Source organism: Notamacropus eugenii, chromosome X, assembly GCF_028372415.1.
Source record: "Notamacropus eugenii isolate mMacEug1 chromosome X, mMacEug1.pri_v2, whole genome shotgun sequence".
NCBI lineage: Eukaryota > Metazoa > Chordata > Mammalia > Diprotodontia > Macropodidae > Notamacropus > Notamacropus eugenii.
This window is the reverse complement of record NC_092879.1, coordinates 8680195-8741367: the sequence shown is the minus strand read 5'-3', so window position 1 is coordinate 8741367 and position 61173 is coordinate 8680195. Positions and strand designations below refer to the sequence as shown.

The 61173-nt window shown below is 39.2% G+C and overlaps 1 protein-coding gene and 2 pseudogenes across 1 annotated transcript; 1 reads left to right on the top strand and 2 right to left on the bottom strand.

The window, feature by feature from the left end:
* Positions 1-901: 901 nt before the first annotated feature.
* On the bottom strand, positions 902-14951 carry LOC140515872 (putative phospholipase B-like 2). Its single transcript, XM_072626688.1, is given in 6 exon segments — positions 902-1492; positions 1494-1687; positions 1690-2038; positions 10127-10366; positions 14218-14463; positions 14901-14951. Coding segments are annotated over 6 exon segments (1671 nt in total).
* Positions 14952-27292: 12341 nt separating this feature from the next.
* Positions 27293-29112, top strand: LOC140515871 (peptidyl-prolyl cis-trans isomerase FKBP7-like; annotated as a pseudogene).
* A 5703-nt stretch (positions 29113-34815) lies between these two features.
* On the bottom strand, positions 34816-44379 carry LOC140516083 (structural maintenance of chromosomes protein 6 pseudogene; annotated as a pseudogene).
* Positions 44380-61173: the final 16794 nt, after the last annotated feature.

The following is a 61173-nucleotide window of genomic DNA, read 5'->3' as shown; positions in this document are numbered from 1 at the left end:
TAGGGGACTTCTCTCCCTTGAGAAAAGAGATTGTCTTCTCTAGCTTTTGTTTTAGGCAATTAAATGTCTACTGGAGGGAACAATGGCCTTGGAATCATGAAGACATGAGTTCAAATCTTGATCCAAACACTTAGGAGCTATGTGATTGTGGGCAAGTCACTTAATTTCTCTGTCTCAGTTTCCTCATCTGCAAAATGAGAACAATAGCACCCACCTCGCAGGGTTTTTCTGAGAATCACATAAGGACATTCAAAGTGCTTTGCAAATCTTAAAAAAAACTACATCAAGGTTCATTACAACTTTTTTCCACAGAGCTTAGCATAAAAAAAGCATTCAATAAATACTTCACTCATTTGCTGTTCTAGGCATTAGGGATACATGGACAAAGAGGAATTTGCTCCTGTGCTCTGATTTTAAGACTGAAGCAGGCTGGTGCTCCTCTCTGCATCCCCAAATCAGCCCTCTGGGGTCTAGTCACCCACCTCTCACTGTCCTTCCATGGTGGAGCTCAGGGAGAACAGTAAAGGACCTTATGAAGCCACCTAGGCCAACTCCCCATTTCTCAGATTAGGAAACTGAGCCCCAGAGAATCGAGTGACTTGCCTCACGTCACAGAAGTGGACTACCTTATGGGGAGGCCCAGGAAAACTGTGACCCACCCAAATTCCTCTTGCCTGGAAAGGGGAATTTCAGCTCAGGTCGGGGTTGGACTTAGGTGGACAAGCTTGGACAGTGAGGTCCTTTTCATCTCTGAAGTCTTGATTCTTTGTAAGCTCTGACCCACTCCTAGCCAGCAATATCCTGAACCCCTCTCAAAAGCAGACCAGGGCTGGAGGCCATGGTCTGTCACTTTTAATAACATTGCATCCATTTTTGGTGTGACAACTAGAGAGACCAAGGCTCAGTCCCCACAAACCCCAGGGGCACTCTGAGTGTGGCCATCAGAAGGGGAGGGGCTGCCATTAATGGGCTTGTACTTTCCAGAAACGAAAGCATTGTAACCTATAATCATCCACTGGTTGTTGTATGTGCCACTGTTGAATTTCTTAAAGATGGCAGACCACGTGGAGCCGTCCTGGGCCAGTTGGCTGACCATGATATTAGGTAGCCACTGGATAACGCTGTTCTGAGGCTTAACGTGCTTCCACAGCTCCGCGTTGCTGTCGCTGGAGCTCGTCTCCAGGGTCACCAACCTACTGCTCAAGATATAGAAGTCATCACAGGGGAAGATGATTCCAGGGTAGGAGGAGAAACTTTGCTTGTTCTTAGGGATAAATGGAGACCCACCTTTGGGCAGCGTCCAGAAGAGGAAGTCACATTTCTTGAACATGTGCTGGTAAGAATTCCAAGCGTCCTGGGACACCAGGAGCTCACTGCTGTTGGGCAGCAGCTTGATGAGCGCTGAGCAGAAACCCGAGCCCATGTCCCAACTCTGCTCTGTCTTGATCAGGGCTGGCTCCAGGTCCTCCAAATCGCCCGACAACTGGAAAAAAGAGGAAGCCAAAGGGCATGATAGCAAAATTCTTAGATGGGAAAGCTATGCGTCCCTGGTAGCTGTCCTCCAGTCCCTTCAGCTGCAGGAGAGCAAGCTCGACCTGATGCCAGTACTCGACATCCTTGCCAGACACAATCTGCTTCTGCATTCAAGTCAGGTTCAGCTTGATGTAGTTCTTCAGGTTTTCACAGTCTCATACTTGAAGGGGCCACAGAAATCCACCACCGTGTTCACCCAGTGCATGTATATGAGCTCAGCAGACACAGCTACCTCCCCCACCCTGCCTGCACAGGCCTGCAGGACATCACTGAATTTCTCATTGGTAGCCAAATGCAAGAAGGTCCACTCGTTCTCACCCATGGCATTGGTGAGGTGGGCCCAGGAGATGATCCCAGCCTCCCAGCCCTCCACCACGTTGAGCTGACCTATAGCTGCTTTCATTACCACCAAACTGGTCATTGAGTACTGCGGTAGCAGCCAGGGCTGAGGCAGGCTCAGCACCATCTCCAGCCCCAGTGCCACTCCTAAGGCCAAATGGCTGCCCTAACACGAGTTTTTCTCTTTCTAAGACACACTTTTGTCAAGGATTTTTTTTTCTATAGTGGCCTTCAAAGCAATCACCTTAGAATTTCAGCAATTTATGTTTACAAGAGAGGTTATCATTATAAAGGCTGTTTGTATAAGCATTGTCTGTAAAAATTTTGAGAGAAAAAATAGCTCTCTTTACTTAGGAATTGTAAATGAAGCATAATCAGAAAAGAGATGAGAGTACGTACGATTAATTTGCAAATTGCTTTAAGTTGGTCCCTACAGTAGCATTACTGATCATCTGTTAACAGGGATGAGAGAACCTAGAACTCGATTCCCAGGCTTAACCAAGTCATTTAAATGTTTTGTGGTTACTAAAAACATCTTAATGGATTTTTAAAAACAGATATTTGTCCCACAATCTTCTTCTGCAGCTAGTGGTAGGCAGTACATATTCTATCTTTGAAGGGAAAATGTGAGTGGTTTGGAGCTCTTTGATCTAGGAGACCACAACAAAATTGCAGCTAATCAAGCAAAGGGTTATAATTGTGCTAGGTAAATTAAGGAAGAAAATCACTTGGGTTGAAATGAATTCTGTAGATTGAGAAGATTTAACAACAGTATGAGCAGTCTGGAATATGGTTGACATGTAAAAGAAAGCTGTGTAGTCTGAGCAATGAGTTTGAAAGCATCTGAAAAGAGAAAAAAAGTCTGGAGGGAAAATATGAAAGGTAGATAAGAAGTTTTAGGGACAAATAGAGGATGTACCCTACACACAGCAGGTGGGCAACTGCTTCAAGCCCCTCCTGTTCCCGGACAGTTGATCTCGGTGCCCATGCCCTGGTTTCAGATCATTTAAGCATGTTGAGAAGGTGTGAGCAAGTTGGACTTTGTTTAAATAGAAAGACTGAGACTGAAAATTTTGTGGTTTGATTTCAAACCAATAGAGGGTTAGGAGAAATTTGATAAAAAAGGTGTTCTTAAGTATGGTAATTGGAATAAATTACTGTCACTTAAAATCTTTTGCGGTAGGTTAGGTGGAAATAATAAAGCTCATATTATGAAATGCTTGGAGTGAATGGCCTTTGAGTGAAATATAACACTAAATAATTGAAATTATAAATGCAGGTTCTAAATGGTAACATTTCAAAAATAGGTCCAGATGTAATTGGATTAATGCTGGTCACATTTTAAGTGGAATTCATTATTATCATTATTCTAATTCAGGAAACTTGTTAGTGGGATGATTTTAAGCCAAGTTACCCATTATGGGATGTGTAATGCATATAAAGAAAAGTACCTAACATTAATCTGATAATTCATTATGTTAGAAATATTATTAGAAAAGTAAATTCTTACTCAGTTCTTTTGCGTTATGGATATAAATATGGTATTAAAAATTTTTAGAACTCTAGAAGATAGTAATAACAGTTATCTGAGAAGTTGGTACAAAAAGGAACCTTAAAAAATGTCCTCATTTGTCAAAGTCAGAATCTTAAAATCTTACCAGACTGCTCACAGTTTAAAGTAACATTGAGTGCTTGCCTTTGTAGCAGATTGACAACTGAGTAGGGTGTCAATATTTTAAGACTTCAACATCTAACTCCATGATCAGGTTAAAGTACAGTGATTGAATTTCAGTTAAGACCTAGCCATTTCTAAGGAAAAGATTTTTATTCCTTAAAAAATACAAATCAAATATTGGTCTCTAACCATTGGATCATACTGGCCTAAGAAAGATTTTTTTTCAACTTCAGCTTCAGTTTCCTCTGAGTGCAGTTAGATAAGGATCTGGTTAGTTGCATTCACCCATATTTCAGGACTGTCTATAGCCAACTCATATTATAAACCTGATAGTATATAAATATTGGATGTGGTGAAAAATATTGATTATTTTGATCTGTGACTATTATATGGGACTTTAAATGTTTCCTTCTGTTCTTCAAATTAAGAATTATTTAATTAACTCCTGTGAGAATTCAAAGACTTTTGTCTGAGGAAACAGCAGGCCCTGCCAAGGTTAGATCAAATTTCTTAGGTGTGTTTTTTGCCTTAGCCAAACATCAGTCATCCAGAATCTGGTGGAGTAACAAATTCTAAAAGCAACGACATAACACTTAGTCTAGAATATTTTAAACTAACCAAATGATAACAGGTATGAATTCAAACTGACATGTGTGCCTTTCTTAATTTGATAACATCAGCATAGTTGGAAAAATAGATACTCTTGTAATTCAAATGTTGTTATGTCATAAATTCAGTGTTAAACGAAGGACAAACAGACAGATTTCACTTTATACAGATTATAATAATGAGAAAAATTATTTGTTTTCAATCTGGATTTTTATCTACATTTTAATGAAATATTATTTGACAGATTTGTAAGTAAAAAAAAGTTCATAAATCAGTTTGTGGAAGTTTCACGTATATTTGTTCAGAATGATTTTCTGTGTAAAGTAATTTAGAGATGCATTCAACTGACTTGAGGTACCTTGACTAGAAATGAGTTCTATGTTTGAAGTCCATGATGTTGTTTATGATACTGTGCAGATACACTGATAGATATGCAGATATACTGTTGCTACATTATGAGTTTAGCTGTTAAAAGAAAAGGAAAAAACATTTCCAAACTGCTATTTCTAAAGTACTAGTCTACAGTAAAGAGGAAGTTTCATCTAAAATCATTCAGCTGTCACTTATGAAAATTGTAAGATTGTTGACTAAATTATTAAGGGTTAGTTTAATGAGGCTAATCTAATTAGGTATATTTTTACCTTTGCATTACTTACAAAAGTACATCTCCTCATTGTAAACACTGTCTGATGAGAGGGTGGTGCTAATTAGGAAGCAATTTTGTTTGGTAATTTAGAATTTACTGATGAAATTTAGGGGATTTTATGCCAACTTAGTTTTAACAAAGTTCACAGTTTTTTAAAAAATGCATTTTTTCTTTACGATTTGAATAAGATATAGCTCTCAGTCTGGATATTTACAATTACCATATAAACTATCTCTGTGAACTTATATGTATCACATATTACTTCAGTCGGTTCTAGTAACTGCCTTATTAGCACAGGGTAAATTTAAACTTGTTTTGAGAAAGACAAATACTGGTGGAAAGGAATGTAAAGTAAAAATCTTCTGTGTGATTTTTAAGAAGGCCCGATGCATTTTAATTTTTTAGCTAATTTATTGTAAATTTTGTGTCTTGTCCTATGAGGTGAAACCTTCTTAGGACTCTGAATATTCTTTTTGAGCTTCATTTTTAGTTTTGTTATGTCTTTCGACCAATCTCAAATGACCCCATTGCACACACACACACACACACACACGCAAACACAATTAAACAAAAAAAAAAAGCACCAACAACTCAATGACAGTGACATCTTAATTCATTTTCATACACAAGAAATCCGCCCACCTGGTTTCATATAGTTCCTGCTTGTAAAAGGCTACTGAGCCTTGGGCCTAGGCATTTAGGACTAATATATGTAAAATCTGTCAAATGGTGGCTTTTTACCTAATGGGGGTAGGGAGAGAGTGATGGAGACATCTCAAAATTTAAAATGTTACAAATAATAAATTTAATTTCATTTAAAAAATTATTAAGGGCTTAAGTCATGCCAAGTATTGCATTAAGTGATGTCTATAAGTTAAGAAGTTAGTTGGAAACAAATTCATTTGAGGGGTTGGAAGAAGTAGAGACTTTACCTGGGGGAGAAGGAGAGGCCTCAGCCTTGGGCTCCTTGCCATTGCCTCTACTTCTGCTTTGGCTGGACGTGGAAGACCTGGAGAACAGAGAGATCAAGAAGGTATTGGACCTCATATCTCTCCACTGTGTCTGGTGATAGGAAGGAAGATAGGGAGGGGAAGAGACAGAGACAGAGATGGAGGGAGAATCTTCTCTCTCTTGATCTTGTTTGATCATCCTAAGGAAAAAAATAGATGCCATCCTTGCTATCAATACAATTCCCTGTTCAGATATAACAACCTACATCCTGCTTTATTCTTTGCTGCTATTTCTTGAAATTAATCAGTCTGTCAGTCAGTAAACAAGCATTTATTGGGGTTAGAAAGCAGTGGGGGATAACAGATCAAGGGCAAGAACTAGTTTCTTGACTGGTAACCCTAAACACATCTGAAAATGTCCTGATCATCCGTTTTCTGAAATACAAGAAAGTAGAAGAAGCTCCCAGAAGCTTCAACCACCTATCAAGCCACCCTGGCTGGCCCTGAAGAGGATTCAATGGTGATAAATGAATGAAGTCAGAGCTAGTTGCCACATATTTGCTCTTACAAAACTGAGTGTGGATCTCTACAGAAAGATGTGAGTCTAGACAGCCACCATGGATGAGGCCTGATCCCACAGCACCTTCTCTGATAGAGAAACAGTATCCACCCAGGGTACAAATAACAGCATTTACTGTGCATTGATTTTCCTTATTGAAACACCAATAAAAAATGGTCAAAGAGTGGACCTCTTTCTACCAAGGGCTTAGGGTGGTGGTATTGGTGAATGGGGATGGGCATTGGTACTGAGACTCTGGCTGATTTCTCACTATAGCACGTGCTGTTATGGTTTCCTAATAGCCTAGAGCCATTTCTGAGATTTTTGTCCCATTTTGTTCCTTATGTCTCTTCAAAGATAGCAGAGGATGGTGGCAGCAGCACTTTTGATAGATTCTGCAGTAAGATCTCAGCCATGGTGGCTTTTAGTTTGGAAGCAGTTTTCCAGTTTAATTCTGATTTTCATTTCAGAGGAGATGCTGTCATTTCTCCTAGCATGGAGTTTTAGAGTCTTGTCCTTCACTGAAAGTGTCAGTTCCTGGAGCTGGAGGGCACAAAATTTTGTGTCTCCTGACTACCTTCCTTAGGTCCAGCAGGGATGTCTGTATACATCACAATGTCACCAGGAAGTTTTGAAATCAGGACGCTGGGTTCAAAACATACCATTAAGCAAGCCATTTCTATTTTTGATCCTCCTTTTACTCATCTGTAAAATGAAGTGATTGATGTACATGAGCATTAAAAGTTCTTCTTTCCTCAGTCACTCTGGGATTCTATATAATGTCATCCAATTGATTTCCATCATTCTGGAGGAGGGAAGGGCAGGGTATTTATTTGCTAAATGGTCAAAGGTATCTATGATCTCATTGCAATGAATACTCCCTAAAATGATGGAAGCCAAAAGCCACCCAAATTTTCAATTTTCTGTGATTTTGGAGACAGCAGATACAAGGTGGAGGATGGGAGGCTGCAACCCAGCTGAATTCTCTCAACATTTTAGAGTGGCAGAGCCAGTCAAAGGTCATGGGGAGACATCCTCGTAGTCTAAAAAACACTTGGGAAAATGTACTGTAGAGGATTGTGACCCCAGGGTGGAAGTCTTTCGGGAATGCTCAAATGCAAAAGCAGGAATATTGATTGCAGCAGCTGCTTCAGGAACTCTGAGTCAAGAGATAGAAAGGGGACCAGACACCTTGTCAGAAAGTGATTACAGGCATCTTGTTGCTATCACTCAGTACAGCTGGTGCTGACTGGCAACTCTATTCCTCAGAGTAGTTCTGGTTGTGGTTCCATGGTGGAGAGGGGTGGTTGTACTCACAGGCACAGGGGCCAGGGACACTTCTTGGGTCAAAACCAAAGCACATGGATGAGGAAAGCAGTGACCACACCTCTGCCCAGATCTCCCCACCTTGGGATCACCAACGACTTATAGTCTCCCAAAACTAGCTCTGTAAACAGCAGTGTGAAAAAGCTTCAAGGCTGGGACAGTGCTGCTGCTTCCACAAGGGAGATGCCCAATTTTAACATATAGTTCAAATTCAATAAATAGTATGGAACAATGATCAAACAATAACAAACAAAGAAACACATATTAAAAAATAACCTTGAACATAAAAAGCTACTATGGCGGCAGGATAGACCAACAAGCAAAATCAAAGCAGGGCAATGAGGAAAAAGCTACAATCAAAGTCTCAAACAAAAATGATAATTGGACCCAAGCCCAAAGAAAATTACTGGAATTGCTAAAGAGAAAAGAATGGTAGAGGAAAAACTGGGAAAATAAATGAGATTAGTGCAAGAAAATTATGAAATGAGAATTAGCAACTTGGTAAACAAGGCACAAAAAAAGCCATTGAAGAAAGGAATAATTTAAAAAACAGAATTGGCCCAATGAAAAAAAGTCACACACAAAAATCCCCTAAGAAAAGAACTCATTTTAAAGCAAATAGGCCAAAATACAAAAAGAGATGCAAAATCTCACTGAAGAACATAATTCATTAAAAGTTAGATTCAGGAAGATGGAATCTAAGGACTCTGTGAGAGAACAAGAAGCAATATAACAAAGTCAAAAGAAAGAGAAAATTAGAAGGAAATGAGAATTATTTTATCAGAAAAACAACTGATGTGGAAAACAGATCAAAAATAGATACAACATAATAATTACTGGGGTACCAGAAAGCCATGATTAAAAAAAAAAAACGCTAGACATAACATTTCAAAAATTTATGATGAAAAATTGCTGAGTATCTTAAATCCAGAGGGTAAAATAGAAATCAAAAGAATTCACTGACCACATCTTAAAAGAGATGTCAAAATGAAAACTCCCTGGAATACAATGGCCAAGTTCCAGTGCTCCTAATACAAGGAAAAAATACTGCAAGAAACCAGAAAGAAGCAGTTCAAATATTGTGGAGCCACAGTCAGGAACATACAAGCTTTAGTAGCTTCCATGTTAAAGAAGCAGAAGACTTGGAATATGGTATTCCAGAAGGCAAAATGGCTAAAAGTAAAACAAAGAATCACCTACCAAGGAAAACTGAATACAATCGTTCAGGGGTGAAATGGACATTTAATAAAATAGCGGACGTTCAAGTATTCCTCCTGAAAGACTAGAGAGGAATAGGAAATTTGACATTCAAACAGAAGACTCTAAAGGAGTATAAAATGGCAAACATGAAAGAAAAATCACAAAGGAAACAGTAAAGTTAAAGTGTTTACATTCCTATGTGGGAAAACGATTCATGTAACTCATTAGGACTTTCCCATTATTAGGGGCATTAAAACGAGTACACATAGTCAGAAGGTATGGGTGTGAGTTGATTATGATCTCCAAAAAAATGAAGGTGTGAAAAAGAGAGAGTTGCTGAGAGAAGGGGAAAGGAGAGGTAGCATGGGGAAATATTCACATGGAAAAGAAGCACAAAAGGAAGAGCTTTCACAATGGAAGTGTAAATGAGGTGGAAGGGACATTTCTTGCACCTCAATCTCATTGCAAATGGATCAAAGAAGGAAGCATGTATACACACAGACACACACACACAGACAAAGACACACACTTGGCTGTGTGGGGAAATCCATCTTATTCAATAGGAAAATTTGAGGGAAAGTGAATAAGACAAAGAAAGAGGTGGAATAACAGAGTCAGTTGTTACAGCAAAATAGAACTTCGAGGAGGGACAAGATAAAAAGAGAAGGAAAAGAAGAAATAGAAGAAAATGGAATGAAGAAAAATACAGTCAGTGATCACAAATGTGAATGGGATGAGCACTCACCCATCAAACAGAATCAGATAACTTGGTTAAGTGGAATGGATTAGAAACCAGAATCCAACAATATATTGCTTATATGAAAAACATTTAAAACAGAAACACACACACAAAGATAAAGGACTGAAGCAGAATCTAATATGCATGAGGAGAAATAAAATTATAGCAGCAGTGATCATAATCTGAGACAAAGCAAAAGCAAAAATGAACCTAACTAAAAGAGATATTTGGGGAACTATATTTTGTTAAAAGGTACCATACGCAGTGAAACAATAACACAAAAATTTTGCAGCTAATTTCTCTGATATATTGATAAATAGATATTACATCAATCACTCCTCAAGTATATACACATTTGAGTCAAATTTGTATAAAATAACACCCATTCCGCAATTTATAGATCGTCAAAGGATATGAACACACACTTTTCAGAAGTCCAAGCTATGTACGTAGTTATATGAAAAAAAATTGCTCAAAATCACTCTGGATTACAAAAACGCATATTCAAATAACTCTGGGGTATCTATCAGAAATGACAAATGCTAAGCACATGTAGCAGTAAGATATCACTAGCAACTTCAGAAATCACAGCCACTGCTGAATGATGCGTTAGAAACTCAATGATCGCTTTGGCCCATTCGCTACCAGAAAGAAGATCGTCCTGAGTAACCAGACCATAGACATCACAGAAAATATTGACATCTCTTTCAAGGGTCAGACAGTTACTGTGAAGGAGCCCAGAGGAATCCTCCACAGGGACTTCAACCATATCAATGTTGAGCTCAGGTTCCTTGGAAAGGAGAAAAAAAGGCTTCTGGTGGACAATCAGTGGGGAAATTGAAAAGAACTTGCAACAGTAAGTACAATCTCTAGTTATGTACAAAACATGATCAAAGGCATTACCCTGAGTTTTCCTTATGAGATGAGCTCTGTGTGTGCTCACTTCCCCATCAATGTTGTTATTCAAGACAATGGTTCACTTGTTGAAATCAGAAATTTCTTGCGCATGAGACCAGGTGTTGCTTGTGCTTTTGCTGAAGTCCCAAAAGATGAGTTAATTCTTGAAGGAAATGACATTGAAATTGTTTGAAACTCAGCTACCCTGACTCAACAGGCCTCCACAGTCAAAAACAAGAATATCAGAAAATTTTTGGATGGCATCTATGCAAAAGTTAAAGCAAGAGATGGGCTTTCAGTGTGTGTCAAGTGACGAGATGACTTAAGAATATAATGTATAAAGTATTTTGAAAAAACCTTGAAGCACTGTATAAACGCGAAGTTATTTCCATGACTGTATATTATATTATAAAGACAAGACTGGCATATTTTGTCATGGCTTTCTCGGTTTCCTTCATTGATCTGCACATGTTTCTCATGAGTATTGGTTTGTGTCAGTTCTATAAGAATTTTTTTTTCTTTCTACAGATGGCAAGAGCCATAACCTGAGCAGCCAACACTTATTTAGATGTCAAAATAAAAATTTCTTTGTTCAAAAAAAAAAAGAAAAAAAAAGAAAGAAACTCAACGATCTTTGTTGAGCAAAAGCTAAAAAAGAATTTATAGTTAGTCTATTCCATTGATATTCATATTTTTTCTTTTTGGTTTGTTTCTGTATTCCATTCATCTGAACCTTAATTCTTAGGGTTTTTTTTTAGAACAATTAAAAAATTCTTTTCAGTTATTTATAAATAAAGAAGTTTGGAAACTTTCATTTGTGCTGTATGTCACTAAAATGCAATTATTAAACGTTGGCTATTATGTTGATTTTTATATCTTTCATATTTTGCCTTGCTTGAAGTCCTGCTGTATCTTTTGAGAGTGATTACCACTAGCATACTCAATTAGTTTCAATGTATGCTTCTACTAATTGTGCTGTTCTATAGAAAATTGTGAAAATAAAAAATGATGCACATGCTGAAATCATTTGGTATTTTGCACTTCAGAATTCCACCTAGAATGATAAAGATATTAAAATGAAGGCTCACCTTAGAAAAATTGTAGTCTTCTTGTTTTGGGGAGGCTACAAAATTGATATTTCCATTTTTAAATGTTAAGAAAGTGACCAGAAAGACCAGAAATGTGTGTGCTTTTATCTCCCTCCTTCTTCTCAGTAGTTGTTGGAATTAATATTTTACCAACAAGTGCATAATTTTATCATCTGTATGCATTCTCTGATTGGATGTGTAAATTGAGCTGCAGATGTAAACGTTAAACTACCTGCTTCTTAAGCTCAAATGATATGCTACCGTTTTACTGATAAAACTATTCTAAAAATTGAGTTTTGTTATCCCGTAGAGAGAATAGCCAGTTTTATAAACATCAATTTTTTTTTATTTGGAGATTCACTTTATACATAAAAGTCATTTCAGTTTTAAATTGTCTTATTTTATTGCAGTGTACTTGACAGTTGAATTTTGCTTACTGATCTGACACAGAATCTGTCAAGTAAAAACATATCAAGGACTTTAAATTTTATTGCTAATAAACTTACTATGTCATGCGGCAATGTAAACTATTTTAAAATGGTAAATCCCGGAAGGGATGAGGGAAAAATAGGTACACTAATGAATTGTTGGTGGCGATATAAACTGATTCACTCATTCTGGAAAACAATTGGTAACTATGCCCAAAGGACCATAGAATTGTGTATACCCTCCGATCAGAAAATATCACTACTAGAGCGAAGAAAAGAGGCGAAAAAAGGACATACATGTACAGAAAAGATTTGTATCCGCTCTTTTTATGGTAACGGAGAATTGGAAATTAAGGGTATGTTCAAGAAATGATGACGGAGAGGTTTCAGCAAAAAAAAAATAGACAAGGTTTACATTAACTAATGCAACATGAAGTGAGAACTAGGAGAACACTGTACACAGTAACAGCAATTTTGTAATGATGATCCAAGACAATTCCAAAGGCCTCATGATGAAAAATTCCTAACCACCTCCACAGAGAGAATTGATGAACTCTAAGTGCAAATGGAAGTATAAATTTCTCACTTTTTTCATTTTTTTTGCAGAATGATTAATATAGAAATAGTTTGTGTGATTTGGCATGTACAGTTGTTATACTGCTTGCCTTTTCAGTGGGTGAGAAAAGGTGTGGGAAGGAGGGAAATAATTTGGAACTCAAAACAAAATTCTTTTTCATTTTAAAGAAAATAATGCCAAACATATGTAAATAATGTTTTCTGAAAATCTTAGGTGACTTTGGTCCCTGTCCTCCCGCTAGTTTACCATAGGGGCCCTTCTGAGTTTTGGGGGGACCTTATTTGCTGTCCTTTCATTTCACGTGGATAGTATCTTCAAATCACACTCTGGAATAAATTTGCTCAATCACAGTGGTGACCACATTTGGTGATCATATTTTTTCCCCTTTTGGACCTCACCTGACATTTACGGTCAGTGGGATAAAAAAGATGTCTCTATTGTTATACGATTCAAGGAAACTTTAATAGTTTTGATGGATACATGGGAAACAACCTAATGAAAAGAGAGGTTGGGTCTATCAAGTCAGATATTTTCCTTTATAAATTACAAACAACATAAGTGCAGGAGGATCTTGTATTATCTGGAGAAGGAATTGGCCAAACCACTGAAGAAAATTCCATGCACAAAGTCCAGAGAGTCACGTATAGTCAGACAAAACTGAATGACTGAACAAAAACAGCATCTTATATTCTCAGCATCCCTGAATGAATTCTCTGACAGTAAAAATGAAATCTGTTGTAGAATATTATTTTTGAAAGTTCAATATCTGCATCAGTGATGCTCATGTGCATACCATTCTCATATTTTCTATTATTTAACCCTTAGTTCATCTGTCTTCTATCTATACATCTCTGTATCTGTATGTCTGACTGTTTAGCATTTTTATTTAGGCACCCTCGGGTTGGGCTCACAAACACTGTGGCATTTACCTCTCACAGCTCTGTAACTAGCCATGTAATCTGGTCCAGATTCTTTTCTATAGGGATTACGTCTGGTAAGGGTGGGGGTCCTTTTCAAAATGTTTATTAGCTCATTAAATCTCCATCCCCTTCAAATTCAGACAGCAAATTGTAATCAGGCAATTAGCACATAGCTCCCAAATCTGTGGCATACTCCAAAAAGGGGTTGGGGGATTGAAAACAAGAGATTCAATATAAAATATGAATGGATATTATTACTATATACATAAGAAAAGCAAAATATTGCAAATACCCTTGAGTGTGCAGAATAGGATGCAGCAGCTTAACTTGTAACAACTTGTAGAATGGTGATATTTAAACTTCTTCAGAACACAAAGCAGTTGGAGAGATTGGTGATTAGGCACTTTCCATTTCACCCCACTTTTGCACCATCAGAATAGCAGGTTGCTAACACAACAGCTTGAGTAGCCCAACCCTCTTGTAGTGGGTGGATCTCTGTAGAATAGAAATTTCCCCTGCCTCCATCCAGTTGCAACCTTGGATTTCAGGATCTTTCAAACCTCAAATTCTAGACACATCTACCCTGCGATGTTCATTGTCTTTTGGTAATTTGGGAAAGATCAAATGCGCCAGAGACAAAGGCACAGGAGACACTCTGTCAGAATCCCCCGTAGACCTGGGAAATCATAGTGACTACTGCAGTAGAGTATCCTTTCCTTTCCTGGAGTCACATCATGCCATCTGGAGAGTTTCAAGTGAAGGACCCAGCAGGGCAAGGGCGGGGCGCGGCCGGAGGCGGGCCGGGGGCGAGGCGGGGCGGTGGCTCTGTCAGAGGGCCCTCTAGTCCCCTGCAGCCTCAGCAGCCTCTCCCCGCGCTCTGAGCTCTGTGTACCTGTGCCCTCTGGGCTCTGGTGCTCGCGTGGCCCTCCTGAAGCTATAGGGGAGACAGCAGCGTGCTCGCGGGGCGACTGGACCTCCTAGGCCGGGAGCGGACCGTGTGTTCTGACGTCACTGAGCTCCGTCCCTGTCCAGCACCTTAACTCCACCCCTGTCACAGTGATGAGACATAGCCTTGGCTGGCGGAAGGGGAGAGGGAGCGAGAGCTGAGCCGGGGTGGGGGGGAGGGAAGGGGAAAGGTGGGGAAGGGCGAGATCCAGCAGCTCCCCCTGCACCGCCACTTTTCGCATCTTCTCCCGGATTTACGAAGGGTCTGCTTTGTGCTTGTCACGGGGCTCCGGGTACCGGCGAGAAGGATCCTCCCCTGGACACCTTTGCCTGAGGGTTTCCTCAGTGGCATGAAACAGATGCCGAGGCCTCTGTCCGCGTGCGACTCTTATTGACGCAGAGCACCATACATTAACATCCTCTGTATTTTATTGCCTTTTCATTTTTTTGTTAAACATCTCCCAGTTACACATGTTTTAATCTGGTTCGGGCTGCATTCGGGGAGTGTTGGCAGAGGCATTGCGCTCACAACCCTACACGCTCAATATTTTGTGGGACTTGGAATTTTATTATTCATTTCACTAACATTTTCTGTCTCACCTCTCCCCATTCCCCAACAAAAAAAGAAAAAAAACGGAGAAAAAAATTGCTTGTCAAGGGAAACTACCTGCATTGGCCACATGCAAAAATTTATGTCTTATTCAGAGTCTCGGTTCGGAGTATGGGTAGCCTACGTCATCATGGGACCTCTGGAACTGTGGACATGGCCTAATCAGGGATAAAAATTGCCCTTCAAAGTTATTTTTTTATAATGATGTCATTGTGTAAATGATTCACCTAGTTATCCCTTCACTCTGCATCACTTCATAGAAATCCTCCCAGTTTCTTAAAGCCTCCCCTTTCATTTCTTACAAATGTCATAATTGTTCAGCCATGCCCAAACTAGCACCCTCTTAGTTTCTGCCTCCTTGTCACAGGCTGCATTCTTTTCTTCATTTATTTTGACATATTTAGGAGTGTAGGCCTAGAGGCAATACCTATAGATTTCTGGATATGCACAGTTGAGTGACTTTGGGGGCTTGGTTCTAAATTCCTTCCCCGAATAGCTGGAGCAAGCCACAACCCCACCCAATAATACGTTTGCCAATTTTCCTGCAGCCCCTACAATATTTGTCATCATCCAATTTTCTCATCTTTGCCAGTCCGTTCCAGGGAGGTGAACTGTCAGTTGTTTTAATTTCTCTTGCACTACTTGCTGAGTTGGAGTGTTGTTTGCTTTTTCTTCTTATGTCCATTGATTACTTGGATTTCTGCCCCTTACAGAAAACTGCTTCTTTGCAACCACTAACATTTTACCAATTGGTGAATGACTCTTACCTCACCTTTTCCTTGGTCTTTCAAATAAAGCAGTTGAAGAGCATCATTCGCATTGACTCCCTCTTAGAGATGATCCTTCTTGAAAGCAGCTTGGAACACTTGAGCCTGGAAATTAAGAAGCAGTGAATTTTTCATGCCCACTCTATGTTGATTTGCAAAAGTGCTTCCTGTGTTTGGGCATGTTGTGAATAAAGAAAATAAGGCTTAGAAAATAAAACTATTTAGCAATACTGGGAAACACTGGTCATTTTACAAGAGTGATAGAGATTGTAGACCCCCGTGTACATTGATTATAAATCTCCAGGAACATGTTTATCTATCTGATTGAAAAAAAAAAAAAAGTACTATTCTGAAAGACCTGTAACCGATTTAAAATAATCCTTCCCTTTAGACAACACATTTCTCCCTATATTACCGTCTCTTCCCTTCTTCAATCCAAACAGATTAATTTCCTAACACACTAACTTGACCCCGTCACACAACAGTACCACCATCCTTCCTTTCAATCCAGGTTTGCAGCTTAAGATCCATCCTTGAATATTTACCCTTCCTCATCCCCAAAATGTGGTCATTTGCCAAGTCCTGTGAGAGATGATGTGAATGTAGAAGCAATACTCATGCAACTAATTATAATGGCCAATTATAATTGACCCAGGGGAAGAAATTCTTTCCGTTGGAGTGGTGGGGGACTATGGGTTTGGAATGTTGTGTGTGTAATTGCCAAATCAGTTGTTTTTCTTAACTTTTTCTTTGTTACCAGGAAAAGCTCGCTGGGGTGGTGGGCAGGAAGAGATGTGGCTGGAAACGATTGATTTTAAAATAAAAGATAAGCAAAATTTTTTTCCACTCCTCACCCCCCACAGCGTTTCCCCATCACCATCCACAGCTAGTTCAGGACCTTTTTGCTAGAGTACTTAAAGAACCGCAGCCTTAAAATTTAGTCTTCCTGGCTTCTCCTTTCCAGTTCATCTAGCACAGGTGTGATCATGACGCTCTGATGTTCAAAAAGTTTCAGTGGAATCTAGAGTCAAAAACCAACTCCTGAGTTTGACATATACCTGCACAGGAGAACTCTTTCTTCTGCCCCCTTTTTCAGATTTTTTACATATTTCTCCCCTCCATGCAACCTATTTCTAGCCAAACTCTCCTATTTGTAATTCCTCTAAACATCATACCTGCTGTCTTCATGCCTTTTATCAGCTGTTCCCTATTGCTTAGAATTCACTCCTTTGTAGGAATAAAGCAATCAAAGGACTATAAGACTTTGAAAGGCTAAGTCTCCCTTTGTGGCAGCTGGAGAAGGGGGGATTGGCTAAAGATTAAGTTACTCTTTATTCTTGTGTAAGACATCAGCCATTGATCTACGCCTAGTTTCTGCCTTACTGGCTGAATAAATTGTGGTATATGTATGTAATGGAATACTATTGTGCTATAAGAAAAGATGAACAGGAAGAATTCAGAGAGTCCTGGAAAAACTTATATGAACTGGTGCTGAATGAAAGGAGCAGAACCAGGAGAATTTCGTACACAGCAACAACCACAGCGGGCGAAAAATTTTTCTGGTAGATTTAGTACTTCATTGCCATGCAAGGACTTAAAAATTCCCTGTGGTCTCTTAAGACAAAAAGCCTTCCACATCCAGAGAAAGAACTATGGAATTTGATTGCTGAACGAAGTAGATCATTTTTCTTCTGTTTTATGTTTTGGTTTGTTTTTTGCTTTCTTCCCTTCATTTTAATTCTTATATGCAACATGACTAAGGTGAAAATGTATTTAATAGGAATGTATGTATGAAACTTACATATAACTCTATGTCGTCTCAGGGAGGGAGTTGGGAGATAAAGGGAAAAGAGGGGGAGGGAAAGAAAAACTCTAAGATTTATGGAAGTGATTGTAGAACATTGAAAACAAGTAAAATAACAATAAAAAAAAACAAAACAAGATGAAGTTCCTTTTTCCAATCTTAGTGGATAAGGTTTTTTTTCCTTTTCTTTAGCGATAGGTTAAGTCTAAGTTGAATAATAGAATCTTCTAAGGTTGGCAGCTGGTAGATGGGGCAGGGAATAGGGGTCTGCTAACTGCAGACCACACACTTCTCTTTCCAAGTAAGCTTTCTGGTTACAAAACGGCATGGCCTGTAGAAAAAGGACTTCTGGCTTTATCTCACTCTGAAATTTTAGTTTAAGAAATCCTGAAAAAACCAAACTGGTCAGATGACCCATCTTATCCAGTTGAATTGTGTTCAAAACAACTTTCCCGGTTTGTTTATTTTTTTTAGTTCCTCTTCTCTGTTATAAAAATAATCTTTTTAAATCAGTCCTTAGTCACTAATGATAATATTTAAGATTTTTTGTTGGACGTTAATAAGGGCCAGAGCTTGAATAAATCAATGAGAAGAAGAGCCTGGACTTAACATCGTTGTTCTCTGAAGGAAACTCAAAGAATTCCTCTTCTCAGGTCAACAAGGCCAGATGTGACCAACTTAGCATAACTGATGAGACCCTTAAACCGAGTCACTATCTTGAATAATGGAACTTTTTCCTTATCTTCACAATTTGTGGAAATATACTGTTATGTCAGGTTAATTGTAAACAACACACACATATCCTGGTTGGTAATTTTAATTAAAACTTTATCAACTGTGTTATCTTATTGTATTTACAACCTATCCAATTAAGAAATTTCTCTCTCATGGTATAGTTAGACACATATGGAGACCATCATGGTGAAGGACACACACACTCTTTAATTGTCCTTCAACAGATTTAAGTCTGGTCATTTCTGTAACAGACAGTCAGAAGTTTTTCTGGCCCCATGATCATGAAACTGCTAACTTTGAGGGAATAAGCAATATGTATTTAGCCTGTTTGCTGTTTGTAACCAAGCTTTCAGGTCGACAGGTATGGTGCTGTGACTCGGATTGGTACAGATGGACTAGGACGTAAGAGCTCCCCACTTCACAAAACTACAAGATTTAGGTGTCTCAGGATTAATTTTTTATGAAGTCTTAAACCTTGACGGGGTCGGGTAAGTCCTCCTCTTCCCAGCTTCCAAAGCGTTCCCATTAGTTTGGTTGAAGTCCAAAAATTCTCTTTAAGCTAGCTTTGGGGCGGGGACCAATTAGGCTTAAATCACTTTGCATTATTTAGGTCTCCTTTGACAGTCAATCTTAAGAAAATTACTCCAAGTTTTGCGAGCACTTGTGGCAATTAACTAAAGATGGGCTAAATTATATTGCGCAAGATAGGGCCCTTTTGGACTGGTCAAAGTTATTTTATCTTAAATCAAATTAGTTCAAATGCCAAGAAAACATCCAGCCATCATTTGGAATGTTTTCATCTTGGGCTTGCTGACATAGCTGAGGAAGAACAAATGGCAAGAGTCTGCCTTTAAGGCTCGCAAAGCTGCTTCAGCACCAGTCAATAACTGGCCAGCTCCCTCTACCCCAAGAGCCCCAGTTTATTCTTCCCTTTCACTCTCTCTGCCCTATTCCTTCCCTCCTTCCTTCCTCTCTCTTCCCTTAAAGACCTTGATCTGGGTAGGGTGACTGCACTTAGCCTTTATCTCCTCCCTCCTCACCTTCCCTTACCTGCTCTAGCCTTGAGGAAGATAACTTTGTTCTGCCTGGGTTGCTTCCTCCTCCTGCTCCCTCCCCTCTCTCCCTTAAGTGCTCTGGTCTTGAGGAGGACAGTTACAATTCACCTATAGATTAGAGGCTTGAACCTATTCCCATGGTGCCTGTCGCTTTAAGAAAGTCAGGAACTTTGGACGCACCAAGGCTCCCCACCCTTCCAAAGACCCTAGCGGTGCTCCGAGCAAAGGGTGCAAGATCCACCCTTATTCTGGCAGGTCTTCATTCCTTGCAACCCCCTATCCTTGGAATAATAGTAGTCAATTCACGATGGGGATTTTTCACAAGCTTATGATTCCCCCTCTCTCTGTTGCTGTGAGCTCTATGTGTATTTGTCCTGTCGTTAATTGTCAATTTGTCTGTCAGTGTATGTCTCTGTCTGTATTATGCGTGCTTTGAATGAATCTGTTATCCTGTAAGATTTAAAATGCAGGCAGCCAGAGATTTCCAAGGGCTGCAGCTAGGGAAAAAAAGAAAAAAAGCTTTAAGACTTTTCCTTATTATTCTGGTCTGGCCAACCTGGAACTACAATGAAAAGCTAGATCGTTTCAGCTGAAATCATCTTAGCAGACTTTGTAAGTTGTGAGATGAATCATTAAAAAGTTTGGAAACTGATTGTTTGGAATTATTGGAATACAATTCCTAAGACTGTGGGTAGCTCCAGGAGCTCATCTTGCTAAAACACTGCCTCCCTATCCTGATCACTGAGCATTCCCCACTCCCTCCCAGAGTTTAGAGAGTATCTCAGAATGGGGATAATTAATAGCCACAAGGGTTATGTTAACCCCTCTCATCCCAGATCAGATTAAGAGAGTGCAAGAGAAGTGTAGGGCAAACTTAAATCCCCTTTTCCCAAATGACAATAGGAAGTGTAAGGGCAACAATTCACAGATTGGCAATAATTCTAACAGTCCTGTGCCCTTGGGCACCTTGGAGCCCACCGTTCTAGGTAAAGCTTGGGAATATCACATACATCTCATACATTCTGCCCGCCCTGTCCCAGCAGCTGCATACTGCCCTAGGATAAGTATATTCTGCAGGGATGCAGAAAAGGAGAAATGGATGGATCAGGCCTGTGGCCAGCATTCCCTACTGCTTGCCTAGAAGAATCATCACCCCTGGGACACCAGCCTCTGTGCTCTTGGTAAACACCACACTTCTCTGTTCCAGTTGCAAAATTTTACTTTCTCTCTGCTTGACTCGTTTCCTAATTTGTAAAAGTAAAAACAACAATGGTTGTTGTTATGGGATCAAAATAATATAATGATTGTAAAATGCTTCACATAACGCCTGGTATATGTTACATCTAATATCACTTTCTGTGTATAATGTCATTGGTAAGTTTGAAGCGGTTTTAATTACATAGGTAATAAGATGAATAATTTCTATATGTGATAACCTGGAAATACAATTGATGTCATATGAAATCTGTTGTGTGTGTTAAAACATGATTTCTAAGATTGTATTTCTGAATTTCTCTTAGATTTTTAAATTTGAAAGACAACTGTGAGGTTGAAATGTTTTCAAAGCAATTTTAATTTGAAGCTTCTTGAGTATGAATTGGGCTTTGAAAAGGACCTGATGAAGTTAGATGATATGATATTTAGTATGACAGCAGATTTTTCCATTTGAAATCTTGGCTATTATGAAAACATATTATGGTTTATAATTATAATTTCCAGGAACTATGCAAATTGATTTTTCAGTGCGTTGACATGAAGTTCTTATAAAACCCTGTGGAAAATTTTCTGTGTTGTAGAATCCTTATTGAGCAAATGAGAATCTTATAAAAAAAAATAGGAGTGTGATTTTCAAGGTTGTTTCATCTAAAAGAGATATTAATGTATGTTAATTTGAAGGTGTAGGGACTATCTATGTGAAATTACAGAATGTATTAAATTTGTTTTGATATGTTTAAGGAAACACTGCTATTGTGATAAGGCTAAATTAATTGGATATGCCATTCTCCACTTAGAAAAGATAAATCTTTCTATCTCTTGCTGTTGGACTTTATTGCTAATATATAGGAATGCAGAAGATTTGTGCAGGTTTATTTTGTAACCTGCAACTTCGCCAGAGTTGGTTATTATTTCAAGTAGTTTTTTACTTGAATCCCTGGGATTCTCTAAGTATACCATCATATCATCTACAAAGAGTGACAACTTAGTTTCTTCTTTGCCTACTCTCATTCCTTCTATTTCTTTATTTTGTCTAATTTCTGCAGCTAATATTTCTAGTACCATATTGAATAATAGTGGTGCTAATGAAGGTCATTGTTTCACCCCTGTTCTTATTGGAAATTCATCTAGCTTATCTCCATCACATGTAATGCTTTCTGAAAGTTTTAGGTAGTTACCGCTTATTATTTTTTTGGAAAGTTCCCTTTATTCCTATGTTCTCCAGTGTTTTTAATAGGAATGAAAGTTGTATTTTGTTGATAGCTTTTTCTGCATCTATTGAGATAATGATGTGGTTTCTGTTAGTTTTATTGCTGGTATGATCAATAATGATAATAATTTTCTGAATATTGAACAAGCCCCCCATTCTTTGTATGAATCCTACCTGACCATAATGCATTATTCTTGTGACAAATTGCTGTACTCATTTTGCTAAAATAGTATTTAAAATTTTTGCATCTATATTAATTAGAGAAATTGGTCTATAATTTTCTTTCTCTGTTTTGTATCTTCCTGGTTTGGGTTAGTGAACCTCCTTGCTTTACTCCTGGTCTTACAGCAAGGGACTCTAGTTTATCCCCATTACACGGAATACTAGCTCTTGGTTTTAGATAGATACTAATTATGCCTATGCTTCTTGGGAATGTGACAGGAATGAATGTTTTATCTCATGAAAAAGCTTTTACTCAGTATATTGATATAGTCATATGATTTGTTGTTGTTCTCATCACTAATATTTATAATACTGAGCCAGCCCTGTAGTCCTCATAACCATTGTGATATGCTGCTGTTGTCATATTTCATTTGAAAATTTCATATCATATATTCTTCTTGTATAATTTTCTCATTTTTTTCTTACTCTCCCTCGTTAAGATTGGAAGACCATATTGCATCATAGAAGGAATTTTGCAGACACTTCTTTTCCTGATTTTCCTTACAGTCCATGTAATATTGAAACTAATTGTTCTTTAAAGGTTTGATGGAAATTTCTTTTAAATCCATCTGCTCCTGCAAGCTGTTTTGTGTATGTCTTCTTTAATTTGTTTTTTCGAAAAATGGACACTTTAAATACTCGTTTACTTGTTACACTAGTCTGAGCCTTTTTAATGTTATAAATATTCATCCATTTCCTTTCAATATGAATTTTATTGGCAGATATTAGGTGAAATGGTTTTCTAATATTTTCTTTTATTGCTTTATATTTTAAAATTTCTTTGAATTTTTGACGTTGGTAATTTGTTTTTCTTTCCAATCGAATTAGCAAATGGTTTATTCCTTTCCCACCTCCACCAATCTAAACAAAACTAGCATGTAAGTTTCTTTAGTAATAAAGTCTGTTTTCCTTCTCAGTTTTGTTAATCTTTTATTTTGATTTAATGGGGATTTAATGTTTTAAAATTATTTTGTTATGACAAAGCATACATTTCCTGGTATCCAAGGAGGGCCCACTTTCCCTACGCCTTTGTTGAAGGTTTTAAATTGTGATGAAAGCTGCTTCCTTTTTGTGCACAGCTTTGGAGAAAGGGCAGTCCTTCAGCTATATTAGTGGAAATAGCCTTTACAAGAGTACCAGTGTACTGCAGTTAGACTTCCCCAGTTAGAATTGCCTGAAGATCATAGGTGAAAGTCACTGAGAGAACTGAGTCAAATTTATAAGAATACAAGCCATTCTCTAATTGAGAAGTGATCAAAGAACATGAATAGGCAGTTTTCAGAGGAAGAAATTAAAGCTATCTATAGTCCTATAAAAATGCTTTAAATCAATATTGATTAGAGAAATGCAAATTAAAACAATTCTGAGGTACCACATCATACTTATCAGATTGGCTAATATGACAACACAGGAAAATGACATGTACTGGGGAAGATATGGGAAAATTGCGACACTAGTGCATAGTTGATGGAGGTGTGAAGTGATCCAATCATTCTGCACAGCAATTTGGAACTATGCCATAGGATTATCAAAGAAAAGACTCCATGATCCAGCAATACCACTACGAGGTCTGTATCTCAAAGAGAGCATAAGAATAAGGAAAAGGGCCCACATGTACAAAAATATTTATACCTACTCTCTTTGTGGTGACCGAGAATTGGAAATTGAGGGTATACCCTTAATTGGGGAATGGCTGAACAAGTTGTGGTATATGAATGTGATGGAATATGATTGTGCTAAAAGAAAGAATGAGCAGACAGATTTGAGGAAGACCTAAAAAGACTTGCATGAATTGATGCTGAGTGAAGTGAACAGAACCAGAAGAACATTGTACATGGTAACAACAACATCATGGAGTGACTGACTGTGATAGACTTAGCTCTTCTCAGTAATACAGTGATCTAAGACAATTCCCAAAGACTCATAATGGAAAGTGCGATCCACATCCAGAGAAAGAAATATGGAATCTGAATGCAGATTGCAGCATACAATTTTCTCTCTCTTTTCTTTCTCTTGGTTTTTTCATTCCCTTCTGATTCTTCTTTCACGACAATACAAATGTTTCATGTGAATGAAGCCATATTGCATGCCATTTGGGGAAGGGGAAAGGAGGGAACAGGGAAAAGTTAAAATGCAAATTCTTACAAAAGTGAATGTTGGAAACTATAAATAAACAAACAAATAAAGAAATAAATAAATGAATAAGTAAATGAATGAATGAATGAGGGAGGCAAAAAACATAGAGAAACTTGAATTTAAAAAAAAAAAAACAAAACAGGAAAAAACAGAAAGATTTTGCTTTGTCAGCCTGGTCAGAGGTTTGGTTGAAAAAGTGGAATTAGGCTGTATATGTGCTGTTTATTCTCTTTCAGCTAGAGAATCATACCTATGGGAGTCAGATTCATTGTGAATTCAAACCAGGGATAATTGAAGGGTACTGTTATTTTAATGTGTTCTGTCTTTCTTTTATGAAACCATTGTTCTAGTCAAGATTAGTTCATCCAGAACACAAACAACATTGGCATAATTCAACCGAGGAAATAGGTTCGGGAATTTCTTGTACCTCATCCAGGATTTGGAATTTTTAGTTCAGTTGTTTGCTTAATTTTAAGACAACAGCTGATTTTTTTTCTTCATCTGGGTCATTTAGGCATCAGTAGGCACAAAATAACATACATGTGTACGTGAGAATCTAAATGAAAAGTGGTCTCTCCTTTTAAGGAGTTAATAGGAATCCAGTAAACTTTTGGCTGAAGACATTGAGCAGTTTGAGACCTTTTGAAAATAGCTTCAGAGTCCTGGAAGCTTTTTCTATTCATAAACCACAACAAAGCAGGTTTTATAAGTTTCCCCATGAGAAAGGCTACACGAACAGTGTCAGACTGGTTGACCATTTCTTAGGTATATTCTAACATTTCTGTTTATCATTCTGTTGTATGGAAAAGGTACATTTATACCCTCAGAGCATGCCCCCTTCCACTTCTGAGCTCAGGATGCCTATGTTAGTCAAATTTATAATCTACCTATGTGTCAACCATAAACATGGAAGTGACATAAAATCGGAATGCCATAATAGGATGGGGTCCATAAAGCGATAAGAGAGGTGCCAGAGTGTCAATTGAAATCATAGTTTCAAGAGGAGGCCCATGAAGTCTGGGTTTCTTCTACCATAAACAAAGATGTCAAAACATCAGTGTCACATAGTGTTCATAAACAATAAGGGAAGAGGGGTGCCATTATTCAAGATAATGTCTAAAATATCATACAGTGCTCAGATAAGGGAAATATCAGGTGAAACCTAGTCCTTGGCAGAAGAATGTTTACAGTCAGCTACATTCAGAAGGAGAGCTTCGGGTTCACTCAGAGAGCACACCAGGCATATCTGTTATGCCAACCAGGGTGCTGCTTCTTCTTGCTTAAGCTGGATCTTGACCCTCTTTTGGGAGGGCCAAACAATGCTCAGCTTAAATATCTCAAGTGAGGGAAACCTCACTAACTCTTATTTAACTCCAACTGATGAGGTTTAGAATTGGAAGAACTGGATCTTCTGTGAAAAAAATCACTTAGACCTTTTCTTTTAGCCAAGGGGAGCTTTTTATTTTATATGAAAAACCATCATGGGCTTCCTTAGCAAGAAAGCTAAGCGAGACTGATGTTTGGGGGAGTAATGTTCAGCATGATGATGGCATTTTAGAGGTTTTTATGGAGGTTAAAGATTAAAGACAGGAAAGAATGACACAATTAACAAGACAAAAGCAATTCTTTATGGTTTAAGGATTTAAGGACAGGGTAGGAGGATGCAGTTTAAAAATTAAAGAACCCAAGGAACACAGGATAAAGGAGACAAAAGCAATTCTTTGGTACAAGTTCAAGATAAAGAGGAAAGAACTTTAAAGCACCTTTAGGTTACAGAATGTACTAGGGGCTTCACAAAGTATTGCAAAATGAACCCTTAATATTATTTTCAATTCTTCAGGGGTTGTTTGTAGTCACATCACAACCTCCCAAGGAAACTCATTCCACTTTGGGGTGGGTCTAGTTGTTAGGAAGTTTTTTCTTACCTCTGAACTTAAACCCATTGCTCCTAGTTCTATTCTGAGTCCAAGCAAAGGAAGTCTGATCCTTACTCCACAGTGTCTGTGCTAAATCCTATCTTCTCCTAAATAAAGATCCCAAGTTCTTTCAGCTAATCCTTAAATGGCATGAACTCAAGACCCTTAATCATCCTGGTTGCCCTGCTCTACAAAACCTTCAGCTTATTGGTGACCTTTCCTAAAATGTGGTCCCAGAGCTGAACAAAGTACTATCGTTTGGTCTGATCAGGGTAGAGACTCTCACCTTTCTGCTTCAATAACTCTATTTGAATAAACATTTTTTGTTAAGTATTAGTGTTTTTTAATCATAGATGATAGTATGCCTTCCAGTTACATTAAATCCATATTTTAAAAACGATTTTATTATAAATTGAAGGTTTCTTATGAATGAAAAGGCCAACACAGGGTTTCTGGGTAATTAGTAAGTAATTTGTTAATGAGGCTAGCAAATAATCAAATTGATAGTGATCTTTCTTGGTAAGGAAAAGCAAAACCACGAAGATAACTGAATCCTTAAATACCTTTGGGAAAGGAGGTGTCCCTTACGGATGAAAAATCAACCCTGATTGGTGAGTAAGTAATGAGGGAAAGGGAATTTGGAGATTTGCTGAGAACTTGACTTGATCAGCTGCCTCCAGCAATATGGACAAAGGAATCCATCTCCCCCCAGACCACTCCTGTTCAACCATGAGAGGAGCCTAATGCTTTAGGGCTAGAATTCATCCAGATTAGGTTCTATTTACACTTTAGTCAGAAATAACCTCTACTAGTTGGGTACAATCCTGGAGGAATGTTCCCAAAGGATTAGACCAATCTCTTTATCAGCCCTGCACTTCAGAGACTTACTGACCTCCTGGTCCCAGAATAAGGAAATAGGAAGGCAACAAACCTCGATCTTAATTAGGTTGTTAATATAAAAGAAAAATAATCCCTCATCTCAGGTTCTTTTTTTGATAGGGTGCTTGGGTGCTTGTGCTTGGACCCACTTCCAATATCACATTTCTCCCCAACTTGGAAACTCTGTCCCTGACACTTTTCTCCCCAGCCCAGACACTATGTCTAGCAAAGACTCATGAGTGGGTCCCAGAAAAAAACAAAACAAAACAAAACAAAACAAAACAAAACAAAAAAACTATCTTTCCCTACCCCATGAACAAGCTGACCTCTGAAGAAATCCTCTTGCAAAAACAGGATTTCCTTGTAACCACAGTGTTATCTTATCTTGATACCCACAGTTATTATATGAAATCTAGATTTCAAGCTACAGACATCAACTCTCAAAGCTATCTTGCTACAGAGGTAACAGACCAAAAATACACCCCTGAGAATCCACTTCCCCTAGTTTGCAGTAGTGAATGAGATCAGTGACCAAGGTTGTAAGTTATCATACAATTAGCATTTCTGTCAGATAATGCAGTACTTTTCCTATATAAGCTTTAGCATCATTCCTGTTAAGTTGCAAATTCCTTAAGGAATGCAAGTTACCTTAGTTAGGAGCTCTACCTGCCATATTGGAGTTACAATAAACCTTTGACAACTTTACTTAGAGAATGCTTGAGTGCATGAATTCATTCATGATGACCCTGTGTGATACTCTGGTCTTTGGGGGCTCCTTGAATTCCTTCAACTGCATCAGTTTCAGGATAAAAATTGCAAAGTTCTCTTAGTAGTACTTCTTTTTCTCTCTTGAAATTGTTTTGGTAAAGTCTGAGGAATGCATAAAAATATTCTAAGTACAACCTGACTTCTCTCCTCATCCCCCTCCTTTCTCCCTCCTCCTTTTTCCTCCTCTCTCCTTCCCTTTCCCTCTCCTCTTTCTCCTCCCTCTTCTCCTCCTCCTCATGTCCTTTTCTTCCCTCTCTTCCTCTTCTCCTTTTTCCTACCCCAGGCTCCTCTTCCCTTTCCTCCTATCCATCCCTCTTTCCCATTCCCCCTCTCCCTTTCCCTTCTTATGTTCTCCCTCATCTTCCTCCCCATCCCCTCTCCTTCTCCTTATCCTGCTTCGCCCTTTTCATTCTCCCCTTTCCCTTCTCTTCCCCTTCCTTTTTCTCTTCCCCATTCCCTTCTCCCCATTCCTTTTCCCTCTTCTGCTTTTCCTCCCTTCTCCCTCCTCTCCTCCCCTGTACTTTCTCCCCCTCACAGGAAAATCAAAAATCTCCAGGGAGATTGTCATCCTGCCACTGTTGGCCTTACTCTCAACCCCAGGGTGCAGGTTCTCCTGCCCACCATTTCTGGCTCCTGTTACCCGATGACAACCTCGTATGCACATAATGCTTTAAGGGACAAAATGTAGAGGAAGTTATGGATGAAGTGAAAATAGAAGGTTTTCATCTTCCAGAAAACTATTCTCCCAAAAGCAGGAAGGGGGACCTGCTCAATGCCCATTTTGATGGCATGGGAAAACAGCACCCAATTCTACTGCAGCCAGACACAAATTAAAGGTCATCCAAAATGGTTTGTTCCTGGTGTTGGGTATCGAAGACCTAGATATTGCTATGATGGGTATGTGTTCTGGAGAAAAAAGAAAAGTGACAATACCTCCTTCACTGGCCTATGGAAAGGAAGGCTATGGAAGTTTTCTTCTTGCGACCAGGAGAGTATAGCTGGACAAATTAGAAATACGAAAATCAGTTTTCTAGAAATCATCATTGACTATTTAGCTCTTTGCTTATAGGTCAGGACAAGGCTTGATTCCACCAGATACAACACTGATTTTCAAGACTGAACTCTATGCTGTGACCAAAGAACCCTGAAACAGTGAAACATTTAAACAGATCGATGTGGACAATGACAAGTAACTTTCTGAAATGGAGACCAATTATTCATTAAAAAAGGAATTGGAGAAAGAGGATAAACCATGTGACCAGTCATATCATGATTCTGTGTTAGAAGATAATTTTAAGAAAAATTACTGCTATGGAAATGGCTTCAATTCTTCCAAGAAATATAATGTATATCAACATGAATAACTCTAGCATATCTTTCTAAATTCACATGACTGTCTTTTGTATTATGTACAAAATTACTTTTATCCAAATTTTTCTTATTTTTTTCTATGAGGTCATATTTTGATAACCTTGAAGAACATAAATTTCTGAACTTTATGTAAATTTTTGGTATTAAATTATAATGTGTCCCTAAACGTAGTGGAAAATTTTTAAAAAATGGTGTAAGGACAAACTAATATTTATTAACGTGGAGTGTACAAAGTGTTTGTGCTTAAATCCTTTAGCTTCTCAACAGTTTTTCTAAATGTTGTTTGTTGTCTTTGAATATTTTTATATTATATAATATTTTTTACAATATATAGAATATTATATATTTTTGTCTCATTGAGATAGTATGATTTTAAATAATAGAGACCTTCAAGTTTGATTTCCCCTCCCTCCCAAGAAGGTGATTGGATGACACAAATTCAAAAACAATTCAGATCAATTGATGAGTTTTTGAGAGCGGATTCGTCACACAAAATTTATGTCATCTTTCAAATCAGGAACTTATTTTTTTGCTACTCTCCTTTTCTCTCTTTTTCATCTTAAAGCAATGATAAGTCTTTAAAATTAGAATCTGTCGAAACCAAGTTTGTGTGAAATGTCCTTCTAATCAAGTGAATTTTCCTGCATAAGTTGGATTCTTGTTATTCTTTCTCAGAGTTTAGTTTCCCAGGTTTCACAGACATAACAATCTTTATTTCCCAGACTGATGACTTGTAAACATCTCCACCACACTTGTGCAGCATTATGTAATGATAAATGATATAAACCTTTGTGCTTAAATTGTAAATATCCCCTGAGACTGTGCAGTGAGATATAATGGCGAGATAATGTAAACTTGTGAGGCTGTTGCTGATAATATGACTTCTACGTCTGTTTACCTATAAAGCAGTTGGGCAACGATGAGTGAGTGGGAAAACCTTAGGTTTGAATGCACAACCTGGAATGCTGTTTGTGCTTGATCAGCCCCTATCAGGGCTTGGGGGAAATCTCTTTTTGCCTCAGTTGGCCCCAACTGAAGCTTGAGAAGGCTTAGGGGAATGTACAAGCTGTGCCTTTCTTGATTGACCCTGTCAAGAGGGAGGGATAGTCGCCCCCTCTTTTTATTGGCCCCTGTAAGAAGGGAGATTACAGAATGTTGTAGAAGTTTTGGTGTTCCCATTATCAGCAGCCTCCCACTGAGAAGACTAGACTAGAATAAATTACTATCTTTAACCCTTCCAAGGTGTCTTCCTGTCGTTATCTTTAAGTAATGTAAATAAAATCCCCAAAGTATTATAGCAAACTAAATTTCTAATTACCACAAATTGCTAGTTGCACTTCCCTCTAGTCAAAAATGTGTTTGTAGTGGGGAGGATATTCAGTTTTAAAACCTATGAAGAACATACCCAATTGAATTAGCCCTTATTGCAGTAACAAATTCTACCAGACCAAACACAGACACACACACACACACACACACATATATAGATATATATATATATATATATGTGTGTGTGTGTACACAGACATATAAGTATACTAATATATGTGTGTATGTAAATACATGTATACATACACACATATATATCTATCTAAACACACATGTACACATATGCACACACACACACATGCACACACATATCGTTAGTTGAAGCAAGCTTTAAAATCATACCCCTATTTTGTTCAAGAATTCCCATTTAGCCAATAGGAATTCCACAACAGGAAAAACTATTGCACAGGAATGATAAGAATTTTAAATTCTTTTAAATTCCTTAACTTCATTTTAAATATAGAAAAAGCTTGGGATTTTATAACTTTCTTTCTATTGCAGTTCATTAGAATATTACAACACATGGTCAGCAGGGCTGATAGAATGGTTTAATAGCTTCCTAATCCGATCATTCATTCGCCCCTTCCTTTTTTGTTTGATAGTACAACTTGTAATCTAACATGTCTTTTATAAGAGCCATTGCTTTTTTACAAACATAGCTGATTCAACTGTTTACCAAATTACATAATATAAGAAATTTAGAAAGACAAAACCCTCAATAATATAAAATATGTAAAACTTCAAGCAAACCCATTATTAATTTAGATGAATGCACTTCCAAATACCATGAAGAGAAAATCATTTATCTCACTATTAATACATTGAAGCTACGTCTTTACACCACCTTATATACTTTCATAATAGTCAAAACTGGCAAATGAAAATTGCTATTATAGTAAATATCATTACTATTATCTGTTTATAATTAATATACCTCAGTAAATATTTAACAGTTTCAAATTATCTAATTTTTTCCCACCGTTTTAAAAGCTCAATTCACATGTAACAAAATCCAGATTAAAAATTGCTTTGTCTAACACCATTTCTATTTTACAACAGAAATATTGCATCTCTTGAGTTTTACAATATAAGAGAATTTTAGAAACAGTACAATTTGGAAATACAACACAAACAATAAACTTCAGATGACGTGAGTTACATTTTCAAATGAGCACATATAGAAATTATTGATCTTACTATTGTTGGCATTTTCAAATCACCTTAAAGTTATCAAGCAGGAAAAAATTCATTAAATTAGAGAACAATCGCAGCATGTTTAGCATATGCCAGTCATTGTGTTAATCATTTCAAAATAATTTTATCATTTTGATCCTACAACAACAACCATTATCATTTTTCGCTTTACAAACCAGGAAATGGTACAAATGGACAGAACATAATTTGCCATCAATTACCTAATTGATACATTTTTGCAACTGGAACAGAGAAGGGTGGGCTTACAAAGAGCAGAGTCTGGTTGGCTCCTCCACCTTGTAGTGCTATGCTACTCTCTGCCAGTGACATCTAGATTCTCTCACGCAGCAGCTGGGAGCTGGGTGGGGTGTGGCACAGGGCACTGCCTATTAATCAAGGTGGTGTCCAGTTCAAGGGGTCTGGTACTTGTTATAAACAGGAGAATACTCCAGGTCAGCTTCATCTTGTCTTGTGAGTGGTGACACAGCAGGAGAATTTTGGCTTCATTAAAGGATCATGCAAAGGGTTATTATATATTAACTCAGAAGAGGCCAAGGTGTCTTTCTTCCTGATCCAGGTTTTTGACCTTTTTCAGGTCAAGGGAGGCTCAAGCTGGTTTAAAGAATACATTTCAATACCCTTTTCCCTGGCTGCTCACAATCACTAGGAATATTGTTGGTGTTTGTCCTTCATTCTTTAAAAGGACCATGATCTCATCCAGGTAATGCCATGATTTACAAATGAATTGTAATTAATAAAGTGAGGGAGGACTGTGCAAAGGTACCAGTCTCCCTTGCTCCTCTGGAGCCATCTGGGTCCAGTGGCAACATATCAATCAGGACTACTGGAAATGTCCTGAATGCAGCGGGAAACCTTGGCCTTACAGAGTTAAAATCTTTTCCAGGTCTCAATTTGAGTGAGTCAACACCCATTCAGTGATTCAGGCTAAGTAATAAATGAGGAAATGAATGGCCTCCTTTACCTTCTCAAAAAAAAACAATTTGGGAGGGGAATAGCCTCAGGTTTTCTGGCCCAAACAGAAACAACAGCTATTTTACTCTAACTGGGAGTCATCAAGGCCCAAAGAATGACCATTAAGTCAGTCTTGACCTGGGACCTGTTGTTGGCCAACTGAAGAGAGCCAGAGTGATTTGGGTTTAAGGCATGGTCCTTAAGGAAAAAATAGTAAACTGGGCATATCATACCACACACACACACACACACACACACACACACACACACACACACACACACACACACACCCCACAAGATATCTCTCATCAAAAGTGCTCTACATAGCAACATCTCTCCTTGTGAATACAGTTGGGTCAGCCTTTACAATGGCTGAGGCTGACTTTCCACCTCCTTTTTCCTTTCCTGGTATCTAATGTTTCCACGTAAATTAAACTGGGTGGAGTTTTGGGGGTTTTTTTGAGGGGGGGTTGTTTCTTTTTTCTGACTGTCAGCCCTGCCCCCCAAATGCATTCATAGCCATCAAATTCAATCCACTGTGTGTCACCAAAGCCTCCCAAGAATCTTTCCTGGACCCTCTAGATCTACTTCTTTTCTCTCACTCTATTACACTCAACTATGCTCTGGCCATCTCCTTGGACTTCAACTGTTTCTATGTAGATGATTTCCTGTGTGTGTGTTTGTGTTTGTGTGTGTCTCTCTGTGTGTGTATGTGTGTGTGTGAATCCCAGTGGAAGGGGAGAAGGATACCAGAATCCATCATCCAGCTTGATCTGGGCTTCCCACAAGACATAATCCTGGGGTGGGGAGCACCTAGGGTGTGGTTCAGCTCAACCTAATCAAGGGTAAACATCTTAAGAGTAGGAATGTAAGAACATCACTGAAATTCTAATATTATAAAGATCTTTTAAGGGAGGGGAGTCTATATTACATTTCGTATTAACAATTTCTGTGACTTTATTAACAATTCTGTCACCCTGGAAAATAAATCCTCAAAACGCCCCAAATGTACTGTTCAAAGTTCTGTTGGCTCAGAATCCCATTGTTCCGAACCTTGCATATCAATCAATGTTGAGGAAGGCTCTGATGGGGAAGGAGTCACCTCGTCTGGAGCTGTTTGTGTTACCTGCTCTTTGTCACATACCTCTAATGTCATGTTCTTGCTACCTTGCTGACAAAACTGTTAATATAATTGTTAATGGAATGACGGAAAATGATTAATACAAATTGTAATTTGGACTGCCTAAACTTTAGTCATGATGGCAATGTAAAAATTCCAGGAATGTCTCTATATACCTACCTTTAAGGTAATGAGATTAGGTTGAGCTGACCCATACCTTAAATCTCCCAACCAGGGATGTCGCCTTGTGGGGAACCCAATTCAAGCTCGATCTCAACTTCTAGTGTACTTGTCCCCTTCCACTGAGATTCATGGCATCAGGGGCCAAACAGCCAGAATGAAGTGACTTTCCTTGCCCAGATTGCCAAAGGCCACTGGAGTTTCACGATCAGGCCTTACCACCTCATATTCTCTCCTCCCCCTCTCCTGCTAAAGATATAAAAACATTTTTATGTGTCTCTTTGGTTGATGAAATCCACAGGACATCTCCCAGGGTGGTAGATTTGCTACCCTGTTTTCTCAATTAAAGATGATCTATTTCTTAACTCAAGGCTTTGATTTGTTTGAGGACTTGACAAGGGGAAAAATTGTAGATGACACAAAGACTCAATTTAGAGGCAGTAGGTTATACGAATGTGCTGAGCTGGAAAAAGAAATGAAAACTTACAGAGCATTTATAAGAAATCCCTACAAAAAGATTCTTCTCTTTTCAGCACAGTGAAGCAATAAAAATGTGACTCACAGCTGGGTAGACAAGCAGATTTCTCACTTTTTCTCATGTAATTAGGCCCCTAACTTGCTGGTCCTGGTACAGATTTCCCAGTGTAGGAGGAACAGAGAGAAAAGACATTTTCCCTTTGCCAGTTTTATCTCTTGACAAACCCTGGAGGACAGCCAAACAGTGGCCTTGAGAGAAGTGTAGCCTTTGGGTGACCATGACCCCCAAGACATTCCATCCCCTGTTATAAGTAGCAAGCTAAAGCTGGTTGATTTGCTTTCACTTTTAAAGTAGAAATCATTCAATGATTCTGTGCTTGAGTAGGTCGAATAGGGCAGTCTTCCTCCAGCAATGAGAACAAACTCATGTTTTGATGTTTATTGACATTTTTCCATCCATTATGCAAAATTACTCTTGTTTTCACAATATATCGATATACATATTAACATAGGAAGAGCGAAAAATTAAGACAACCTCAGCATAATTTATGAAAAATCACCTTGTGAAAATTTTGGTATTATGCACAATGAATCAATGTTCTCATCTTTTTGAAGGGGAGTGGGAAAGGATTTACACATATCTTAGGTATTTAGGACTTTTTGAGGTATTAATGGGCAAGTCAGGATTAAGGGAGCAGCACAATAAATTAGAAAGTCAGGCAGGAAATGGGGGTATCTAAGAATAAGATATCTGTAAATATGATAAATCAGAAAGCAGGATCTTTTCTGCTGTTTAGATAATTCAGGAACCAAGATGTTTTCTTTTTTCTCTGAGCTAGTCAAGACTGCTTTCAGCAGTTGCAGGCATCTCTGAGTTCAGCTAAAGCTTACTTCAAAAAGGATCACTGGTATATTGAGCAGCCCTGGGCATCAGAAGTCCTCCTGTTTGATTAGTTCTTTAATTGTCTGAATCATTGTCTGGTTCCCCTGAGAAAAAGGGAAATTCTAGCATATTCAATAGATATTTGATAGTACAAACATTACAAAGCCAATGTTCACAAAGCACAAATGAAGAATGTTTCTTTCAACACATGGCAAGCAACAGTCAGGAGATTGTTGATTTGTGGAGGGGGTGATTATTCACTTCTGACTCTAACTTTGGGAGAGCCTGCCCCCTCAGCCCTAGCTGGCATTCAGGCTGTTCTTGAAAGAGGGCTAGAGTGAACCCCCTCCCCGATCCCAGTGGGTTAGTTAACCAGCGAAGAAAGAGAGAATTTTGCTTCCCAAGAGTTAGGGCAAGAAGGAAAAATAGGTCCCCCAAATCCAAAATGTACTCTTTTTTCTCTACAAAGAAAGGAAAGACACAAGAAAAGGCCTGTGCCAGGTGGGGCAGGTTAGTAAAGTCCTTACATGTATTGGCATGGAGATACATTTGCAAGGGAATATTAATAAAGTGAGTTAAGATACTTAATTCATAGAGGGAGCAGGACTGCTGGGAATTAAAGTAAGAAGGAGTAAGTCAAGATAATTAAATTAAGACTGTCCTTATCTACACTGAACCTGTTTTGGCAACAGGGCCAGTGGAAAGAGGCTACTCCTACACATGTGGTAGGGGAACATGGAATGTTTTCTTCCCATAAGCTAGCCCTTAGCTCCTTCCATGAGTAAGCCTACATACTAAGTGATCTGGACATGGGCAAAGCGTGGTTACATAAATTTCCCTAAGAGAGAAGAGTTTATAAAGGATGACTTTAAATTTTATTAAAACTAAGAACATTTGAATTTTTCAAAACAATACAATGCAGGAAATATATTTTCAGGTTCTTTTCACCTTTCAAGACTTAGTTTTATTATTCTGCTACTTCTACCACTTGGGAGAACAAAATATTTTTTTTTAATTTCTGAAACATTTATTAAATATAATCTCTTCAGCACATTGAAATATTTACGACTGCAGATACTTTGAGAAAATTATAGATGTATACACACATAAAACCCCATTATGAACAAACAGCACAATCACATTAAATTATGAATCAAAGCCACTTTCTGTACATCCCATGCAAGTGGCAGTGGGCCTGCATTAGTAGAAACAAGTATATCACATAGACTTACATCAAAATCCACCTCCCCAACCCTGGTTTCCCCTCCCTCTTTATACTTTCATGGAGTGCCTAGCTCCAGGCTGTGAAAGTTCCTTCAGTCCTTCATAGACAGCTTGCTTAGAGTCTTTCAGGAACAAAAAAGCCAATCAGTGGTGGCAACCTAGACGATCCGGCTCTGCAAATTTCTGTACCACAGGTGCTGAGGAAAGTAAGTTCTGAACTACTTGTGTCAGGCCAGAGACCTGAAAAACAGAGAGTGGGACAAGTCAGTAGGACAAGAAATGCGTATGTGAAGGGTTTTCAACACTCCACCAAGTATCCCAACACTTTGCCACAGAAACTAGTTGGGACCAGTTGAGATCACCCAAAAGTCACTTGGAAGCAGAGTCACAGTTTAATGAACAATGAATGGAAAGAAGCTGAGAGGCTTTGAGATCCATCTCCTAAGGAACTAAAATCAGATGAAAGGGAGTCAGGAAGTGAGGGATAAGAAAAATGATGGGTAAAAAATAATGGAAGTTCTATAGATATTGGGAAGAAGAAAACTCAAAGAATTTCAACATGAACAGATAAATCAAAGGAAGAGTGATAACAACAGAAGAAAATATGGCCTTCATATCTATTGAACAAGTTCAGGCACCAGTTCATGAAGAAATACTGGAGAAACAAAAAGGAAAATGATTCAGCACTTGATAAGACACAGAACTCTGTGGAATTTGAGAACGTGGAACCACAACATTCCATTACTTAGTAATTCAAACGAGAAATGAGAATTATGAGAATACAATCTATGTCTGGCACAGCAAAAATAATTAACTGAATTGTTGCTGTATTCATCCTTTGTTGCTGAAGAAGACCATGCCATGAGAGAAATGATGACATGACTTACAGGTGACTTTGTTTTGAGTGAAGAAGGGCCATGCAAAGTCACCAGCCCCACTTCTCCTCCAGAGTCATCTGAGTTCAGTTTTGAAATATTCATCAGCATGACTGGAGATGACCAAGGATACACTAGGAGACCTTGGGCTTTTAGGCCGAGGTCTTTTGAAGGTGCTCACTTAAGATGTGCAAACACCTGTTCATTGCATAGGCCTGTTTAAGAACTACCCAGGGGATGGCCCCTTCAATGAGGCCAAGAAAAAGTAAGACATAAGGCTGGGAAAAGAACAGCAACAGTCACTATTGATAATCACTATAAAGTCAGGAAGTTCCAGAAGAGCCCTTAGGCAGGGGCACGTTGGCATCCCAGCATCAGAGTGCAGTAGGTGTAAGGTTTGGAAAAGGAAAATACAGGGCAGGGAAGGAAGGGAAAGGAAGGGAAGGATAGCGAAAGAAAGGGAAGGGAAGGCAAGGCAAGGGAAAGGAAGGGAAAGGAAGGGAAGGGAAGGGAAGGAAAGGGAAGGGAAGGGAAGGGAAGGAAAGGGAAGGGAAGCGAAGGGAAGGGAAAGGAAGGGAAAGGAAGGGAAGGGAAGGGAAGGAAAGGGAAGAAACTAGCCAATAAAACCCAAATCAACTATACATTTTTTACTCATTCAAATTTACCTTCCTTTGTAGAGGAGAAGGAAGGCGAGGGGATGTAGACAGGAGAGGAGGAGCTGAGTTACCCAGTTAGCTGGGTCCCCATTCAGGCAGCTGCGTCTACTCACAGGATTGAGTTCGTCCTTCCTTGCTGAAGAAGAACATGCCATCAGAGAAATGATGACATGACTTGCACGTGACTTTATTTTGAGTGAGAGAAGGCTACTCCTCCAGAGCCATCTCAATGAGTGGAATAGAAAAAGCTGAAGGTGCAATGAATAACAAGCCTTACCAAAAAAACGAAAGAAATAATAACAAATTAAGAATGTAAATACACAGAAGTGGGCAACCTAGAAAAAGAGGAGTCAAAAACAACATTAAATAAAAATATGATCATTATGCAAGCAAAATAAGGATTTCAAGGCAGGATGTGCAGTGACAACATAAGGATCTCACAGAAGAATACAACAGGACAGAAAATCTTAACATCACAATGAAGGAAATAATAGAAATGTCCAGAACTTCTGAACACAGAACATGAAAATTCCAGTTGAAAGAATTCACAGAATGCTTCCAGAAGATAATCATATAATGGTTACATTTCATTTAATTCAGAAATAAGAAGTTCTGCAAGTCCTCAGAAGAAGGACCTTCAAATATAAGGGAAAGAGCAATGAAAGATCAGAACACTATTCTGTGTCCAATAGAAAACTGACTAACAAATGGAATAATGTACTGTGCTTTGAAGAGTAATGGAACTGAGGATGCAGTTCTTTGTAAGACATTTACCCTACCCTGTAAATCTGAGCTTAACCAGAGAAATCAAGACAGAAAAAGGCAAAGGCAAAAAAGGGCAAGAACAAGGAATATGAAACATGCTGAGAAAGAGAATCAGAACTGAAGAGGTTATTTACCTCTCCAACACCCGAAACAGTAGAAGCGCAGGAGGAAATAAATGCTTAAGGCAATGCTAATAACAGTAACACAGTGACAACAGAGAGATCAGCACGACTTTTTCTAAATGTGTGGAAGGAGACAGCAGTGAAGTGGAAATTTGGTCGAGGTAACAATGAAGGTGCTGATGGGGGCATTACAGACAGAACTTGGCAACATCTTCCCTACAGGTGAATGCTTCTTTTGTGTGACTAGGTTACAATATGGAAAGGTATGTAAAAGGGGAGAGGGGATCAGAGGGAAAGAGAAGAGAAGAAGTGAGGAGGAGGATAGAAAGAACGAAAATGAAAAGGAAGGGGAAAGGAAGGAGCCCTCACGTTGGAAGTGACATGGGGTTCAACTGATGAATATTCTTATGGGTGAAAGGAGATGAGGATCTTAAAGTAGATAAGGCCCAAGAATATTGTACTTCAAATGGCCACTTACGCTGTGGGTGGGGGAGTGAGGGGTATCTGGAACCTCTGGGCCATCTGGCACCTGGAAGAGTGGGAGAACATGAACACAGGGAGATTCCCAGGCAAATGCAGTAAAGTAACTAAAGGAACATAGTACTGTGTTTGCAACAGAAGAAGGAACTTGAAACTGAAAAGCTTCTGCACAGACAAAATTAATGCTTCTAAGATAAGAAGCGAAGTGATCAAATGCAGAAAACAATTTATACTAAATTTCTCTGATCAGAGTTAAGTATCGAAAATCTCATGTATCCTTTTCTCAACAGATGAATGGATAAAAGATACGAACAGTTGTCCAAAAAACTGGAAAGAATTCATAGCTGCATGAAAAACGCTCCAAATGAGTAATAAAGGAGGAATGCAATTGAAACAACCATAAAGTTTCACCTCCCACTCTGTAAAATGGTAAAAGTGACAAGACATAGCAAAAATCAACGTCATAGAGGCTGGGAAACACAGGCACAGTAATAAATTTTCAGAATTGTGAAATGGCACAAATGTCTTCTAAAGGAATTTGGAATTATGCAAATAAAGTTACTACAATGTCCATACCTTTGGAACTAGAGACTCGATTACTGAGCTTATTTCTCGAGGAAGCCATCGATAAGAAAAAAAAATGTCCCCATATACTCAAAAATACTTACAACAACACTTTTTTATTAACGCTGACAACTGGAAACAAAGTAGATGTCCATCAATCAGGGAATGCCTGAATGTAATAGAATATGACTATGCTGTAAGAAATGATGTGCAGAGAGATGTAAGAAAAAGCAATATACACAGCAACTACAACAATGTAAATAGAAGGAATGCACACACAAATCAAAACTATAAAAAAGCAAGGGGGACTCAAATGAAGAGATAGCCCTTCATGGAGGTGGAAGGTCCATAGGTAGTAAATATTACCCAAGTTTTTGGACACATGTATCAATCAATTGTATGACCTGTTGTCTTCTTTTTCCTCTACAAAAAACACTGTTTGTCATGGGGGATGGTTCTCTGAGAAGTGACAAGGAAGTATACATTGAATACCATAGTGATGCAAACAGAAAACAGGAAATATCAATAAAAACTTACTTTTAAAAATTATAAATCAGCTTCAGTCTTCCTCCTCTTGCCTAATTGGTTGGAAAGGCTGGTTCTCTGGCCTCTTTCAGTATCTGGCAATACGAGTATTCTAGTCAGAGGATTTAAGGGCAGAATGCTCATGTCTTGTGGAGTGAGCAGGATGAACTGTTGGCATTGCTGGGAATGTGCAATCTTGAGGATCATGTCCATGGCAATTCTTCGACTGACAGGGTCCATGTACATATCAAATGCATCCAGACATCTGAAAGGAGATTCTGTGATGGACCATAAAGTAAGAATGAAAACAAAGTTTGCAAAAGACTTTTCACTCCCTGCCAGGAATTGCATGTCACCAGAAGCAGCTTCATTTCCTTCTTTAGGCTGGACTCTTATAGAAAGGGTTTCATTTTTGTGATCAAAGCTCATTTTCCCGGAGTAGGCCCACTGAGATAGTAAGTTATCAAAGTATAATTTGCATCGTAAAGCAAAACCTCTCCTAAATTGCTGCAATGTTTCATATTTTTGTTTAGATGCTTGATCCAGTGATTTAGCACACTCTTTCAAATTCTTCACTTTAGTATCTAGACCCTGATGTCTTTCTTTTACTTCTTGGTACTGCTGTATTATTTCTTCTCTGCTTCCATAAATTCTGTTTTCTAATTCTATTTTCTGCTTTAACACACTAACTACTTCTTCAAGAAAAGCGGGGGTTTCCATAATATCTTTTCGTTCTGGGCAGAGGTATTTGGCTTCAGCAAGCTCTATCTCCAGATTGCTCTCTTTCATTGACAGCTCTTCCTTTGTCACTTCGAGAGAATCCAGGTGTAGTTTAAGCCAATCTTGATAATGCAGCATGTATCTTTTTTCAGTTTCCATTTCTACATTGACCTTGTTTAGTTCTTGATTCAGAGCTTCTGTTGATTCTGAAACTTGGCACATTTCTCTCTTAATGTTTTCATGTCTCTGTTCAGCATCCATTTTCTGTTTTCTTAAATTCTTCATCTCTTCCTTTCTCATTTTGACCTTTTCCTCCACTTCTTTCATCTGCTTTTTAATTTCTTCTACTTCTTTTTCCAGAATGGAGATATCTCCTGGTGGGTTTTCTTCCTTCTCCAGATCTCTTATTTCTATGTTGATTTTTGTCACTCTCATCTGGATTTCCTTTAAATGTAGATCATGATTCTTCAAAATTTCTTGATTCTTTCTGATATCATTTTCAAGTGTACATGCATGTTGCTTATAGACAGACAACTGTGCCATTTTATTTTCAATTTCTTTCTCCAAATGACTTATTTCTCTTTCCACATCAATCAAGTAAGTAGGTCTCAATTTTTCACATGAGTAATAGCGTCTCTCCAACACTTGGTCACCATCAGCAGTGAAAACTTCACTACAGTTCTTGGGGGGCCTCTGAGCCTGCATTACTCTACGAGCCAAAGAGTTATTTTTGATAAGCAGCACTGACTCTATGCCCCTCATGTCAATCAAAGCATTGGCCACCACTGCCTCACTTATTTCTAAAGCTGAGAGAACTGTTGGAAACTCTGGGTGAAAGGCTGCTTTATGTGTTACATCGTGTACCTCACGCTGAAATGGTGCCACAATTACCTGTGGTCGTGGAGAGCCTGGTGGATAAAACTTTTCCATTAGGCCCTGAAGTACTTCCTCATCTTTGTGGTTGTTACAACAAAAGGCAAGAAGAAGGCCCTTTAAGCAGGACTCAACAGCCAAAGCAAATTCCGGATCTCGGAGATGAATGTAAGCTCCTAGTGGGCCTATAGGTTTGCAAGTAAAGAACCCTTGTCTACTAGCAGTGTCTACTGCTTCAAGAAGGGCTGTCATTTGTGGTTCAAATCGTTTCACTGGATCACTTTTGCAGTCTTTTAATCGGTTTAGCTGTTGCTGCTCATCGTTCAGTAATTGCTGTATATCTGATACTTCTTCCCTAAGTCGAGAATGTTCTTCATCGTCGTTTTGGATAGCTTGCTGAAGATGTCCCATCGCTTGAACAAGTGAATCTTCTTCATCCTGAAAGTCTTTTATCTTTACCCTCAACGTGAAAATTTTTTCTTCTTTTTCTGAGTTTTCTTGTTCTATATTCTTTTTTAGGTCTTCAATTTGGGTGCACTGTTGTTTGGCCTTGCCTCCTAACCCTTTCAATTCATTTTGGGAAGCATCATATAAAACTTCAGCTTCCTTACATGCCTTTTCTTTTCTATTTACATCTTCTCTTGCCTCAACACATTTGGTCTCTAATGCAGAGGCTTCTTTGTTCAATTGGTGCAATTTCTCCTGAATGTCTTTAAATTTCTTGATTGCTTCATAAAATTTGTACTGACAGGCCTTCAATTCCTGATTTAATCTGATGGTATGCTGATCTCCAAAGTTTATATTAGTTACCATCTCTTCAATTTGTCTTTCAGATTCGTTCACTACTGCCCAGGGTATCTCTCTTTTCAATTCCTCTATTACTTTCCTTAAGGCAGCCATACTCTGGAAACGCTCTTCTATCTCTTTTATTCGACAGTTGAGTTCCCAGAGCTGGGCTTCTCCTTTTTCTATCTGATTCTGAGTCCAGACCTTTCTCTCCAAAATGTGTAAGTAATCGTCATTCATCTGCTCAAGTTGGGTCACTTTCAGAAAGAATTTGTATCTGTCACCATCATTTCTGGTATGCAATAACTGCCTGCCCATCTCCTGCTGTAAAATAGACATTGGATTATCTACCCGTATATTAAAATGATCGAGAATGGCCCTTAGCTCTTCTTTCTCAGAACAAACCAGACTGCCTGCGTGGTCTTTTAGCTTATACCTTACAGAACCATTTACACTGATATATTGCTGCACCATTATGGAGTCCCCATACTGGTCAGATTTGAAAGCATCTTCCCCTCTGTTGTGTAATGTGATGGAGATGTGGGCTGAACGCTCTCCATGTTTCACAAACTCTCTCAAAGATGATCCTAACGCTTGTCCACCCAGACCAACCACTAGAGCTGTCAGCAATGCACTCTTGCCCTTCTGTCCCACCACAAAGTTGACCCCGGACCCAAATTTCACTGGCCCCAGTTTGGCATAGCACATAAAGTTCTCCAACTGGATACTCTCAATGATACCGACTTCCACTGAGGCCGAATGAGAAGCAGCAGCACCAGCTCCCTGAGAAACACTCTGGAAGAGGACCCTCTCCTTGTCCTCATTCGCATCGCTCTGTGGCCCTGGCCTTGCACTTGGTTGCCCCTGTGCAGCTGGGGGAGTGTGGTCCTCTTTCCTCTCAGCCATTGGGTCAGTGACAGAAGAAACCTGCGTGGATGGGAGGACCTTCTAGTGCTTCTCCCCTTTCCCCTCCTCCTCCCCAAGGAGGCTCTATCCGAGGGTGCGTCTCTGCAGCCCTGGAGAGCTCCTTTTAGCCCCTTTGAGCCCCTGCCCAGGCCCCTCCTTCCTGCTCTAGTGCGGCAGACAAGGCCAAGGTGGAAGCCACCCCCACCCTCCCCCTGAGAGGCACAGCTGCGCAGCTCTGGGCCCCAAGCAGGCCAGCAGGGTTGGCAGCAATGGGGATGGATGCTCAGCCTCGGTTTCGGTAATACGTTCCCCATCCCCCTCCGCACCGCAGACCCCCTCCTCCCAGCAGACCACGTCCCCCTCAGTACCACGCGGGCCCGTGCCGCAGGGTTTCCTCACCACTCAGCCCGAGATGCTCAGCAGCAGCATGGTCCAGATCCCAATCTGCAGTAGAATCTCCCTGGCAAGAGGGTTCTGGCGTCTGGGCCACCACCAGGGAGACAGGGAAGGGACTGGAGCTTGCGCAACAGCGTCTCGACTCCGCCCCCTCAATGCGGGGGACGGGAGGGGGGGGCGGGAGAAACAGCTCTGAAGTAGCCCTCCTTCTGCGCCTGCGCAGGGCCCGGGTCTCTAGGGGCGGGGCTCGAGCAACCAGTGATCCTGAGTGGCAGCTTCTCCGCGGCCCCTCCCCCTCCCCCCACTGTCTCGTACCTCCGCATTGGCAATGCTGGCTACAAAGAGGTGGCCAGTGGCAATGTGGAAAGAATGCATCTGGTGGCTCTCTATGTGCCTGTCTGTCCTAAGCCTCCTCCTTGTTAGTTCCCATGTATTCCCCGGGACGGAAAACTCCCGGGTCTCCTCCACCTCCAGGCCTTCCTACCTCTCCAGAGAGGCTCCAGTCCTGTCTTTGCTTCCTCCACCTCTCCTCCCTCCTTGTTTCCCTGTGTGTGTGTCTCTCCTTTCTGACAGGGCAAATGTTTGAAATTCAGACCGGGGACTTCTTCAGGTGGACGTTTGGTTTAGCAGCTCCTTCGGGCACTTTCTTGGGGTGGACAGCTATTATCTAGCGTCCATTGTTACGTTGTTTTGAGTGTGTGTGTGTGTTTGTGTCTGTGTGTGCCCACCCACCAAGATCATCTTTGGTCTAAGAGAGACAGCCAAAGGACCATACTTCTATTAAAATGTTGGCATTGTTAATAACACTGTTAAATCCCTCAGAAATGATGTCTCTTCGATCTTTTTAAATGCTACAGTCACTACAACCAAGAAAGGATCAGTCTTGCACTCTAGATTCCTAACAAAATCTTCCATACATGTATTGGGCCCACGGGGAGAGTTTTTGGTAGGACTCTGGGTGTGATCTGACTCTACTTTTCACTAGTAATTCACTAGCAATTTCGCTAGTAATTAAATTTTATGTAGGGAAAGTCTGTATATTTATGTCTATCTGTTTTTAATGCTGCAGATCTCTAATTTTTCACTTTCACTAATAGAGTCCTCTGGAACAGGCTACAGGGACAGAATGCTAGCAAATGAAAACCTCTGCTACAATGGGCTTTGGAAAGAATTCTATTTTTAAACAAAGTTTTGGGAGGTGTTTAGGGAGTAATCTGGCAGAGATGTGGGAAACCACCTGAGAAAACTTAGAGTCCATTTTGGGATTGGATGTTGACCATTTCAACCTTCTTATGATGTTTAAAGAGTTAATATGCAGGCATGGCAGAAAAAAATTTCTTGCAGGTAAAAGTTTCATTGACAACCCTGGGTTTTTAAGAGAATTTGATGAGACAGGAAAGCTGTGAGTACCACGTTTTGTAGAAAGGAGCATTCGTGGGGAGTAGATTAGGAGTAACATGCTTAAAATTTTGCCCAAGAAGAAGAAGCCCCCCGAGGGTTTTCAGGCAAATGTGTCCCCAGAAATTAGGCAAAATGTAGGAATGGGGGTGAAATGAAAAAAAAAAAAAGTGTACTCTGAGCAGAAGCAGGAGGCAGACAGGTAAGTACAAAAGCTGTGTAGAAAGCTCTCCCAAGGCGTAGTGGTTTTTTTTCATTTTTTTCTCCAAATTCAACAATTTATTTGTTTTCAATTTTCAACAATCACTTCCATAAGTTCCAAATTTTATACCCCTCTCTCCCCAAGACAGCTTGCAATTGTGTATTGGTTCTGCACACACATTCCTATTAAACACATTTTCACATTAGTGATGTTGAATGGAAGAATTAAAATGAATGCGAGAAAAACCTTGAGAGAAATGAAACATAGCAAAAGAGAAAATACTCTACTTCATTCTTCCTTCCAACCCCACAGTTCTTTCTCTGGATGTGGATGGAATTTTGCATCATGAGTCCTTTGGAAGTGTTTTAGGTCCTTGCATTGCTGTAGAGGGGTAAGTATCAAAAACAGTCCTTACACACTGTGGCTGTTACTGTGTATAATGTTCCCCTGGGTTGGCTCACTTCACTCAGCATCAGTTCATATAAGTCCAAGTTTTACAGAAGTCTGACTTTGTCATTTTCAATCAAAATTTTAATTATCTTTCTAAGTCTCTCTATCCAGTTCCTCAGATTATTGCACTTTCCTTTTTATTTTAATTGTAAGACAAGATAGCTCACAAGTTATTACTTTTACTAACATAACTTGAACAAAGCAAAGAAGATAAAACTTAATGATTAATGTGTTTGTGTGTTTGTATCACAAGTTTGTCATTCTTCCTTAATTACACTCACTCTGGAAAAATAAGATACTTCAGAACTTAAATCTTTTACTGATAATAAGTTCAAATGCAAATATTAAGTCTTGCTTAAGCCATAGAATGACAACAAATTCAGATCAAAATAGGAAGGTCTCTTCTGCTTTACAGATCATTCTAATAGTAAAATATTTTGAAAATTTAGTAAATCTACTTCACAAAAATCACAAAAGATTTTACAAAGCATTGCTTATAAAACTATTTGCCCTTCTTTAAACAGAGTTTAAAATTTATTCTGATGTTCACTAAACTTTTGTGAAAAAAATTAGTTGGAAGCTTTTAAAATAATAGATATCTCTTTCTTACTCATTAAAGCAAAAATTAACCTTAAAAATTGGAATTCGTTAAACTATACTGATGTAAAGAAACACAAATTCAAAAAGTATTATAATAAAGCTGAATTCTCAGTTATTACAGAATTCCTAGATATCACAAAGTTTCTCAGTCAAAAAGGTGTTTGTAAGGGAAAGGAGATGTACATTCATTAAGTCAAGAAAGACCTATCTAGGCGGGGCCAAGATGGCGGAGTAGAAAGACACACATATGCAGGCTGTCCCCACACAGCTCATAAAATACCTGTAGAGAGGGATTCTCAACAAATTTTGGAGCAGCAGAAGCGGAGAACAATAGAGTGGAGGAGATTTCCAGCCCATGGTGACCTGAAACGTGGAGCAAAGTCCAGCCCAGTCTTGGCCAAGCAGTGTGTAGGTCAAGAACAGCCCTCGGGGGTGGAATCCCCAGTCGTAGTAGCAGCCTTCCTACATCCCTCAACCCACAGGCACCAAAGGTCAGTGATGGGGTTTTTTCAGCTCACTGGGAAGGGAGAAGCACCTTCCTATAGCTCTGGCCTCAGGCAATGGCCAAAGAAACCACATCTGGCAGGCGGCAGCAGTTCCCACCAAAGCCCTTACAGCAGCCCGCATCCATTCTTGGATCGTAAAAACTCTGGGGGCACTGAAGAGCTGATTATTACCTCAGCCTTGTATAGAGGCCCTGAGGGTACTGATCTTTATACACTGAATGGTGGCCTTGCCCATGCAGCTTATCTGAAAATTAGCCTGGCTTGGGAGAACTGGAGGCCAGGTGGCTGTGGAGAGGAAACTGCTAAGATTCTGGGCACAAAAATCTCTCCTCCTCCCAGACCAGTGGACATGCTTGATTGTGCCACCTTGGAGGAACTGAGAACTTACAGGACCCAAAAGTCAAGTAACTGGTTGGGAAAATGCCAAAAAAAAGGGAAAAAATAAGACTATAGAAAGCTACTTTCTTGGAGAACAGATATCTTCTCCCATCCTTTTGGATGAGGAAGAACAATGTTTACGATCAGGGAAAGACACAAAAGTCAAGGCTTCTGTATCCCAAACATCCAAAATAAATATTCAATGGTCTCAGGCCATGGAAGAGCTCAAAAAGCATTTTGAAAATCAAGTAAGAGAGGTGGAGGAAAAACTGGGAAAGGAAATGAGAGAGATACAAGAAAAGCATAAAAAGCAGGTCAACAGCTTGCGAAAGTAAACCCCAAAAAATGCTGAAGAAAATACCACATTGAAAAATAGGCTAACTCAATTGGCAAAAGAGGTTCAAAAAGCCAATGAGGAGAAGAATGCTTTCAAAAGCAGAATTAGCCAAATGGAAAAGGAGGTTCAAAAGCTCACTGAACAAAATAGCTCTTTCAAAATTAGAATGGAACAGATGGAGGCTAATGACTTTATGAGAAACCAAGAAATCACAAAACAAAACCAAAAGAATGAAAAAATGGAAGATAATGTGAAATATTTCACTGGAAAAACAACTGACCTGGAAAATGGGTCCAGGAGAGACAATTTAAAAATTATGGGACTACCTAAAAGCCATGATCAAAAAAAAGAGCTTAGACATCATCTTTCATGAAATTATCAAGGAAAACTGCCCTGATATTCAAGAACCAGGGGGCAAAATAAGTATTCAGGGAATCCACCTATCACTGCCTGAAAGAGATCCAAAAAGAGAAACTCCTAGGAACATTGTGGCCAAATTCCAGAGTTCCCAGGTGAAGGAGAAAATATTGCAAGCAGCTAGAAAGAAACAATTCAAGTATTGTGGAAATACAATCAGTATAACACAAGATCTAGCAGCTTCTACATTAAAGGACTGAAGGGTGTGGAATATGGTATTCCAGAAGTCAAAGGAACTAGGACTAAAACCAAGAATCACCTACCCAGTAAAGCTGAGCATAATACTTCAGGGGAAAAAATGGTCTTTCATTGAAATAGAGGGCTTTCAAGCACTCTTTATGAAAAGACCAGTGCTGAAAAGAAAATTTGACTTTCAAACACAAGAATCAGGAGAAGCACGAAAAGGTAAACAGCAAAGAGAAATCATAAGGGACTTACTAAAGTTGAACTGTTTACATTCCTACATGGAAAGACAATATTTGTAACTCTTGAAACTTTCTTTTCAGTTATCTGGGTAGTTGGTAGGATTACACACACACACACACACACACAGACATACACACACACACACACACACAGAGACAGAGACAGAGACAGAGACAGAGAGACAGAGAGCACAGGGTGAATTGAATAGGATGAGACCATATCTTAAAAAATGAAATTAAACGGTGAGAGGGAAATATATTGGAAGGAGATAAGGAGAAATGGAATGGGATAAATTATCTCTCATAAAAGAGGCAAGTAAAAAATTTTCGGTGGAGGGATAAAGGGGGAAGGTGAGAGAAAAATCATGAAGCTTACTTTCAGCACATTTGATTCAAGGAAGGAATAAAATGCACACTCAGTTTGGTATGAAAACTTATCTTACAATACAGGAAATTGAGGCAGAAGGGGATAAGCAGGGTGGGGGAAAAGATGGAAGGGAGGGCAGTGGGAGGAGGGAGCGATTAGAAGTCAACACTCTTGGGGAGGGATAAGACCAAAAGACAGAAGAGAAGAAATAGGGGGCAGGATAGGATGCAGGGAAATGTAGTTAGTCTTACACAACACGACTATTATGGACGTTATTTGCAAAACTACAGAGATATGACCTATTTTGAATTGCTTGCCTTTCCAATAGGGAATAGGTCGGGAGGGAGGGATGAAGAGAAGTTGGAACTCAAAGTTTTAGGAACAACTGTTGAGTATTGTTCTTGCAACTAGGAATTGAGAAATACAGGTAACTGGGTATAGAAAATTATCTTGCCCTATGGGACAACAGAAAAGATAGGGATAAGGGAAGGGAGGGATGTTCAAAGGGAGGACAGATTGGTGATAGGGGTAATTAGAATGCTTGGCGTTTTGGGGTGGGGGAAGGGAGAAATGGGGAGAAAATTTGGAACCCAAAATTTTGTGGAAATGAATGTTGAAAACTTAAATAAATAAATTTAAATAAAAAAAGAAAGACGTATCCAACTAATTTAGCCTTATCACAATATCAAACCTTCCTTAAACATATCACTTGGATTGAGAACATTCTGGCATTTCACATAGATAGTTCCTAAATCTTCAAATTAACAGACATAAATATATCTTTAAATGAAACAGGCTTGAAAATCATAACCCTATTTTTTTCAGGGATTCTCATTTGCTCAATTGGTATCCTATAGCACAGTAACTTTTGCACAATTTTATAGGAGCTTTAGGTCAATTGATTTATAAATCACCTTGGATAATATGTGGAAACTATAAATTTAAGCCGTGATATATTTTCATAATAGCCAAGATTTCAAATGGGAAAGTCGATCGTAGTAAATATCAGATTATCTAATTTCATCAAATTCTTGAAAAAACCAAATTTATATATAACAAGATCCAAAATAAATTGCTTTGACATCATTTCTACCTCACAGTTATCTCTCACACTTCACAATCTAAGAGAAATTCAGAAATAAAATCTTAGAAATGGAGTTTTCACACAAACAATAGATTTCATATGACATCAATTGCATTTCCAAAGTATCCTACATACAAATTATTCATCTTATTATTTTGGTAATTAAGACTACAATTACATTAGAGAGAGGTAATAATAATATTATATGAATCCTGTCAGTCATTATGTTAACCATTTTACAATCATTATAGCATTTTGAACCCATAACAACAACCATAATTATTTTTCCCTTTACAAATCATGAAATTGGTCAAAAAGAGACAAAATACATTTTATTTCAACTGGAACAGAGAAGTATGAAGGTTACCAAGAGCAGAAAGGCTGGTGTCCCAGTGGTGATATTACCTGAAGGCAAGTCTTAGTGAATGTTCGCCACAGACGTGATCCATCCACCTATCCCTTCTCCCACAGTTGCAGAATTTACTAAGCCTGAGGCAAATCAACTGCTGGGACAGGGTGGGCAGAATGTATAGGACCTGGTTATCATTTCCAAACTTTACCAAGAAGGGTGGATTACAAGTTGCCCAAAGGCACAATACTGTTAGATACACTGCCAGTCTGTGAATTGCTGCACGTACATTTCTCCTGCATTCTCTTCTCTATAATTGGATCTGGGATGAGAGGGGTAACCATGAACCCTTGTGGCTGTTAAACATTCCCATTCTGGGATACTCTCTTAACTCTGAGAGCGAATGGGGAATGCTAAGTGATCAGGACTGGTTGGGGTGTTTTAGCAAGGTGAGCTCCTGGAGCTACCCACAGTCTTCAGAATTTTTTTCCAGTAATTCCAAATGACCACTTCCTGAACTTCTTAATGATTAATCTCACAACCTACAAAATCTGCCAAAGTGATTTTAAGTAAAAATAATCTAACTTTCCATTGTAATTCCAGGTTGGCCAGACTGGAACAACAAGGAAAAGTCTTAAAATTTTGTTTTTATTTCCCTAGCTGCAGCCCTTAGAAGTCTCTGGCTGCCTGCATTTTAAATCTTACAGGATAACGGACTCATTCACAGCACACATGGCCCAGACGGGGACCTACACTGACAGACAAATTGACAACTAATGACAAGACAAATACAAACAGAGATCACAATTAACTACAGAGAGAGGCAGAATCAGAAACTTGTTAGAAGTCCCCATTTTGAATTGGCTGTTAATATTCCAAAGAAAGGGGGTTGCAAGGGTTCAAGATCTGACAGAATAAGGGTGGATCCTCCAACCTTTGCTTGGAGCACCTCTGTGGTTGTTGGAGGTGGGGAGCCTTGACCCTCCGAAGTTTCTGACTTTCCATAACCTTGAGACAAGTGCTTCATTGAGATATCTAATGCCCTGATTTCTTACAAGAGTGACAAAAACCAGATTTGTGTTTTCTTATGACATTATGAGTGGGGAGTGCATTTGGGATGGGAGCTGTTCGAAACTACCTTTTAACTTTAAAGTCGTCATCTTGTGTTTCCAAGGTTTTGAAACCCGGGAGATCATCTTGGTTATAATCTGCAGGAAATCCTTAAAGGAAAGGGGAGTGGGAGGAATAAGGGAATAATGTAGTTTGAAGGGCTGGGACTCTAGGGTGGCCTGTTGGAGACCTATGAGGTAAAGGTGGAGGGACACCTTAAAGATTCCAGGGCATGTTTAACTAGGCCGAAGTAGAATTACAGAGGGAGGGACAGGTTTGCCACTACTATGTGCTCGGTTTATATTTTCACCTATTCTATCCCAGTTGTCAGGGGCGATGATTCCTTCCTTTGGGAACCACGGGTTAAGCATTATTATCTCATCAATCATTTCTTCAATTCTACATTCCTGTAGCTTAGCCCCTGACTGCTTTACTTAGCATTTCAACAAATTACATAACTTCTCCTAGTAGGATGATCTTGACCTATAATGCTTCCTCTTTCTTCTCATGGTGGAGACCCCAGATGAGACTGAGCTGCCAACTCCTGCTGCCACCGAATTGGTCCCTTCAGATCCCACATAGGGCACCAGACAATGCATCCCACACAGCAGAATTTGAACAGGGGTCAACTGGAAGGGGGTAAGAGCTCATGCGGGAATAGAAGAGAACGCATACACCAAACTGTTCAAGGTATAGCCTGGGCAGGCTCGGGAACAAGTCACTGCTCCAAGCTGCTCCAGGAGTCAACTTTTACTTAGAAATTGACGTCATGGTTGCATGCCAAGATAAGGAGAGGCAAACATACATTTTCTGGGAGAGCACGTATAGGTAGTACAGATATAGAACGTATAACTTTTAAGACCCTTACAATATATAACGTTATGACCTATTGCCCTGTCTTCATGATACAGAATTCTATACAATTTACTGAGGGGATTTTCTGCCCAGCTGGTTCCCAAGGAGGCATGCTTGACCTCACAGTCATGTCCCTGCTGATGCAGGAGACATATACCTCAAATACAACTTTGACTGCTTTTGAGGCTTGTGAAATCAAGCTGCAATAGATGGGAGTACTGCACATATGACTACCTACCTTCATATGTTTGGCATTTGACCAGCGTGGCCAGGCCATCAGAGTTGCTCTTTCTGTAGTAATTCTACAGATTCTTAAATGCTTGGCAGTTCAGCTTGAGAAAGGACATCAGTGTTTGCCAGGTGATCTTCAGAAACTTCCTAAGACAATTCAAATGTAAATGACTGTTTCCTAGCATGGAGCTGGTATACTGTCCAGTTTCACAGGTATACATCAATGAGGTCCGCACAATGGCTCTTGTAGACCAACAGATTAGTGAGCAGTCTAATACCTGTTCTCTCCTACACTTCCGTTTGAAGCCTCCCAAACACTGAGCTAGTTCTAGCAATGAATGTACCAATCTCATCATCTATGTGTACATGTGGGGAAAGTATATGGAACTGAATAAGTAAAGTAATTTATGTAGAACTGTTATTTTTATTACACTAACTCAGCCTAGTCATGAGTAATTAATGCTTCTCTAATTATTTAGATCTGACCTTATTTGCCTGAGAAATCATTGTATTTGTATAGTTCCTGGGCTTGTGTTCGGACTTGCTCTCTAAGGGACCACATTCAAGGTGACAGGTCACACCTACAGTGTACAAAATTCTATCATGTATATATGTGAATCAAGACCTGAAGGACTTGTGTTCTTTATTTCAGCCTTTAGGGTTAAATCATCTGCAAAAATTACTGGTTGGGTGGAGCAGCCCTTATTGAATGGGTTAACCTACTATAGTTTTCCCAGGATGGTGTAGGTTGGGTGGTAGTACAGGTTTGTAGATGTGGAGGTATAAATGGACTTCAAGGATTTGAAATGATGGAGGGCTGTGAAAGTTCTCACAGAATATCTGGTTCAACCTTCTCATCTTACAGAAAGGGAAACGGAGAACAAGAGGAGGGAAAATACTTGGCCAAGGTCACATAGCCAGTGATGGTACTTGTACATGAGTGCTGCCTGCTAGGATGCCTGGTGTACACGTGGCCATCTTCCTCCTCTGCCAGTCAAGGTTCATGTGCCAAACGAAGATCTCTCAGAAGGTACTTTCCAGTTGCAAATTTCCACAATTCCTTATGATTTATGCAGGTTACTCATAGACCTAGGAGTTTTGAGGACTGCTCTGATGACATTGGGATTAAGCAAAGAATCAGAAAAGCCCTGGACTCTGGACCTATGGTGCTACACATATGTCAGGGTGAACCTCAGCAAGTCCCAAGACTTCTCTAAATATGTTTTTGTAATCCTCTCTACTTCGATATGCACCTGGGGTTGGAGGTAAAGGCCTAGGCCAGATTTCTGTTTCTTGCCCTCAGGAAGCTCATAGTCTTGTGGGGGGTAAGGATTAGGCATAGATAAATCAAATGTGAACTCTCATACTTTGAATTTGGGAGACATAGAATGAGGTTGTTGTGCCACAGGGATTCAGGAGATGCCATGGAGATGAGCAGCATCAAATACGGGCTTTCAAGGATTGGGAAGGGGGTGGAAACGGTCCCCTTAGAGGAAGTGTGTTTTATGACAATCCGCTGCCATAAAGGATTCTCTCTTCTCATACTGACCCTTGCTTTCTACAACTGGATTCACAGTACTCTCATCATCCAGTGTAAGTTCAACTGTTGATAGGTTAAGTCCTTGTCCTGGAATTTAGTTTAAGTCTAAGGAAAGGCCCATGGGTCTGTCAGAGATACTGGAAAAACAACCCCTTAATGAGTTCCTGTGCTGAGAGTAACATGCAGAACAATGGGAGTGAATTCAATGCACAACTTCATTGCAAGCAATAGGGATGATGGGGAAAGGAGAGAAAAAAAGGGTACCCAGCACACAATGCAGGCATACATACTAATATAGAATATAATGCATAAAAGGGAAATGCTGCTTTGGGGAACACAGAGACATGGACCCCATTAAGCAGGTGTGCTCCTGCTGGCAGGGGAAGTGGATTCCAGCAAGAAAAGGTGGGTATGCTCCTGCTAGAGGAGGGTATGTGCTCCAAAGTGATTTTCTGAGAGTCATGTTCAGATATTATGGTTTTAGATGGCCTCCCTGAAGCTGGACACATTGCCTATCAGGCAGAATATTGTCTGATCAGGACCAAATTGTGTGGCTTCCTATATGGAAGGGAAAAACTGCTGGTGGCAGACAAAATATTGTTTGGGGGACAAGGCAGTACTAACCTTCAAAATTGTTATTATCAATATTTTTCTCTGAGTAAATTCTTTAAGCCTTCCTTAATGGGCAATGCATTATGGCCTCAGAACCATTTGGGCTAATGATAACAATGATTTCCACCCATAGACTCTATAAACTGCAACTTTCCTTAAGGGAAAACTATCATGGTCATCTGAAGAACACCAGGCTTAATTTTATAGCAACAATGGATTTGGAGGTAAAACAAAGGGATCTGCCTAGACCACAGATAATACTATGGGCATCAGGGTGGGGAAGGCACCTGGAATAACTCCTTGAACAAAACTCCTATGCCTTTTCCTCTTCCACCATTGGCAGATCTGGTATGTTCTACTGTCCATGAGGAAAGGGGTCCTTCTTCAGTCTGTAAATATCAGTATCATGGATTTCACTAAGATATTCTCCCTGCTGCAAACAATCTGATAAGGAAGACAATGAGGTAAGAAGCAGGAACTGAAACAAACTGTCTGAGTCTTTGATGCCATGACTCAAGAACAACACCTTCATCAAGAGCAAGGGCTTCATCAACATGCCCAGTCAGGCCATTGACTTATTGGAGCAAGGACAAAAGTTAACACATGTGGTCATATTCATTCAGACCCCTACTCAACTCTCAGTTCTCATTAGTGTGAATCTGTTCTGTGTATAAGGGGTAATGACTGTCAGCAATTAATAGCAACTATTACGGGATATACTCATCTAGTTAGTTGCCTAACAATTAGTAAAAGAAAAAATGTGCTAATGAATATTTTAAATAAATCTTAAAGGGATAACTAGATAGAATAGGTTCTTATAGCAAGCTTCTGTAGTAGACCTCAAAACTATAATGCAATGTTCACTACTTGTTTACCAGCTATGAAGGTCCCTTGCATGACCACAAGAGTATTGACAAGGATATATCTCCATCCTGTTTTGCTCAAATTCCAACTCCAAGCTGAGCATGGCACCATGGTATGGAACGTCCCCCAATTTGATTTTGCTCAACATGAAGAGAAACCCATTCATCTCATGACCAAGGGAGTCATATAGTCAGCGGAGATATCCCGTGCTTTGTCTAACCACAGACCCCCGGGGCTGATGCATCATTTTTGACCCTCAGAACACGATCTATCAACCAATGGGATTTTGTATTTTGTGTTGCCTCTCCAAAGGGTCCAGGAATTGAACGTGGTTTCAAACCCGATAAAAAGAAGGTCTTAGAGACAAGGGACATCTCAGATCATGAGGAAAACCTGAGGTCCACTGCATTAGATGGAACCACAGATCCTTTAATAAAGGGTTAATGACTTGAAACTCTGCCTCAATCTTGTACAGTCTTGTAGGTTGGACAACTGTGGACACGACATATGAAACTACAATAAAGTCAAACTTCTGAGGGCAACCAATTAAAATTCCTCTGTCTTGATCTATTCAAAAGTGTTATAAATGTTTCAAAAAGGGATGTGGATTGGTGAGAGCATACATACACAAATGACTATCATTTCATATGGAATTTGAACTGATTTGCCATAGAAAAGGGATGAAAAAGATTTAACACTTAAACTTCCTTGTGAAACCTCATGTCACCTTATCACCTTGGAGAAGAATAGTCACATGTTGTCTCTCTCTCTCTCTCTCTCTCTCTCTCTCTCTCTCTTTCTCTCTCTCTCTCTCTCTCTATATATATATATACACATATATATACATATATATATTCTTTTATAATTTCTCTATGTTCATTGATATCTAGATATTACTCATATATATTTCCCTATTTTCAGAGATAACTCTATAAATACTCATGTATTCTCTCTATTCATTTGTATGAGTGCATACAACTATATATTCTTTCTCTAAATATTCACAGATATGAATACTCATATATTCTCCATAAATTCATAGGGGTGAATGCTCATTTATCCTCTTACAAGGAGACAAGCAATGGAGGGTATAATAAAAGTTTAGAGAGACATCTAACTAAGGCAAGTCACCTGGAGGCCATTAAAGGATGAATCTGAAAGGAGAAGGATAAAGAGATGAAACATAAAGAGAAATGCACAGGTTTCGCTCTGATTCTCGTAACTCTCAATGACAGCCCACTGTCACTAGCACAAAAGAAATTCTCTTAGAAAAGGGCCTCTAGGGGACAGAGCAAGATGGCAAAGCAAAACTGGATACTTCCCTGAGCTTTCACCCAAAGCCCTCCAAATTCTCGCAAAAAATGAATCTAAACAAATCATAGAGGTAAACAATCCACAAAATGACAGAGTGAAACAAATCTCCAGCCAAAGACAATGTGGAAAATTGACAGGAAGGGTCTATCATACCCAGGCAGGGAGTAGAGCACAGTCCTGCATGACCGGCACCAGCACAGACTGACCAGAGCAGGCCTCAGGGGATTGAATCGTTGATAGCTGTGGCAGTTTCCAAACGGCTCAATCCACAAACACCAAAAAGGTCAGTGGGAAAACTCTGTGAGAACTGGATGAAAGAGGAGCCTGAGTCCAGCCCCAGTCCCAGGGTGGTGGTGAGGGATAGCAGTGGTGGCAGCAGCAGTAGCAAAATTTACCTCCAGAGCTCTCGGCCCACAGATGGTGGAAGATTGAGTGGTGATACAAAGTCCCTCCTACCCCCATTTCCACCCCCATAGGAAGCAGAGTTCTTCCTTGACAAAGAGTTAGAAAGTCAAGTGTTAATCTGGGAAAATGAGTAAATATTTTAAAAGAACTTAGACTTTGGTGACAAAGAAAATCAAAACATGCAACCAGAAGAAGAAAACAAAGTCAAAGCTCCCACAACAAAAGTCTCCAAGAAAAATATAAATTGAACTCAGGCCATGGAAGAGCTCAAAAAGGATTTTGAAAATCAAGTGAGAGAAGTGAAGGAAAAATTGGGAAGAGAAAGGAGAGCGATACAAGAAAAACACGAAAATCAAGTCAACAGCTTACTAAAGGAGACCCAAGAAAATACTAAAGAAAATAACACCTGAAAAAATTAGACTAACCTAAATGCTAAAAGAGATCCAAAAAACGACTGAGGAGAAGAATGCCTTAAAAAGCAGAATTAGTCAAACGGAAAAGGAGGTCCAAAGGGTCACTGAAGAAAATAGTTCTCCAAAAATTAGACCGGAGCATATGGAAGCTAATGACTTTATGAAACATCATGGAATTGCAAAACAGAACCAAAAGAATGAAAAAAAAAGTAGAAGAAAAAGTGAAATATCTCACTGGGAAAATGACTGACCTAGAAAATAGATCCACAAGAGGTAATTTTAAAATTATTGAACAATCTGGAAGCCATGATCAAAAAACGAGACTACACACCATCCTTCAAGAAATTATCAAGTAAAATTGCCCTGATATTCTAGAACCAAAGGGCAATTTTAAAATGGAAAGAATTCAGCAATTGACTCTTGAAAGTGATCCCAAAGGGAAAACTCCTAGGAATATTGTAGACAAATTCCAGAGTTACCAGGTCAAGGAGAAAATATTGCAAGCAGCCAGAAAGAAATAATTTGAGTATTGTGGAAATACAATCAGGATAACACAAGACCTAGCAGCTTCCACATTAAGGGATTGAAGGGATTGTAATATGATATTCCAGTGGCAGAGAAGCTATGATTCAAACCAAGAATCACCTATACAGCCAAACTGAGTATAATCCATCAGGGGGGAAAATGGACATTTAAGAGGACTTTCAAACATTCTTCCTGAAAAGGCCAGATCTGAACAGACAATTTGACTTTCAAATACAAGAATCAAGAGAAGCATGAAAAGGTAAACAGGAAAGAGAAGTCATAAGAGACTTATTAAAGTTGAACTGTTTACATTACTACATGAAAAGATATTTGTAGCTCATGAGACCTTTCTTGGAATTAGGGTAGTTGGAAGAGACAGACAGACAGATAGGTAGATAGATAGATAGATAGATAGATAGATAGATAGATAGATAGATAGATAGACAGGTAGGTAGGTAAACAGATAGATAAACAGGTAGATTGATAGATGCCACAGGGTTAGTTAAATAGAAAGGGATGTTATCAAAACATAAAACTAAGGGATAAGAGAGGAATATATTTGGAGAAGGAGAAAGGGAGAGACAGAATGGGGTAAATTATCTCACATGAAAGAGACAATAAAAAGGTTTCACAACGGAGGGGAAGAGGTGGGAAGTGAGAAGGAATGAGTCAACATTACTCTCATCACATTTGACTTAAGGAGGGAATAACATACACACTGAATTGGGCATCTTACTCTACAGAAGAGTAGGGGAAAAGAGCATAAGAGGGAAGGGGATGATAGAAGGGAGGGCAGATTGGGAGTGGGGGGAGGCAGAAGTAAACCCTTTTATTAAAAATGTTTATTTATTTATTTTTAGTTTTCAATATTCATTTTCACCAAATTTTGAGATCCAAATTTTCTCCCCATCTCTCCCCTCCTCCACCTCATAACGTTTTGCATTCTGATTGTCCCATCCCTCAATATGTCCTCCCTTCTATCACATCCCTCCTTTCCCTTATTCCCATTTTCTCTCTTTTCTTTTTTGTGTTAATTTATTTGTTTAAGTTTCCAACATTCATTTCCACAAAATTTTGAGTTCCAAATTTTCTCCCCATTTGTCCCCTCCCCCCACCTCAAACTGCCGAGCATTCTAATTACCTCTATCACCAATCTACCTTACCTTCTAACATCCCTCCCTTCCTTTATCTGCATGTTCTCTTTTGTCCTGTAGGGTAAGATAAATTTCTATACCCCATTACCTGTATTTCTTATTTCCTAGTTGTATGCAAAAACAATACTCAACAGTTGTTCCTAAAACTTTGATTTCCAACTTCTCTTACTCCCTCCATCCCCACCCATCCCCACTGGGAAGGCAAGTAATTCAATACAGGCCATATCTGTGTAGTTCTGCAAATTACTTCCATAATAATCCTGTTGTATAAGACTAAATATATTTCCCTCCATCCTATCCTGCCCCCCCCATTTCTTCCATTCTCTCTTTTGACCTTGTCCCTCTCTAAAAGTGTTGACTTCTAATTGCTCCCTCCTCCCATTGCCCCCCTTCCATCATCCTTCCCACCCTGCTTATCCCCTTCTCCCCTACTTTCCTGTACAGTAAGATAGGTTTTCATACCAAAATGAGTGTGCATTTTATTCCTTCCTTGAGTCAAATGTGATGAGAGTAAGCGTCATGTTTTCTCTCTCACCTCCCCCCTTTTTCCCTCCACTGAAAAGTCATTTACTTGCCTTTTTTATGAGAGACAATTTGCCCCATTCCATTTCTCCCTTTCTTCTCCCAATATATTCCTCTCTCACCCCTTAATTTTATTTTTTTGATATTATCCCATCCTATTCAACTCACTCTGTGCTCTCTCTCTCTCTCTCTCTCTCTCTCTCTCTCTCTCTCTCTCTCTCTCTCTCTCTCTCGATATGTGTGTGTGTGCCTGTGTGCGTGTGTGAGTGTGTGTGTGTGTAATCCCACCAACTACCCAGATACCGAAAAAAAAAAGTTTCAAGAGTTACAAATATTGTCTTTCCCTGTAAGAATGTAAACAGTTCAACTTTAATAAGTCCTTTATGATTTCTTTTTGTTGTTTACATTTTCATGCCTCTCTTGATTCTTGTGTTTGAAAGTCAAATTTTCTTTTCAGCTCTGGTCTTTGCATCAAGAATGCTTGAAAGTCCTCTATTTCATTGAAAGACCATTTTCCCCCTGAATTATTATATTCAGTTTTACCGGATAGGAGATTCTTGGTTTTAGTCCTAGTTCCTTTGACTTCTGGAATATCCTATTCCATGCCCTTCAATCCCTTATTGTAGAAGCTACTAAATCTTGTGTTATACTGACTATATTTCCACAATACTCAAATTCTTTCTTTTTAGCTGCTTGAAATATTTTCTCCTTGACCTGGAAACTCTGGAATTTGGCTATAATGTTCCTAGGAGTTTCTCTTTTTGGATCTCTTTCAGGAGGTGATCAGTGGATTCTTTCAATATTTATTTTGCCCCCTGGTTCTTGAATATCAGGGCAGTTTTCCTTGATAATTTCATGAAAGATGATGTCTAGGCTCTTTTTTTGATCATGGCTTTCAGGTAGTCCCATAATTTTTAAATTGTCTCTCCTGGATCTATTTTCCAGTCAG